At 36.8% G+C, this 53,365-nt stretch overlaps 1 long non-coding RNA gene across 1 annotated transcript; it reads right to left on the bottom strand.

Annotated features, from left to right (window-relative positions):
* Positions 1-20,509: 20,509 nt before the first annotated feature.
* LOC127978837 (uncharacterized) lies at positions 20,510-52,892 on the bottom strand. The gene is made up of 3 exons (XR_008158662.1): positions 52,617-52,892; positions 51,392-51,481; positions 20,510-21,055 (listed from the first exon to the last, which is right to left on the bottom strand). It is a non-coding gene; the product is annotated as an uncharacterized LOC127978837 (long non-coding RNA).
* Between the last annotated feature and the right edge of the window lie 473 nt (positions 52,893-53,365).

The raw sequence follows: 53,365 nt of genomic DNA, 5'->3' as shown, positions 1-53,365 counted from the left end.
GGCATTAAAGTCTTTATTTGATTGTGCGCTGGTTCCCGCCTCCTTCTTCCGTATGATTAGGACCAGGCACCGCGGAGGAGATCACCCAGCTGGTGGAGGGCCGAGCAGCAGTGCGTTTGGGAACCAGAATTTTTTTTTTCCCTCTCTCCCCTCTCTCGTCTCTGTCGCTCCTCCTTCCATCTCCTTTTCTCTCGCCTCGTCTGTCCTACCCCCAGGTTCCCGCAGGTCCCCATGAGCGGTCCCCCCAGGAGGGAAGGGGGGGGGGAGAGTAGAGCGCAGTCTCGGGAGTACCCCCCGGCCTGCGGGTATGTGGCGAGTGGGGCGGGGCAGAAAGGCGTGGGAACGAGGAGTGTAGTGATTGGATATGAGCTACACCTGTGCCCCACCGCCAGTATCGAGTCCCACGTAGGAGATGGAAGGATATAAAACTGGAGCGACTATAGTGAAGGACGAGAGAGGACCAGGCCCAAGGGCCCCGAATTCAGCCCAAAGAGGGCTCATGTCCTTGAGTTTAGCCCATAGAGGGCTCCTGTCCCTGAGTTTAGCCCAGTGAGGGCTCCAGTCCCTCGAATTTAGCCCAGAGAGGGCTCCAGTCCCAGAGTTAAGCCCATAGAGGGCTCCTTTCCCCAAGTTTAGCCATGGCCTCCTGAGTTCCCCTGAGTTCCACCATGACACCCCGAGCTCCCTGCAACGCCATGGCACCCTGGATGTTATGCTCTGCCATGGTGCCCCAAGCTGCCTGCTCCGCTATGGTGCCCTGATATGCCTGATCCGCCATGGGACCCAGAACGGGTACTTCTCTGGAGGCCTGCCATCCCATATCTGTCCTGAAGGTCTTCCAGAATGCCCACCCTCCCTCCCCATTGGATGTTGTGTGGCGCGAGGTGTTGCCTGTGCTTATTTCATCGTCTGTTATCTTAAATGGCTTCCTGAGTTCCTGAGAGTTATTCCGTGTTGTTTCATTAAAGACCCCGCTTCTCCTTGTTTCCTCGGTCCCTGGTTTCAAGTGAAATGTGACAATATGAATGTCAGTGACTCATTTTGCTGAACTGAAGTATTTTTGCCTTCAGTGTAGTTCAGTAATATTACATTAATACTTAAATATAAAAGTAAATGGTAATGTTAGTTAAATTTAATAAGGTAAATATTAGTTCAATTAATTACAATTTACCGTGCATAAATTATATAGTTATATAGTGTAAAAGTCTAGGCAAAAAACAAAAAACAAAAAGTTAGTCTGTGGGTTAATGCATTTGTAAATTTTCCCCAAAACCAGGTTAATGATAAGGCCTTCAACCTGTCACTCAATCATCATCATGTAATGTTCACATTTTTCCTCAATCTCCCCAAACCCTCATCTGTTCCTGCGAAGCGTTGAGGCTACCAGCCTAATATTGTTATTTTGTCTCCTTTAAAGAACAAAATCGATTGTGAGATATTGCAGTGGAACAGAATTATTCCGGGTGCAGTGTGGCAGTTTGCAGATAAGAACCTCAGCTAAGTAATCATAAATATTAGCATGATCCCGGCGGCCACATTTGGAGATGCTCAAACTAGGAGAATTCATCTCCCTGTTCTAAAGGCAGCCCGATGCGGACATAATCCCAGTTATATCCTTTACCAAAGAGGACTTACGGCTAGCCAACAACCATTTCTCTCCTCAAATATCACCCTAGATAGGATTTCTCTCATAGGGACTGTGGATTAAGGCGATGGACAGGGGCACAGACTGTCATTGGGGGGTGTGTGTGTGTTTGAATGTGTTGTCATGAGACGTTCGTGTTTTATTTGAATGGCAGGGAAAACATGGCCTTTGGTTTCTTTGTATCTGCATGCACAGTGTCAGCGATAGGATATGAGAAAAATCCACTGCTGTTTGTAATTTACCTGCTTGCAGGTTTTGGCTAAACAGGATATTTTCTTATTTTTACTCCTTGTCAGTGCCAGAACAAACATCTGTGTATTTATTTATTTATAAAAGGGCTCCCGAATCAATGTTATAAATTTCACTAGTTTGAGTTCTTAAAAGTCATTAAAAGAATAGTTTACCTAAAATTTTAAATTAGCTAAGAATTTACACACCCTCAGGCCAACCAAGATGTAGATGAGTTTATTTCTTCATCAAAACAGATATGGAGAAATTTTGCATTACATCACTTGGTCGCCAATGGATTCTCTGCAGTGAATGGGTGAATGAGTCCAAACAGCTGATAAAAACATCTTAATAAACCACAAGCAATCCACACGACTCCACTCTATCAATTAATGTCTTGTGAAGTGAAAAGCTATTTGTTTGTAAGAATCAAATCCTTCATTAAGGCATTTCTAACTTCCTTAATAACACTTACAGAGAAAAAGTGCATCCCCTCTTGTCTTCTCACATAAAAATCCAATAACATGTTTCTTTAGATTGCTTTAGACTGTTTCTGCTTGTAAACAGTGCTTAAACTCTCTGCATATTTCTATCCTGATTCAGATGTGTCAACTTTTTTGACTCTTGACTGATATTTTAGGCGAAAGCAATGGTTTGAAATTAAAAATGTCTTAATGATGAATTTGTTGAGGAAGTCATGTTAATTGCTTGTTTTGATCAGCTATTTGGACTCTCATTATGATGGCACACATTCACTGCAGCGGATGACCAAGTGACATACTGCCAAATTTCTCAAAATCTGGCCTGAGGGTAGGTTTTCAGCAAATGTGTTTTTTTTTTTGGGGGGGTGTACTATTCCTTTATGTCATCTTTATTCATGTCATTGATGTTTTTCCTTTATACAATTTTAAGGGGATCTGATGTATCAATATGTACGTCACTGTTCTGTGTAGTTTCATCATGGACTATTAGTTTTGTTTTCATGAACTTGTCATTGGTTTTCTTTCAGTCACGTCTTCCTTTGTTCAGTTTTTCCACCATTTTTTTAGTTGTCATGGAAATTAATTTAATCTACTCAGGTGTTCATCATTACTTTCCTTATTTGTCTTGTATTTATGTTGCTGCCGTTTGACCTTTCATTGGTCTGGTATTGTCTGTGTAATAGACAGCTGTCTCTCAGTTTGGCATTCTGTGTTTTTATGTAATAAACCTCATTTTATTTTCATCATCGTCATCCTTGGACTAATCCGTGGCAGAATACCAGACCCAAAAAACTGAGAAGACCAATGGAAATTGCTTCCATTAATGTTGCAACGATGAGGGGTAATAAGTTACTGGAAGGAGGAACTGTGTTTGTGTTCTAGCATGGCAGAGACCTGGAGCGTTACACTTGACAATGTCCGTCTTAAGGAGGAATTTCAGTGTGGATTGGATGAAGATCTCTGCTTCGTCTTGCCTCGTGGTGATTACTGCTGGTACCTGAAGGCTTACATCAACTTCGCGCTTTGCACTAATGAACCCACATTCACAGTGGGCGAAGTGGAGGATGACAGCAGCCTCGTCCAGCCAAACTGCACAGACATCGCACAACCAGACATAGAGCACAGTCCACCAACATCTCTTGACAAGGAGATGACAATGCCAGAGCCCCCTGTAGATGGAGAGCTTCTCCCCACCGTGATAATGGAGCCTGTGATGACAGTGCCCATTAATGCCACGGAGCTGAAGCCCCTATGTGAGTCTTACCAGGTGTGTGAGCCGGCAACAGCCGTCCCTGTGGGAATTTTGGTGGACATTGATTCAAGGGAGGACTGGCTCATTGACTGGGACATGGAAATATAGCTTCCCACCCTGAAATTGCTGCACTCTCTTCATCATCACTGGTTCACCCAATATGGACTGTGAATTATCATCGGAGATCCCAACCAACCTCACTCTCTTACCTACACTACCAATCCCAGCCAGTCTTCCAGCCCTTCCTCAGCTTGATGCCTGCAGCCCTTTATTTTCCCTTGTAATGCCTTGGAGGGACGTAAAGCCTCAGATCATCCAGTCAACCAGCCTTGCTTGAGTCAGTGGATCTTTTGGTCAGCTCTGACCTCTGATCACTTCCCTCCACCTTGGCCCGTCAACCTGCTGGTCCCGCCTTGTCTCCTCCTTCCCTTGGCTCCACCAGAGACCATCGGACTTAGGACTCCACCAGGTTCCCTTGTCCCACGGGCTCCACTTTGGTCAGTTGTCGCTCTTCCTGGGCCACGGACTGGCGAGCCCTTCACTGCACTTCATGTCTCCACACATACGGGCACTCAGGCTCCACCTTGGATGCTTGTCACGACCGCGGCTACATCTAGGTCTTCAGTGCCAGAGGTGTCGCTTGGGTCCATCAGCTCCCCTGACATTGGCTCTGTCTCCTTCAGTCGTCCCGCAGATGTCGTCAGCCACACAAACACCTTGGCTCCTCCCTCCATCGACTCTGCCTTGGGCTGTCATCCTTGCTGCGCCCTAGTCTCCATTACCTGACCACTCCTCCCATCATCACCCCAGTGGTTGTTCCCACCATGTGTGCTTCCATGGAGTCTCTGTCTATCTGCCTGCTTGTTCTCACCAGCCCTCAGCCTACTCCTCCTTTCAAGCCCTTCTACAGCCCCACTTCCTCCTCCAAAGCCCCCACCATCCCTCCCTTACCTCTACATTTATGGCACTAAGTCGCAACTTCCAGGAGGGGGCGTTATGTCATGGTTCTGTGTAGTTAGTTTCATCATGGACTAAAAGTTTTGTTTTCATGAACTTGTCATTGGTTTTCTTTTTGTCACATGTCTTCCTTTGTTCAGTTTTCCTGCCACTCTTTAGCTGTCATGGTAATTCATTTTAATCTACAATTCATCGTTACTGTCCTTATTTGTCTTGTATTTAAGTTGATGCCATTTAACCCTTCATTGGTCTGGTATTGTCTATGTAATACACAGCTGTCTCACAGTTTGGCATTCTGTAGTTTTATTTAATAAACCTCAATTTATTTTCATCATCTTTATACTAATATGTGACAATATAATGATATATAACATATTGGTAAAAAAAAATGTATAGCCTGAATGCACTGTAAGTCGCTTTGGATAAAAACATTTACTAAATTCATAAATTTAAATATATTGGAACAACATGGAATGGTTAAAATAATTATTTATAAAGTAATTCGGAATAAAGCTTGAATTTATTCATTAGTAAGACTCCCATTCTCTATCTCTCTCTCTCTCTCTCAAAAAAAAAAGCAAAAACAAAGATGAGTTGGAGCAAAAATCAATGGGGGAGAAAATAGCGAAAAGACAGTAAAGCATGGCAGGAGAGTGAAAAATGTGTTGATTTGTCTGCATGGGCTGGGTGTCTCTGGAGATGTACATGGGGATTTATCACAAAAGATAAATTGCCTTGTTGCCGTGGTTCCCTCTTTCTATACAGTCATTGAACACGTGTGAGTTTACATGCATGTGTGTTTTATTTCCATGCTTCCGAGGTGCCATATTTCTAGGCACAATTGTTAGACAGGATTTATTCCACAACTATGTTTTGAATCTCCGTGCCACAGTCAAAAAGATCTGTCTTCATTTGAACCCATCTCTGGTTTGCACCAAGAGAGAAAATGACATCTCCCATGAGTCTTGCTGGATATGCAGCAAGTGCAAATCAGCCTCGACTTGCCCTTTCCCAAGCAAATCAATTCCGACACCCTTGGTAGTGTACTGCATCCTATTGTCCCTTGCCTACATGGTTTCTCCTCGCCGGTGAACAAATTTGAAGCCAGTCATGGCCTTTGATCAAAAGGACTGTGGTTGGATCCTTCTAATACACATACCGTACCAAGAGACACCAGCAAAAGGGTCTGTCTCGGAATCCAGGTCAAGGAATAAACTAAATAAGGTCTGAGAAAAAATGGAGAAAGATGGAATGAACGACATGAGGAAAAGGAGTCTCTAGAGAGAACACACTAAGGAGTCTGTTGCCATTGCTGGGTAGTTAGTTTATATTCTTCCCCTGGGACTGGGTGCTTGTAAAAGAACAATGTGGGACATGAACGTTGAAATATTCAGGCTTATATCACAGTGCTCGCATGTGCAGGTATTCTCTATGGACCTATTCCTGAAGTCAAACCATATTCTGATATAATATTTAGTAGGTCTGCAAACTGGACATCCTTCTGAAAGCTTCAAGAATTTTTCATTTATTTTATATAGTTTTTTTTGCTTAGTTCACTGATATTTTAATGAAAAATACTGAATATATTTATAAATATACAGATACTTGTATATGTGTATCATGTTTAATAGCATCATTTGATGAAAAAGTGGCCAAAATGTGCTTGTATTTCATGTACTATTTTATTGTCACACATTTTTGAAAAATTGTTGCTCCTCAAATGACACACAATAAAAATTTGAGCAGCATTACACGATAAAATGGAAAAACTAAAAACCATCAGTAGGCTATAATGACAGTTTTATTCTTTACATAATAACACAATTAAACAATTAATTGAACACTAAAGAGTGGTCTAGACTAACCTTACGAACTAATGACTTACAGGTGGTATACTTAACTAAGAACGTTTCGGAAAACATGTATTAACGTAAAGGTATAACTTAAGGTATAACTTACGAATGACGTAGTGTTTAGAAGGTTTCGGGAAATACAGCCCTGCTCTGTTGTTAAGCAATGTAAAAACAACACAAATAAGGGATACATTTATCTAGATAATTCTCATATAATAAATACAGTTACTTAACTTTTTATTTAGATCTATTCTAGATCTAGATTTATTTGGATTCACAATAATTCTTTTTTTTATGATGGATTGTCATAGTCTGATCGAAATTCTAGCACTAAAACATATGAAAAATAGCTAAACTAAATGATGAAGAAAATGTAAAAGGATTTCAAGTTTCTATGTGACCTACACATAACATTAATTTATTTCAAGTACCAAAAATAAGGGTCTTACTACGGAGCCCTGCACATGACATGCAAGAAAAAATAAATAGTGCTCGATTTACTAATTCCTTCCCTTGATGTACAAAAAAATCCACACTATTACTATTTCATTCCCTCAATTTGCTAATTCATTCCCTTGATTTGCTAAATTGTGCGCACAATCTACTAATTCATTCTCTAGATTTATAAATAGTGTGCATGATTTAAAAAATCAAAGGAATTAATCGTGCACACAATTAAGCTTACTATTTTTTTTTTCCTGCGTGCGATGTGCGGGGCTCCATAGTTATACACTTCAAAGACATAACACACATTATCCTCAAAAACAACCTGATACTAGATGAAAGCTGAGGTTATAGCCACAGATGCTTCACCGAATCAAAACATTCATTCTCATTTTATTTGTATCTCACCCTTCCACGTTGAGCTCTGAAAAATTGCAACCACTATTGAGTCATTCCAAACAAAATAAATAAAATGGTCATTTTCTGGCCAAATAACTTCTCTGCTGATCGCGACAACATCAGTCTTCAACCCCAAGATTGCTAAAACGGTTGCCATAGTACTGTTTTTTTAGATATATTCTTTTTTCACCGTCTCTTTTACCAAGCAATATCTTGACCCATCAAGGATAATAGCTCTCTAAAGTACTCTTCAAAAAAGTCGCTGTCAAATAGATTACCATTGATAGCTCTCATAGGTTATAGCCCCAAGCCAATAAACACCAAGGTTTGTAATTCTCAGACTTTCAGAAGATGGTTTGAGTTTGTTGATGTAGGTCCTTATGGACCAATATAGAAGATTTTTGATCTTTTCTAGCATCCATATTCCACCACCTTTAAAAAAAAAAAAAAAAGCTCAATTTTTTTACTTGAGCTCTAACGCTTTGAGAAGTTTAGACTAAACTTTTGGTAACCTTTGAGCAATAGTTGTCTGAATGAAAGTGGTGCCAGGGAACATCAATTAAATCTCGGACGCAAGCTAACAGACAAGCAGGGATGGGTACTTGAGGCAGTCTTTATTGTTTTGTTTAATGAGTGGATATGTCAACAGTTCTCTCACTACCGACATTTATCCTGTGCACCACTCAATATCCTGTGAAACAGAAATATTTACATAATTAATTACATTCCCAGTAATTAAAGGAGCAAATAAACAGGCCAGTGTTGGAGACTGATGACATATTTTCAGGAAATTTGAGACACTGAAAGATTCATGCTCCTGAAGAGGCAAAGGAGCCAAGAGAGCTGTAAAATGTATGTAAATGAAGCTGGAATATTCAAGGTTCAGGAAGATGTTGTGTCAGGGGATTTTTAGAGCTATGAATGAAAACATTGCTCTCAAACTTTAGCTGAACTTTCTTGAGCACATTAAAATGTACCAGAGTGCAAAAACTATAATTTAAAAAAACAACTCAAGGAAAAAAGCAATTAGCTGCAGATGCCAGATAGAGACATCATCTAAAATAATATATATTTTTTCATGTTACAGAAAAAGACAAATATTACAATTTTAACACTAAAACCTAAAATCAATAATTTTAAATGTTACAACTGTATGCATTCATCATAATTTATAGTTTTAAAATATATACTTTACATAAACCAATTAAATATAATTATTTTAAAAAGTATTATTTTATGAGTAAATATTAGTTTTAAGAGTTTCAGAAATTTACATTTAAAGTGTTATTACATTACTAGTATTATTAAATAAACTAAAGTGAGTGTTAGATGATGGCAAAGATAATATAAAATTAAAAATAAGAATCCACAACTAAAAAAATAATAATAATCTATACTATCTTCGAACAAAAAAACATACTGATTGGCTCCATTGTGACATGCATACCTCATATATATATTTTAGGATAGTATTATAGTACAAGGATTTGTTGTACAATATTTAATATACTAAACACCACTCAGTGTTTCACATTTTGTTTGATAACAGCTTTGCTTTGTTTACTAAGAAAATAATGACCGGATACAAATAAATCTGTGTTTTGTCTCACAGGCTGAAAAACTATAAATGCAAATACTTAGCTGCTCACCTTATGTGTGTTAAAATGCAAAAGAACATGAAACCACATCAAGAAACCAGATCCACTGGCCCTGAAGCAACTTGGCTGTCAAATCTCCCGCTCTCTCTTCTCTCTCTTCTCTCTCTCGCTGTCTCATAAATGCACATCAGCGAGTTATTGTTTGAACAGGTGCACAAGGAAAAATCTCACTTTGGTTCTAAAGCTCGAGGTACCTCAGCATCTTCCTCTCATTAAGTTCATCAAAAACATATTTGTTTTGACATGCCAGACACTTAGCACTTCTGAGAAGCACTCTGGAGAGCCACAACTATGTCTTACATCCTTCATCAACACAAAGCCACCCAGCAGCCTGCCAAGAACACTGAATTGTTCTATATTTAGATCTGTGTGCATTCCTGAGCAGTAAGAGTGAGGAACAGAGTGACCTACACTGTGTTAACTTATAAGCAGGTATCATTCACTCTGTTATCATTCACTTACCATTCACTTGTTTGAAAAAAAAAAGAAAATAATAATTATACAATAACAACAATCAAAATTTATTTAGGATGATAGTTTTTTTTTCTCTCTCTTTTTTATGTTCAACAAAATATCACATATTATACAGTTTTGGAATGACATAGGAGTTAATAAATGATGACAGAATGTTCATTTAGGGTCCATTTTAGGAAAAGTAACCACAAGCATATAATCTGAAGTGTCATTTCACAAATAATGCAGTGCCTCACACTGGGAAGTGGGAACAGTCTCTCCTCAAGTCCTTTTCCCAGCAAAGTTTTCCTCTCCTTTTAAGAAAGCTTCATTTCATTCAGAAAACAGCATAATGCTTAAACAGCAGATGCGAATCGATGGCCTAATCTCATTTGTCATCCTTCTTGTCTCCATTAAGAGCAGTGATGAGATTAGCTAATCTGGGAGGACGGGTGACGGCAGAGCAGGGGAGTGTTGCTGGCTCGACACAGGAAGTCCAGCGCTCACCATCCCGTCACAGTGGATGAGACACAGCAGCCCAAGACTGACAGCTTCCTGTCCCAGCAGAGGTTACACACAGAACCATCACGTCCATATCTGATCCATATATCAATATGCATTACACACACTCTCGCACACACAAGACAAATCACATAAGGCTTTGGGCGTTTGTCTCCTTCTCAGTAAACAGTGCTGTATTTGCCAGGCAATATCAGAATTTATTCTTACCATTTCATTACAGCTGAGCTTTTAAGAAATCATATTTAACACCTCAGGCCTAGGGCTGTAATGCACATTGATCACAATAGGGGATTCACCCACCATAGATATTCAGATTAATAGTCAACAAGATTTCTTCCTGCAACATATTAATTCTTAAAGGGACAGTCCACCAAAAATGTAATCACCATGTTTCTTATAAATGTTGTTTCAGGCAGACTGACAGACTCTGTTATCATGCACTTACCATTCACTTGTTTGAAAAAAATAAAAATAAAATAATAATAATACAAAAACAACAATAAAAATGTATTTAGGGTGATAGTTTCAAAACTAAACAAGCAAATGTATACCAAATTCAACAAAAGCACTCTTATTTACATAACCAAGTCAAAAAATAATTATTAGTTAATTAATTAGAAATTAATATTTTAATTCAGCAAAACATATTAACAAATTAACCCATTAAACTGCTTATAAGTTAACCATAAAACTTTGGCAAAAACATATGAACACATTAACACATTTAACTGATCAGACATAACATTAAAGACTTTAACATTGTTACAAAAATATATTTCAAATAAATGCTGTTCTTTTGAAATTACACCGAACAGTCCTTACATTTTAAAATATATTCAAGTTATTTAAAATGTTCACAATATTTCAGAATACTACTGTTTTTACTTTACATCAAAATAAAATCAATAAAAAATTCCCAACCCAAACTTTTGAACGATAGTTTACTTTTAAATATCTTATAATGTGATTTGATTCTGAATTTCATTTGGGCAGGCAAATGAAAGCAGTGTGGGTCACAGCTGTTGTTGCTAAGAGAGGGAGGAAGGGAGCCTTGTTTGTGACGTCCACCCTAATGACCCTGATCACCAGGTACCATCAGTTATCCTAAATTAGGTTAGGTCGAGGGTCGTCTAGACGATGTCTGGTGGGTTTCCAGGCAATGCTCTGTGTCAGCGTGCCTATTCCCGGTCAGCTCGTGGTCAGTTTATTCCCTGCGTGCTCCTCTCTGGTTTACCTGCTATAGACTTCTGCTGGATTCAGCGATTGAGTCTATTCATTGTCGGTGTATTTGGCAGAGCTCAATGCACTTAGCGCGGTCCGAGAGTTCTGGTTACCGCTGCCAGGCAGATGCGGTAATGAGAGGTGGGGGTGCTTACAGTAACAGGATGAGTTTGGCTCACATTAAAGCTATCATTCTATATCCCTTCATTACATCCACCACTTCTCTCTCTGTGGTTTTGTTTGCACAACATAGTAGTTTTGTCACAAAACCTTTGTGCACCCATCAAAGCAATGATCTAATTGTCGAGTGTCTGGCAAATGTTCTGACTTAGTGTTGTATAATGAAGAAAACATTAGCATTCACTCAATTTGGAGATTATTTTGTCCAAAGGGACTTAAAATTAAGAAATACACAAGCAATTTGAGAAAATAAAATAGAAAATAAAATGTCTTTTAAAAATATAAAAAATTTAATAAAAAGCAATATTAAAGTTAGTTCCAATCTAACACATCTTCTGTTTTCTCAGGTTTCAAGAATTAATTTATTTTCCTTTCTCTCTCTCTCTCTCCCTCTCCCTCTCCGATCTCCCAGAGTGTGAGTGTGTTTGGCAGCTTCAGTGAGGGCAAATTAGAGAGGTGAAGTCTCTCCCTCTCTGGCACTGAGATGCTGGCTGGCATGTGGGACAGGGCAGGGGTAAACTGGGCAGGTTGCAAACTGGCAACCAAGGCCAAACTCCCAATGTCAGCTTGGAGCGGAGCGGATGGGCCCTGGTGACATCTGTTCATTGGGTAAAATAGGCCATTTCTGAATGCCAAGGCACTATGTGTCCTAAAAGAATAACCTTTAGATGGCTGCACACATGCAGACAAAAGGCAATTACAGACACTCAGCAGTTCTCACTAACTGTCAAGTACCAAACAGTTTCACTGGTAAATTTGGACACAGAAATACCATGCTTTTTTATTTATTTATTTATTTTTTTTATTATTATATGGTATACTATATGAGTGTGTGTGTGTGTGTGTGTGTTCATATTTACTTTCTAAAAAAACAAAAAAAAAAACATTATCATTTTACCTCTACATAATATATTAGAGATATGATTCAGCCATTCAGCATCATTTTTCACAACAATGACAAATTATCAGAAAGTTTCCCACTTTACTTGCATTCATCAGTACCATGGTACAATCAACATTACCATCGTTGCACTATAGTACTGCCACAGGACTATTTTCTCTATGAAATTTAACATTGATCACTTGAATCATCTGAGTACACTTCCTCTTAAAAAAACTCACAGCATTCCACGAGGCCTCAATGAATTATGGATAATGCATTTATCTAATTTTTCTTTCAGAGCATTTGTGATCTCTCTCTCACGCCCACCTATTTCTACACCCACACAGAGACGCATCACATTCTAATTGAAGAATTTAGATGGTGAAGGACAGTCCATGAATTAATCATGTTCAAAACTCGATAGGAGGTCTTACTGCACTTGCCCCCTAAAATCTGAACTCCAAAATACAAAATCACTCAAAGATATATTTAAGAACATATTCATATTATCTTTCTCACAAACACTCTCAGACCTACTTGGTGAGCGTGAAACCGACGAGCTGTAGATCGATTCATACAGAAGAACAGATCATGGCCACATATGAATATGACTATGAATGATTCCCTTGCTACTGTATTAATACTTATGGATCGCCATGACCTGGAGAGCTGTCATGCTGAGAAATTAGATTTTCTTAATTTAGAGGAATATTTTGTTAAATATATTACCATAGAAAAAGAAAGAAAAAAGATGTAAAAATTGCACCAACATAGAGTTCTGTACCTTTCTGCTCTATACCATCCATACCTTCTGAATACTGGGAAGAGATTATTCCCATATAAGGTGCTGCGGGAAGAGGAGCTCCTGAAGAGATAGGGCAACAAATCCCATTCCCTCACCATTCCAACAGAACATGTAACAGCAGCAATTGCTTTTACGGTGAATGATTGTAATAATACACTCCTGTTACCAGTCAATAGCTTCTTTAAACTAAAACACAAAGTCCTCAGACGCAAGGCTGCTATCAGTGTGATGGACTTAGTCAGCTTTACACTGCTACTGACAGGAGATTATTGTTCAGATGGAAGGATGGAAACAGAGGCGTTAGGAAAGGTTATCTAACCAGGCTGACCTCTGTTTCAGTGTTATATAGAGAAATGACATGAGAGGAAATCACTACATTGAGCTGCTTGTTGTCAAATATAGCACTTGGACACAATGCACCTGAAATAAAGACACTTAATTCTCACTGATTAATGCTGCAAAAAACAGAGAGCAAAACAAAATCATTTTAATCTAGCTAGCTATGTGTGTGTAGAAATAATATTAAAATAGATATTAAACAAATTTGTAATACTTTACTTAAAGCCTTAATGTATAATGCATTATAAAAGTAGTTTTAATGTATTAATTATGCTGTTGTAATGCACCTTATAATTAGAGGTGAACCAATATAGTTTTTTTTTGACACCCGATCTTGGAAAGCAAGGGTGCTGATAGCTGATATATATATATATATATATATATATATATATATATATATATATATATATATATATATATTTTTTTTTTTTTTTTTATTCCTATGCCCTGTCAAACAAAACACATCGGCCAAGCAGAAAAACTTATCGGCCGATGCAGATATTTGAAAAATGGCAAATATAAGCCGATATATCGGCCGTGGCAATATATCGGTCGACCACTACTTATAATGCATTATATGGATCTTATGAATAATTATTCATAATTAATTTATAATAGCAATAATACATTTTATTACTCATTTATTTACTCATTCAAAGTTTAAAGGGGGGGTGAAATGCTATTTCATGCATACTGAGTTTTTTACACTGTTAAAGAGTTGGATTCCCATGCTAAACATGGACAAAGTTTCAAAAATTAAGTTGTACGTTTGAAGGAGTATTTTTGTTCCAAAAAAACCTCTTCCGGTATGTCACAAGTTTCGGAAAGTTTTTTTCGAGTATGGCTCTGTGTGACGTTAGATGGAGCGGAATTTCCTTATATGGGTCCTAAGTGCGCGCTCTTCTGCCGGAAGAGCGCGCGCTCCCGTATAGCAGAGCAGAGAGAGGCTGAGCACAGCCTGATCAGAGAGAGAGCGTCGCGAAAAGTCACAAAAGAAGTGTGTTTTTGGTTGCCAGGGCAAGACAACCCTGCACAGATTACCAAAAGAGAAACAGCATTAAGGGACCAGTGGATGGAGTTTATTTTTACAGAGCATCAACGGAGTTGTGCAAGTGTTTTTGTTTGTTCCCTGCATTTCGGATTGCACATCTTTATTTCTTAAGTATAATGCAGTCCCAACGGAAAAGGGTCACGATTGTGTGTTGGAACCACATGCGGTGAGTAAAACTGCTTCAAATATCTCTGTGTTGTTAACTTAGCTATCAGCGTGTAAGCACATCAAGTAAACAACATGCGATGTTGTCATCAAACTGCACTTTCCACATGTACAGCTTAAAAAAAAAAAAAAAGACGACATAAAGTGGAACTTAGTCATTTTCCAAAACCGCTAAGCAAATATATACAGTTTCAGTACATACCACATAGCATACCGCCTTTGCTGATGCTGTTCTTGTTAAACTTCAGCCTCTGGATCTGTTTCACAGCTTCCACACGCTCTCAACTCAAAAGCCTACTGGCGCTCGTGATTCTTTAGCTCCGCCCACACGTCACGCCTCTAGGCGCTCGTGTTTTTCCGGGAAAAATCGGTACAGACTATCTTTCTCTTATAAATATAATAAAAATAAAGACTTTTTGGAGTTATGAAGGATGCAGTACTACTCTATAGGTACTCAAGATTAACAGGATATTGGGTGAAAACGAGCATTTCACCCCCCCCTTTAATGCATTATAACACATGACAAACACACTTTCAGATAATGTACTGCATTAGTTATTAATGAAGAGATAGTGAACAGTGTTAATGTATATAAATATTTTATTATCATTTATAACATATAAATGTTTTAATTTATATCTAATTTATATAAAGCAGAATATTCTATGAAAATAAGTATCATGGTCTTAGGTAGTTTCACTTTTCAAGTACATTTATCTTGTTTTAAGTAAGTTTGCATTTTGGGGGTGAAAGAAAAGTGGCAGTGTTGTATAATTTATACATGCATCAGTATGTGAAGTAAATGCAGTTATATGCCTCTATATGTGTGTGGCATATTCTTCTTCTTCTCTGAGCCGTTAAATGCTAATAATATTCTTTTAACAAACCAGATTTATTATTTTTCTGCCATGTCTTTCTTCGCCCCCGCTCTTTTTGTCTCCATGCCTTCCCTGACCATTTTCTCTTTGTTCTGAAATCCAAATGCTTTTAAATAATTAAGATAAAAATACTGACCTGAAAAATGCACTTCATTAATGGATTCATTTGTTCCCTTTTTGTGTGTTGTTCATCTATTATTTCATTGTCCCTTTTTATTTATATAGACACCAACCCACTTTTTCAGACAATAACTCATTATCCATCTTTTGCTGAGTTAATAATGGACTTTAGCTAGATTCCTATCATGCGCCGATCCATTTCCCAGCACACTAATCTGTGCACAAAGATTTCTCTTCTTTGTAACTCCCCTCGTCTGCTGGCGGATGGCTAGAGAGCCTGCACAAATGCTATATATGAATACAGACACTAAATGGAAATCATGTCTGCCATCCATCATATGTAGATGTCAGTCTGCTGGCACTGCCTACCGTAGCTGTCAATTTAATCGTCTCTGTTTCTTTAGATACTCCAGCTCAACGCTGTTAATTCCATTATCCCATAGAACAGAGTGTGTATGGAAGTATGATTGAAGAAGAGAGTCTGTGTATGGTGTCATTAATACAGATGTGTGTATATTTTGGAAAGATGGGTCTGACTGAGAAGCAACAATCATGTCCTTCTAATATCAAACTTAGCATTTTAATTAGCAGCGTCTCGTTCTCACTCACAGTTAATATATTAGTTTTATTAAAGTTATTTTGAGCTATTTCAGCAAAAATAAATGTTCAGATAAGATCTAATTTATTTTGCCTCATTAAACATGTTAGATTCATGTTATAAGAGCACAGATTTCTGTATATATTACCTAATATATTATATTTAAGCCCCAGCTATTGTACACAAGGGTGCTCTTGTTTCTAATACAGTTACCTGCACCCTCAAACATGATTGTGAGTGTAATATTGCTTTTAGACAACATTTCAGTGAATAAGTGAGTTACTTATTTTTTAATAGCTTACACTTTATATTCAGTTACTTCGCCTACTTTTGCTCTGACAAAAAAAAAAAAAAAAAAAGTTTGCTCCTAAAGAAATCAGCGTCTTTGAATGAGTTTGAGTAACTTATTCATAAAGACTGTCAGTTGTTTCATTACTGAATAAATCTGGTGTTTGAACAATTCAGTTGACTGAATGATTCAAAGGACTCATATGATTCATATCTGTCTTGTCACTTGTCGCCACCTACCAGTCTAATGTTTACCTGCAAAAAAAAAAGGAAAACCAGCACAGACTGACAGTCTGGAACGGTAAACAAATACTGCTTAAGAGCTTCTCAATCAATCAAAATTGAATACCAGAACTAACGGCTGTAAAATCATATATTAAAAATCATAATTCTGTGACAATTCTGTGGGGGCCATCTTTCTCCAAGGGTCAAATTTTATCATTCAATTAAAAAAAGATATATATATCTTTACTCCACAAATCAAAAAAATTGTGTCTGTGAATCCCTTATTAACTGACACAAAAACCTTTTATGTTCAGCATAATACAGTGTCACAGACTAATATTGTACAAAGACATTACATTAGATCAATTAACCTCGAATCTGTTTTGACTGCTCAAATCTCAATAATGTTTGTATTCAGATGAATTGACAAATCTACTTAGATCACAGCCATTCGCTGAATGTGTTAAGATTAGATTTTGTGTTATCTGTGGTCGAGGAAAATTATAAGGTAAGTGGGTCATCTTGCGCCAGGGGGCAGGGGGTTTGATCTATTATAATATTATACTGTATAAATGTTATTATTCACTGTTGAATCTCATACATTGTCAAGGCATACAATTGAAAGTTTATAAGCAAAATACTCCATACTATTTTCCATCCTCCCTCCAACATTATCATAAACAAGCCTTGACTTTGGATAAGAACAGCAGAGGGCATTTCCCCTGGGATGATCTCCTCCTATGCCCGATCTTGTCTTGAGAAGCTTTCGCATGCCCTCCAGTGCCGAAATACTTTCTCTAACCCAAGCGCACACAGTCCCACCCTCTAGACACATTTCACCTCTCTCTTTCTAGCACTAGCACAGTTTACACTAACACTTGACAGGCACACGCACACACCTCCTTGTCGGCTCTCTTGGCAGGTGAGCACCCTTCTCTGCGAGGTGTTGTCCTTCGGGAGTCTCTCCTCGCTGATGTGCCCTCTCAACTGCTTCCTAATCACAAGGACACTCACCTGGCTTTGTTCTGCAGGGAGCCATTACCATAATCAGGCCGCAGAAGACAGCTATTCAATTAGAGCCAGAGAGCCGGGAAATACAAAGCATGCAAGTTTCCGCTTATACGGAGAGCTGCTTTATCTCATGCTGCTGTCCATCTATCATATCACTAATGGGCTTGTGCTCACTCGATCATGCAGAAACACACTTTTTTTCTTCTTTTTGTCCTGCAGAGGTGTGAGAAGGTTTGGTGTATATGAGCTATGGTCACATACGCATGCAGCATCACGTGCCAGAGGCAGATGGCAGCAGGTTTTATGGTGTATGTGTGTTTGGCATGCAAAGCTGTGATTGCACAGACACTTGGCTGAATATTCAACATAAACTGCTCAATCTCAACCTATGCAGAATTTCAGAATAAAACCGTTTTTGTGATAAACAATGGTCCTTTATGGGTGAGGAAGGTTTGAGTTTGAGTTTAAGTAAAGCATGTTTAAATGGTACATTATCATTTTAAGACACGCCACTACAAGGCAGAAACATTATATATTCAAGCAATGGCCAATTTTGAGATTTTGGGCGATTTCGTTGTTTCAGACAGGTAGAAAAAAAAAAAAACATAAAAAAAAAAACGTTTTTATGCATTTTATTTTTTATGAATTTTATGAATTACATAGACAGGAGCACAGCGTGATAAAAAATAAATAATGGTGCCATCACATGCTATTATAAACAAAGCCCCACTTGTGATTATGAGCTCGACCAATTCCAGCGGTCGACTTCACATTGCTTTTATATGCAATTTTAACTTCCACTAGGGCTGCACGATAAATCACAGGCGATATTTAATGTGCATCTTGTCAGTAAAGCTGGCTCTGTAATCAGTAGTAAATCTCCATCACCGCTTTCACATGGAGCAGCATTTACTACACAAAGCCGTTGTTCACTGACAAGCTGCACAGAACATGAGCAAAATATGATCATGTTTTTGTGCAGCTTGTCAGTGAACAACAGCTCTGTGTAGTTAATGATGCTCCATGTGAAAGCGCACAGGTGATGGAGATTTACCGCTTATTACAGATGCAAATTAAATATGCATGGGATTTATTGTGCAGCCCTAACTTCCACTTTCCTATTCACGATCATTCTAGTAGCACATGAAGGCAGCATCAGTTAAAAAAGACTGACAGAGACAGAACCTTTCAGAGTGCCAAGAAGGTCTTTCAGAAAGGCAATATGGAAAGCTAACGCGTGATACTTACTTCTTCTGGAGGTGTAGCTTGATCACGAACAGTTGGCACTGCTCCATCCTTCATGAGAAACTTTTGTGCAAAAACTGCTTTACACACATTTGAAAGTGAAAGTGGTGACCCAAACTCAGAACTTGTGCTCTGCATTTAACCCATCCAAAGTGCACACACAGCAGTGAACACACACCTGGAGCAGTGGGCAGCCAGTTATGCTGCAGCACCCGGGGAGCACTTGGGGGTCCAGTGCCTTGCTCAAGGGCACCTAAGTCATGGTATTGCCAGTCCAAGACTCGAACCCACAACCCTAGGATTAGAAGTCAAACTCTCTAACCACTAGGCCACGCCTTCCCCACATTTATAGCCAAGCAACATGAGAAAGTGAGCATAATAGGTCCCCTTTGGCAAATTTAAAACTCTCAAAATGTCGCTTTGGATAGAAAATAACTAAAGCAGATAAATAATAAAAAAATATATAAACATTAAAAAACTAAAAATGACAAAAACACACCAAAATAACTTGCATTGTAACTTAAGCTTAAACTTAAAATTAAAACAGAAAATATAAAAATAAAACCTAATATTTTAAGTCCAAAATATTAATAAAAACTACACAATTATCTCAGTGATATGAAAGTAGCATTGCTGCTGGCAGTATTTTCAGATTTATGGAATGATAAAAGCGATAGAAATCCCCTTTGTATACCTACATGTAGATGTATCTAAAGTTCAGATTTCTGTTCTGAAAACATATGCAAATTAGTACATATGTAATTAGTTAATGGTCATTTGCATATTTACATATAACAAAACAATAATGTAATACAAAAAAAATGTATATTCTTAATGTAATAAATCTATCTGTTCTTTTTTTTTCACCCTATTCACCTGGGGTGTCTTGCCTTAAGTGATCGAAGAAAATTCAATTCTTCATGATATGATTCTGTTGAAGCATACAGGGCCATTCTGAGTTCATGGATGTATGGAGTGCTACAGATTAAACAGAGCACCAGCCCCCAGCTGTCAGGTTGGAGCCAATTCACACACATAAAACACACAACCCCCCATCACTGTCACGTCAGACCCTCTTATAGAAGTGTGGAGACAGATTGCTCAACCCACCCACACAAAGTCCCCACCCCCAATATTCTATTAAATTTTCAATGTTGCAGCCACATCCAGGTCATATGTTGGCCAGCACCAGCAGCCACTTACCAGACAGCAGCAAGAGGATTAGTAACTGGAATCCTCATGCATGCATGTCACTGATAGATCCAGAACCTGCGCATCAGATACACACTGGATGGACATGCTCATAGCAGCATGAGAGAAAAGATTAGCACTATACTTGATATGTGCACTGGTACTAGCCATCAGTGGACAGTAATTTAAACCGAATTGAGAATGCACCTGGACTATAGATAGTCAGAAAGATATAATAATTTAAGATGGATTAAAAGCCAGTTTATAAGTGAAAAAGGTCAGCAGTGGTACATCAAGAATTTATTTTAGATTATTCAAGTTAAACATACTTTTTAGAAACAAAATGTAAATTGTTGGCAAATGTATTTGGATTTATTGGATGGATGGATGGATGGATGGATATGTTGAGCAATAGAAGAATACTGTAGATAGATCTATAAAATGGATGATATACAGACAGATAGACAGATATAATCTAGCACAGAACTACATCAGCATAACAGCACTAACCTCTTGTAACACCCGAGTACATCAAAGTGAAAAACCTTTAAATGCACAGAGTCATGTGGGAAAAAAGAAACCCGGAGTTAATTTGACAGCATAATCCCGCATGTAACACTGGGGTCCAGCACACCTGTGGAGAGGAGATGAGGGTGTGAGGGGGTGTGGAAAACTCTCTCCCCCTTCTCCCAGGTGACGGCAAGGACATTCTCTCATCTCAGGCAAACAGATGAGATGATAAAAAAGGGAGGAAAAGAGAGAGGAAAGGCGAGAGTGAGTGCCTTCATCTTCAGAGAGCCACTTCAAAGGCATTAAAGAAGGTAAGAGAGAGAGATCATTAGTGCTCGGGCTCCAGTGGACAAGCCGCCCACCGTGGGAGAGGCTGACCCCACCGAACGCATTTTCATGTGAAGCTGCTCTTCTGCATGCACTGCTTTAACTGTGTGCATGAATCCACAGCCCTGAACAAAAAAAAAAAAAAAAAAAAAAAATATATATATATATATATATATATTAAAAATACAAATAGACACTGAATTCTTTTTTTTTTTTTGAAAAATGGAAATCGCTGGTACATTTCACAATTATTTCATCATGCTTCAACAAGAAAACAAAAACACCCAAAAAAGTATAAAAAAAATAGTCCATATAACTTGAGCACTAGAATCTGAAGCTATTGAAGGATAAGTTCATTTTCAGAATACAAATTTCCTGATCTTTTACTCACCCCCATGTCATATAAGATGTTCATGACTTTCTTTCCTTCTTCAGTTGAAAAGAAATAAAAGTTTTTGAGGAAAACGTTACCTGATTTTTCTCCATAGTGAACTTCAATGGCGGCCAACAGGCTGAGCGTCAAACCTGCAGTTCCAGTGGAGCTTCAAAAGGCTCTACATGATCCCAGGTGAGGAATAAGGGTCTTATCTAGCTAAATTTTGGATGATTGAGTAAATTATCAGAAAATAGTGAGCTGGTACTCAATCACTGAATCAGTTTCAACTGAATCTGAGACATTTTGGACACACAATCCTCTTATACTGTTCCAAAGGGGCCATATCCATGATGCTTTTATGGTGTTTTTTGCTTTTTGTCAATTTGTCCTCAAAAATCAATGTATTAAAAAATGTCATACAAATAAAAATGTGCATATTTCATTAGTGACCTAATAAAATATTAGAATAGAGCAAAAACCATGAATATTTTGTATTCATTTTATGCAAAAACTTTTTTTTAAATTAAAAATGTCTAAAATCCTTTAATTCATTTAAAGACTTAAATGACTTTTGGACTGCACTGTATATCCAAACAAATAACCAGCATACATAAAAGGCCAAGGAAATAGACTTGTAAACGGTAACAGACACAGATAATAAACAGATTTTCTCTCTCAAGCTATATCTGTCTTTCACAATCTGTCTCTTCATTTACATCAGGATGTTTTATTCTGGGAGTGTGATGTAAATCCCTCTGTAAATGAGCAGATTTTACATGGCTGATTACAGTACACAAAACTCATTAGTGCCTCATTAAGACATTGCACACACACACACAAACACACACGCACGCACACACACACACAGCACAGTGAAGGACGGCATGCAAAAACAACAATGAACGCAAAGCATTCAAAAGTATAAGCATGTAAATTCATTCTCTTACGCCGACGCTTCAACAGACATCTGTCATTTAATTGCTATGTGCCACAAAAAATGATCAGTACTAACAAGTTTATTTGCAGATCCAAAGGGAGATCTGCATGTGTGAGCATGATGCATGTCTACAGTGTGATTTCATGTTCATGCAATATTTACTTGAGAGTAAATAGTGTTATAAGACTGAGAGAGAAATAGTTTTTTACACTGTATAACAACACACAAAGTCATTTTCACAAATATATTGCAAAAGCCAGTTATCACATATTATCTTGCTTACTCAAAGCTGACAGTGGTACTTGTTGCATCAGTAAAATATCAAGATATCTGCTTTTACATTTCATTCATTATTGCATTTCTTTAACATTCTTACATGATTTGAAACAAAGTAATTTACAGTAAGTGCACATTCTGAAGGGCAAAAAGGCCATTGACCCTACATCTTTTCACTTATCATCCCAAGTCTTCCACCACTGAGCCAAATGCCAAAGCTCTGATTAAAAGCTTAAAATTGTTACTTAATGAGAGCTATAAATTCATAAGCCAGGTGGTGCAAAGACAGAGCATGTTTCCTCATGTCTCCCGTAAGAGCTCACTGCTGTGATTATATTCCGAGAGGATAATCAGTGATGGTGAATCTCTGCTCTCTGCATGGGCTAAACAGACTCTTTTAAGCTTTTAACCTTAACCCTATGTCCACTGGCATGGAAGAAATCCACTCAATACCGCTCAAAATCACAGTGTGTGTGTGTAAAATGTAGAGCAAGAGTGGTCTTCAATATGGTCTGTGATTGCTATGATCATATATAAGCAAAATTGCCAAAAGCCATTAGGCCACAAATGCCTAAAGTATACATTCAGTGTCATTATAATAATTTTTTAACCCAGCTACAGTCTAGGCAAAGAGAAATTGTGTGCCTGAGCTCAAATTGTGGATTGTGGGTCAGTGGATTTTAGGTTATTCTCAAGGAGTTAAACTGGGAGAGAAAAATCCTAAACGGCATACTGGAACATTTGATTAAATAATAAGAATAAGAATAAGAATAAGAATAAGAATAAGAATAAGAATAAGAATAATAATGCACAATTATGCACAATTAAAATATCCCATATTGAATAATACATCTATCCATCAGTTTTCCAAACAGATTGTCCGTGGGGTGGTGTTGGTGCAGTAGATAAGACACATGCCTTTAGTGTGAGAGACCTGGGTTTCGATTCCACTGTGAGACACCAATGTGTCCCTGAGCAAGACACTTAACATTTAGTTGCTCCTGAGGCGTGCGACCTCTGACATATATGGCAATTGTAAGTCGCTTTGGATAAAAACGTCAGCTAAATGTAAATGTCCAATGATGCTGATGCCTATCACAGCATCATGGGCTGTAGGCATGGGAAAAAAGATGGATGGATGGATGGCCAGTTACAAAACCAACACACAGAGACATACACATTCACACTCACAGCTACAAACTATTAACTGTATCCAAATCATGCAGGACCTTGTCTTTGGATTGTGAGAGAACATGCAAGCTCCACACAGAATTCCAATACATTAACAACCAACAACCAATAACCAATACAGTACAGATATATTGTACATTCCTAATTGAGATGATTCGGAATGCAAACAGATCACTAAACAGGCCTCATATCAGCACAGTGAGAAACTTGTAAAACACAGTGTTGCCAAATGCGAGACATAATGATTACATCAGGTGAAGGCTGCCCTGCAGCACTCCAGCGTGTGTGTTTGTATGCGAGTGTGTTTAGGCTTGTTTTTGCTGAATAAAAGCAGAACAAATTCAGGCTACTGTGGTAAGCTCACCATTCATCATCTTTCATCGACAAGGTGAGAGAACGGTGGAGAGAGAGGGAGTACAGCTCCATGAATAATGGAGAGAGTGTAGTGTGGTCCCAGGGCTCAGAGAATTACTTTCACTTTGCAGCATTTAATCAATGGCTTCAACATCTCGTTCTCTCTCGCTCACCATGTGGTCGGCGGCACATTGCGCAGAGAGTATTACCAGCCCCACAGATAAATCCCAGTGGGATATCTCCAAACTTTCCTTGTACCTTTCCCTCTAAACTCTTTCTTTTCCTCTGTTTCTTTGGACTCTTTGAAACTGCAATGGGATATTGAAAAAGGCGCAGACTTAACAGCTTACAGTAATCCATTGCCCACTTACTTTCTGCAAAGATAACTGCGAAGGTTAAGCCATTACGCTTCAAAATACAAGAACTCATTTCTTTTTTACAATTGTTGTAGGTTATTCTTGCTTTCCTGGGGTAAACAAATGTGACATTTAACTAACAGCCAACCGATCTCAAGCTTTTGTTACCCATTTGAGATGATGGCAAGAAGATTGACTAGACAAAGCAAAATAGATGCCATTTTTCCCACTGATGCCTCTAAGAAATGATGAATTCACTTCACAGTTAAGACAAAAACATCTCCATGACAACTGAATCGCTGGTGAAGACATGAGCGCCCAGTCAAATGTTCCTGCTTTGTTTGCAAGCTTTTCCACAGTACTAGTGAGTTCAGGAGTTTCAGAGCAGACAATCCAGCGCCTGAGGAAAGGGGCAGCTGGATCACATCTTTCTTTTGGACGTCTGGCTGGAGATGGAAAAACTCTGTGCCCACAGGGTAAACAGACTTCCAGTCCAGCACTGAAAAGATTGGTAGGGAGTGTAAATTGGTTGTATACTGTACAGCATAGACAGGGTCACAAGTGCTATGTCTAATCAAACTGAAGGAACATGTTCCCCCTCTCTATATATATTGCATTTCTGAATTACATATTTATGGAAGTGTGTTTCTGCCACTGTGATTTATCTAAATTCATTGTTTTCAGAATTTGTGAGAAAAAAAGGCAGAATTGTGAGGTTTTGAATGTTTTTTTTTGAATGTTGTATCTTAAGCTCACCAAATCTGCATTTGTTCGATTCAAAATAAAGTAGCATTGTAAAATGTTATCAATAAAACAACACTTTTCTATTTTATCTAGTTTGATTTGATGCATACTTGTAGAATTAATTTATTAATTTCTTAAAACAATAAATAGATAAATGCAATTCTTACTAATCTCAAACTTTTGAACCGTAGAGCATGTTTGTCTTTTTTATTTTTTATTTTAAAAAGTTCTCACATTTCTCGTTCTTATTGGTCTAAAGTCTAGGATTGCATCTTAGTCTGAGTTTAGTTCGTCATTCAGGTCATGACATGCAACATCATACAAAATGCAATAATTCAGATGTTATTTTCACTACTCTTTCCTCATGTCGTGAAACATGTGGCATTGACTTGGTGACTGAGTGAACGTGTCAGTGACATTGGATACAGTTTATTCATGCATGCATGCATAAAATGCCTCACTTATGTAGTATCGTGCATCACAGTGAGATGCCATGAAGGACACGAGCAAAGGCAAATATTCCTGTTTTCCATCCTCTCTTTCCTCACTGACAGCTACTCTCACTTGTTGTATTGTATGAAAAAGTCTCTTGGTATCGTGCAGGTGTTACATCATCACTATAGCAACCTATCTACTATAGATACACCTGATACAGCGTACACTGTCTGTACAAACAGTTCTGATTGCATCACTTGCAACTAGACAGTCAGTACTAAAGATTCATTTTGAAAACCAAATCAGACTTGTGTGCAAAGTAAACGAAGCCTAACTTGCATGATTTTATAGGATAAAAAATTCTTAAACTGTGTCTAAATTAAATTTTTTGATATTTTTTATCATTATAAATATCATTGTTTTATTAAGCAGCACAAATGCTTTCATCATTGTTAATATCAAGAAATGTTTTTTTTTCTCTCTTTTTTTTTCTTTCTTGATCATCAAATCATAATAAATAAATAAATTGAGCCAGGACTGGTTAAATAATAATAATTTTTATTATAATGACACCGGATAGGGTCACACATATATACAAAAAAACCTCTAAAATAAAAAAAAAGTTGGTTAAACTTTAAATATAAATATTACATTTATAAAACATACATATTAAATAGATAGCTAACCCATATTGAAAAATGAATCAGCCTCATGTCTTTCCAAACCTATATGACTATCTTTCTTCAGTGGAACACAAAAGACATTAATAAAAAAAATGTTTTAGTGTTTTTTCATTGCAGTTTTCTTTTTGGACCCCACTGACTTTCATTGTTTAGACAAAACAGAGGAAACTTTCTTCAAAATATCTTCTTTTGTGTTCCACAAAAGAAAGAAATTAATTCAGATTTTAAATTTAAGGTAAATGGATTTTAAATTAAAGGTAACATAAAGATTATTTTGGCGTGTAATATCCCTTTAAGACACCTTGAACTACCTGATGACTTATGAACATTAATAAGGGACGTGACAGCAGTAGATTGAGGACTGATTACCACAATAGCTGGCGTCCTTGCGTGGGTGTGCCATACATTACCTGTACAGACACGTAAAGTGCTTTTCAATTACTGCCAACGTGACATTTTAACATTTCATTATCTTCTTGTTAGATTACAGCTATCTAAAATGAGCTTAGTTTTGAGTACATCTCAGTTCAGTAAGGAATTTACTGTATCAGTGATCATTTGCACAGTCTGATCCTGGATCAGTTTGGAAACTCTGAGAATCTCCTCCGTGAATTAACTTCCCCTCTTGTACCCCCTTCAGACACCTCAGGTTTAAGATCAGTACACACATTTACACACACACAAATCCTCAAACATCGAATCCATGTCGACGCCAAGCAAAGTGAATTGTTGCACTGACAGACATGTCAATTTAAAGTCGAGCGGGAATATAAAGAAAACCTTCCCTCAGATCATGATAAAAACATGTAAATGTACGACAGACGTTTGAAAACAGACACACATACTGAGGTTGTGAAACCAGTGAGTAATGACATGTCTTACATTTGGGCTCGGATCTGGACGTGTGCAAGAATCTCTCGTGTCTGTCATCTTCCACATCTCTTTTCTGTGTTGTTTATTCATCTTTGTGGTGATGGGAAACACAAAGCCACTGATCCATGTCCACAGCTGACAGAAATGGAACGGGCTCATGGTATTATCCTCTTGAAGAAAACTAAAAAAAAACTAAAATAAAAAAAAAACTCTGGTAAAAGTGGAGGAAAGGAAGAGGGAGATTTAGGGTTTTAGGATAAGATAGGGAGAGAGAGGCTGAATAAAATAAAATGGCTTTAAAATAACTCTACTGAATTGTTATATATAGTCATTTTTGTATTACATTTTGTATATGTAGACATATGACTGATCTGAATCGAGCCGTAGGCACAGCATTCAGAAGACAGCATATAATTCCACATGAAGAATCTCCTGGAAGAACATATGTCTTCACAAGCATCGCGCAGTGACTGTAAAACCTGCCGTGATAAAAAGCATAGGCATATCAAAGATACAGCACCATGACTCAATCCAACTCTGGAGGAAATAATGTAACTGCCTTATTTATGGTTTATCTTTTTTTTTTTTTTTTTTTTTTTTTTTTTGAGCACTTACTGTTGAGTCAGACTGGAAATGTAAAATGATAGAGGAGTTTTCAAACTGGGTTCCAGAGGTCACAGTAAAAGTGAGAAAATAAAAATAATTAACAAATTCTTGCTTTTGGGGCTGTCGACTCAACTTACAAAAACAAATGTAATACTCCACCATTCAAAAGTTTGTGATTTAAAAAAAATGTTTTTCAAAGAAGTGTTTTATGCATGCCAAGTTTGAAATTTGTTTGATCAAAATACAGTAAAAACAGCAATATTTTGAAATATTACTATAATGTAAAAATAACAGTTTTCTATTTTAATATATTTAAAAATGTAATTTATTCCTGTGATGACAAAGCAGATTTTTTTTTGCATTATTACTCCAGTATTCGCAGTCGCATGATCCTTTAAAAATCATTGTAAGAATATGCTGATTTAGTGCACATGAAATATTTCTTATTATTATCAATGTTGAAAGCAGCTGTGCTGCTTAAAATTTTTGTACAAATCTTGATTTAGTTTTTTTTTTATGAATAGAAAGTACAAAAAAACTGCATTTATTTGAAATAGAAATCTTTTACAATTTTTTAAATTAATTTAATGTATCCCTGCTGAATAAAGCATCCATTTCTTTCCAAAAAATATCTAACGAATGGTAGTGTAGACATTAAAAAAGTCAATGCAATATTTCCTGCATGTCTCTTTGATATTTATATGCATTGTGAAAATGTATTATCGCATTATATTTTGTTGACAATTTATAAATAAGTGTTTCTGTAATATTGTTTCTTTTTATGCTAAATAATCTAACATTAATTGTACATAAATTATATTTGTGAGTTAAAAAGCTTGAAAACCTGATGTGATGCAAAAGCCATTTTTTTTGCCTTCATGTAAGATTTCATGACACAGTACAAAAATCATGCTTAATTGTTATAACACAAATAATATAAAATTATTTGGATTAAAAGCTATTACTGATTCTGGTTGCTAATTAAATAACTGACACAAATATATGCTTTTCTCTCTCTCTCTCTCTCACACACACACACACACACACACGCACCCCACAAAGACACAGAACATTGGTCACACAAAAGTCCAATTTGTCAGCAAGGCTGGATTAGTCTGTCTGTGTGACAATTTGCAAACCGGCGTCGCTCCATGCTACACGGCTCCCTCTGTTCCAGCGGTTCCACTCATCCATGGGATTACAGAGGAGCTGACGGGAAAGCAGAACGAGAGCTCAGACACTGCCAAAGGCTGAAGAGACAAAAGACCCCAGAATAATAGATACACACACTGAAAGTTGGTAACTGAGGATTCTGCAACTACTGTACATTTCGGGGAAGCCACAGTGCTCACACTGTTCAGGAGTCATATAACGACCACTCGTTAATTGTAGGGACATTTATAGCTTTCCTCCATTTAAAAATAAAAATCCCAACTAAAAATATCAATTCTGTCAAAATTTACTCACCCTCATGTTTTTCTTAATAAGTGCTGTTTTTGCTTACTAAAACTATTAAGCTAATAAAGATGGTTTCAGTAATTAAAGTGAAACTAAATAAAATATATTACATGAACATTTGTATAAATATTACAGCTAAATCAAAATGTTGCCTTGTCAACTAAACTAAACTAATAAAAATGACAAAAGCATAAAACAAAATTACTAAAACAACTGAAAACATAAAAATGAATTCTAATTCAAAATATTAATAGATATGATAAAAGTATATAAACAATACTAAAATAATGCTGTTCCAAAAAGACTGTTCTTCAATTCAATAAATGAGTTCTTTAAAAATATGTATGTCAATAATAGTCAGTGGGGTTCAATAATGTTTTAGTCTCAAATATTTTCTGTTGTCTTGCACAGAATAAAGAAAGTTATTCAAGTTACATAAGTTTTAAATGGCATTTGGGCAAGTAAATTATGTATCACGATGTAAATTATATATATATATTATTTTTTTTTTTTTTTTTTTATTATTATTATTATTTTTTTTTTCAAGTATGAGAAATCACCCCTTCAAAGCTTTCAGGGGAATTTCCAAAAAGGAAAAGAGTACTCTCTTTTTTATTTTTAGCTATTTATTTATTTATTGCAAAGTCATGAATCTAAGCTTAGACATGTGGAAGCATCTCTTGTGTATTCTGTAACAACCAAACTTCTTTCACAGAGCACATTTGTTTACCCAAGAAGGTGAAGTCAAAGCCTCTGTCACAACCTCTTCATCCATTTGATGAGTGCCACTTTATGTGGCTTTTTTATGCAGCTGACAGAAAGCAGAGATTGACAATTCTTGTTCTTAAACTGCAAAGTTTTGCATTAATCCACCTGTTGGTCCAAAGCTCTCTGGAGGGAAACAGAGAACACATGAGACATATTGAGGGAACAGAGAGAAAAAAAAAACCTTAAACCCTCTCTGAAAAGAGATATGTTCCGTCTATATAAATAGAGGCTGTTCGGTCTGCCTCGTCGCCAGCTCTGTTTTTATCTTTTGTCTTCTGCCTCCCTTGACTTCTCCATGAACCCTGCATCTTTCGAGACGTCTTCAAATCTTTTAAGAGCCTTCGGGATATTCCCTGTATTTTGACACTTCCTCTTCCTGTTTGCTGTCTTTATCTCGTTAGTCCTTCGCTACTCCTGCTCTCCCGTGTCTTTTTGTCCTTTTCCTTTCCCCCCAGCAAATGCTAAGTGCAGAAAACAAAGCACGGAAAGTGTACGCTTATAAGGGCAGAAATAAAGAACAAGGCCATAAATGCGATCAAGTGCCGACTTGAAGAAGTAAACAGCTTATTTGTCAAAGCGTTTCGCCGCTCTGATCTTCAGCAAGGTCTCCTCGAGTTTTCTCTGTTGGTTTCCTTCCCCTCCGTGTGATGAATTCATGCAGCGAAGGGCCCGATGAATAAATAAACAAGTCAACAATCCCTTTTGTTCAGGGACAGGAGGCTGGAGTCCTGTAAGAGGAGAGCGGTTTTATGGGGAGAAAATGTGCTGTTTCTAATGCTGCCTAAGCCCTTAAGCTGCTCATTTCAAGGCTATTGTTACCTTACCATTGTGTTTTCCCCTCCATCTCTCCAGCGCTCTTGCCTCCGCACAGGAATGAGGGCAGTTCGTGGCTATGGGTTCGAGGTAAGGTGAAAGGCATGCTGGGATATCCCAGAGCGGCCGGTGTGATAGAGGATGATCTACTGAGTTTGAGCTTAAGATTCAATAAGAGTGCCTCTTGAGGTTCAGCGGCTTAACACAGACGCATATGGACATGCACACACAAATACACACTCACTCATGCTCTCCTTTAATGTGCGTTTCCCTTGTTCTCTAGTATCCTCATACCGCATCAAAGCATGAAAGGGAGAAAGAGTGGGAGGGGAAGGAGAGCTCCAGACGGTCTGAAAAGAAGAGGTCCAAGGTAGGACATTAGCATGGAGAGGAGCAGACACAGATTACGGGAGAAAGAGGAGGCTCTCTCAGGTCCTCTTGCCAGTTTCCGTTCCATCCCTTTCAGACACATCGCAATTACTGTGTTTATGTGGAAAAGAATATTCTGATTAACTGACATGTTCCCGTATTAATCTGAATTACAGTGTGATGTAAACATATTACAGAATATTCAACATGCAGTAATATATATGTCCAACTTCAGTTCAAAAATGTTGGGGACTCAGATAAAAAGAAATAAACAAAATAGTAATAATAATAATAAACGCTTTTATGCAGCAAGGATGCATTATATTGATTAAACATGATAATAAGACATTTATAAAGTTGCAAAAGATTTCTGTTTCAAATCAGTGCTGGTTGTAAACTTCCTATTCATCAAACAATCATGTTATCCTAAAGGTTTATAAGTTTCCACTAAAATATTAATGTCGCACATGATTGAAGGAGATGATGAAGAAAGGTTTTTTTTATACACTCAGAAGGCAAATCTAACAAAGAGAGATGCAAAAGTACAACTCATACACATAATGACAACTGAACAATGAAAAAACTGCAACCTAAATATCAAGCAAATAAGGGAAACCATGATAAACACCTCTGAGATGAAATGAATCACCATGACAACAGATAAGCAGGAAACTGAACCAAGGCAGGATACTAATGAGAAGAAACTAAAGTCTATGATCGTGAAATTAACTAAACAGAACTGTGACAATTAGGCAGCACAGCTACATTTCTATATTTATAACAACAAGAAATGTTACTTGAGCACATATTAAAAATTATTTCGGAAGGATCATGTGAAACTGAATACAGAAATAATAGCTGCTGAAAATTCAGCTTTGCCAACACAGTAAAACGACAACTTTTAAATTATTTTAAAATCTTAAAAAAATATATTTTAAAGTAAAATAAATTAATATTATAAAATTAATGTGAATTATTTCACAATATTGCTGTTTTTACTGTAAGGCACCCACAGTGAGAATAATATCTTTATATGCTAAAAGCTTATATGCTAAAATATATGGACCATAACCAAAATATTTGCACCATGTTCTAGTGCGTATAAATGCATTGAAGCAGAATATTCTGAAATTAATTAGAATTTCTGATTTTGTAATTGTCATTTAAACACATCAACCTTATTATTATTATTATTATTATTATTATTTAGCCAATGTTATGTTTTCTAGAAATCTGAATTGGATTTGCCTATATTATTCAGAATTTTGGGGGTTCATGTGCTATAAATATCCACTGTAAATCATAAAAATTATTTGCATGTCCATATAAAGGTAATAATGGGTGTTATAAGATGAAGTTTTTACAAACGTTATACAATCGTAAAAAAAAAAAAACATCATTACGCAAATCTCATGACCCTCCTTTTTGTAAGTCATGATGTTTTTTGTGTTGGGACATGAATGAGTTGATTAAATGAATGACCAATGAATGGCATAATAAATGGTAAACATGATCAGTACTACACGAGAGTAAGTTCCTGGGCCTGAGAGGTGATGCCAGTGCAGGTAATGTGCAGAGAGAAAGTGTGAGAGACAGACATAGAGGATGAGCACACAGGGGTGAGGGGTGAGCACCTCCTCCCTCCCACAGCACCGCCGAATTCACCACAGCGAGAAGCTCAGCTCAAAAGCTCTGCCAACTCCAGCGCAGAGGGGGGTGCTTTAATACCGTACTTCAGATTAAGATAACACGGAGCAGACAAGAACGACATTTGGAGCAGACAAGAATGGTGGTAGAGCTGATCATAGCTTAGTGGTTACAAATCTGGGCTGGTAAACTTAAAGTTCCTGGCTCAAAACTTGAGAAGAAAGAATACAATATGTACATACAGATAATGAGCATTTGTTTTGGATCGTCAGTGCGTTCACAATGTAATCAACATTGTAATCAACAAACGTCATTTCAAGTGCCAATTTGAAGCAAAAAATCGATTTCAAAAGATGATTTGCTCCATTTTGAGGTGAAGCAGACACGGAGGAATTGTTGTCATTTACAAATAAGATCGCGATGGTGTTTGAATTGAGTTTGTGATCTTTTAACGATTAACCGTGCAGCTCTACTCTCAACCAACCCAGAAACCCCCCAAAACAGAAATCTTTGTGTTTAAATGTGAGCGTAAGAGATGTTTAGTACATCCTGTTTCAATAACAGTCGTAAATCCGTCATTTTGCAGAAACTAAAGCAGAAGAACGAAGAACAGTGAACGTCGACGTGACAAAGAGGAAATCTACAAATGTCAGAACATCCATGCACTAAGCAAAACTTCATCAGGACATGTCAATCTGTTCTCAGTGTGACACTAAAACTGTCAGGCCTTGACCTTGGTCACCTACACAGGAACAGAGTCTGTGGAAAATGCATGCAAGTATGTGTATGTTTGTGAGTGTGTGTGTGACAGCTCCCATATGGAGCACTCGTGGCCGGCTAACAGCGAGCCCCCTGCTGTAACAGATGAATGCTGGGGCTAATTGCTGTAAATGTAGAGGAAGACTGATTGTGTTGCCATGTCACCGGTGCTGAAATTAGAGGCGTCAATAACCATTAGAGCCAGCATGGGTTCCAGGCACTGTCAGTTCGACAGCCAAAACAGCTTCCTGTCAAAAACTGTCATCCACCTTTCCGAATAGCTGTCGAGCAAAGTCAACAAGGTAGAGACACACCGAAATTCTCAGCAATGCTTGATAGAGAAAATTAAAATGTGACATGGGTGTTAGTGCATCAGCAAATGACAGATAAAATATGTAGAGCTAAATATCCACTATTTATTTAATACATCAGAAATATTTTAACCAACAATTCATTAGGGAATTACAGAGGCTAATTGTCACACTTTTAACTCCAGCGAATATTTCTATAAAAAAAAACTGTATTAAAATTTAGGGCAATAGGGCAAGAGACTACAGAAGTCACTAAGCCTTGGCTACAAAAATGTATGCCATTATTAACCTGAAAAATTAAACGACAAAATTAATATATAAAATATATTCTGTGTGACAACTTGCCCCAGTCTCTCTGAACACTTGATGTGTTTGTACAATGATATTTTTTAATAAGTTCTCTTATGGTTGATGCCAGTGCACAGAATGGTTTTAAATAGCCACTCGTTTTCTCTCTCATTATACATAGTTCAATTGTTTATGTAATATGGGATTTGTAAAAACAAATGCCCATAGCATTACTTTTTTCGCTTTAGTTTAATGTTTGGGTTAAGATACAAAAAGTTCTGCAATTGTATCACTCATAGAGTCTCATTAGGGAATGTGGACTGTCAACAGCTTTCATAACAAAAGGCTTCTAAAAGGCTATTTAGGTCAAAAGAAGTGTGTTATGACACATACGGCTCTGAGCAGAAATTAACACATGCAACCACTATAACAGACACTATGAGGACGAAATTAAATTTTTTCACTGAGGAAAAAAAGGTACTGAAAGATTACTGAAAAATGCTTTTCAGTAATCTAAAATAATATAATACTTTTATTCTGCAAGGTTGGATAACATTATTTAGAACTGACAGTAAAGTGACTCTTAATGTTACAAAAGATTTCTTTTTTAAATAAATGTTGTTCTTTTGAACTTTTTAATCATCAAAGAATCTTCAAATCAGAATCAGCATATTAGAATGATTATTGAAGAATCACGTGACAGTAAAGACTGGATTAATGTCTTATAATATTGTCTGAAAATTCAGCTTTGTCATCATAGAAGAGAAAATACATTTTATAATATATTATAATAAAATATTTAATTTTATAGTATTTCACAATTTGACTATTTTCCTGAATTGTTTTTTTTATTAAATAAATATGCAGCAATGATAAGAGACTTCTTTCAAAAACATAAACATGTCTGAATGGTGTATACTTTAAACTTTATTTTTTTGTTCACATTTAAAGGGTGTCAGTTTTGTTTTAACGAAAATCTCACAATTGCCTCAACAGCATAATATACAACAAGAGGTACTTATATTAAAATTTGACCTGTCATGGGTCCTATTTTACTTTTGGTGGCATAATGTGAGGAAAAATTCATGTGACACCACATGAAAAAAACAAAAAAAAAACAATCTGTCACAACAGATGTTGTCTTTAATAGATGGTTGCCTCTCTTTGATTTGAATTACTTATACTAACAGGATCCAATTATATTTTTGTAATGCAGTTTAATAAAGTTATGGCCAACTGGAGTGTATCTCACTTACTTTTGAGCCAGTGTACAGCTGTGCAAACCCACGGTAAATGCTTATATGCTATATATATTTGAACATCTGTATTGCTATAGTAGCACATGTTTTTAACAGCCAGCTGCTGTCTTGCTCATTCTTTTTGAGCTCTGGCATAATCAAAATGATGCTGGGTGCAGTTGAATCAGGACGGGCCAGCGGTGCGACAGAGCACCAATGCCATGCCAGGTGTTGCTGTGATTACAGGCTGAAACAGCAGGACCAGCACTAGGGCTATTTTAGGCAACTCCGGATCGAATTAAATCCAAGATTAATCGAATGAGAATTTGTATAACTCTCCCGAGCACACAAAATCAAAAATCTAATTATTTTGCCTTCTTCCCATGCCCCTGCTTTTTGGGAGCCTGATTCAATCTCATGCCTGAACATCATAAAGTTAATTTGTCATTATCTTTGGTAGAAGGAGTAACCATAGGTTGAAGCAAACTGGGTTTGGTTTAGACCTAATGTTTGGAAGCTAACAGAGAGGGGAATATTCTAATCTGAAGCGGGTGTAATCTCTGTAATCTCGTCTTGATGTGGTAATGAGAATTCACATGATGGTTTCCTAACCTTAACTCACCAATACCATGTCAGAGTGAACGCGGCATATATTTAGATCACCCTTTCTGTGCTATTTGACATGTCACACTCGATCCAGAAGGGGAAAGGAGAGAGATGATGTAGCAGATGAAGTGATAGATGAAAACAAGTGTAGCACATGCAGCTCATGCAGTGAAAGTGCCAACAATATACCCCATCAAAACGACAGATAACATATAGACGACAGCGTCACATCAAACTGATCCATTCTGAAGACTGTTGGAAACAAAGCTGTTTCCAATGACTTTCCTTGTATGAACAACAAATACTGAGATATTTCTAAGATTATCTTCTTTTACATTTCATAGTTCATATAATGTGTACATAGTGTAATACATTTTATTTTATTTCTTTCTATAGCTGCAATTTGTAATGTCTGCTTGATACTTTCATTTAACACAATAATGGGTTTAAATTAGCTGGGTATTTTAACAGTCAAATTTAATTTGTGATTAATTAGATGAATTAATCAACACATAATGTAATTAATTAGATTTTTTAAAATCTAATTGACTGACAATTTAAATTTATTAAATTTGGTGCTCAAGAAACATTTCTTATTCATATCAATTTTGAAAACGGTTGTGCAGCTCTTTTTTTCTTTTTTTTTTGGATCCTTTCAGGATTCTTTCTTGAATAGATAGTTAAAAACAACAGCATTTATTCGAAATAATTTTTTTTTAATAAAAATTTGAAATAGAATGTATTTTATATATTAATTTCTTAAAAAAAATCTTTGTAGTCTTTATATATTTGGATGCAACTGTGTGCCGCCTTTGTGTTTTTCTTTTCTACTGTTTGACTTTTCTCTTTATATCTCTCTTTAATCTTAATTTCCTCAACTGCCCTGAATGATCTCAATGCTTTTATCCAAAAGATCTGCTTGTTATTTTAATGATTCACAGTAAGATGCCAATTCTAAAGCAAAAGAGCTAATTAGTGCAACTGCTGTTAATCTGGATACATTTATAGCTTTTATCATTCATTTTTAACTATATTTTCTGAATAATGTTGGTATCACATTAGGATCTCTAAGCTGGAATTAAAAATATCCTAAAAAACTAGATTTCAGTGTACATTAGTTAAATGCAACTGCTGTCAGGATCCTGCCCTGACAGCCCTGTCCATCTTGTCTCTGTTCCATGTTTCTCTGTTTGTTTTGTGTCTAAGCACATGGTTCTGTCTTTGTTTGTGTCTGCCACGTGCTCCCCTTGTCCCACCTCCTTGTTACCCCTGGTCACGCCCCCTTGTTTAGCCCTTGTCTGCTTGATTGTTTTCACCTGATCCTCATGTGTACTTTCCTATATATTGGGGTTTCTTTCCTTGTGTCTCTGCTGGTTCGTTTTGGTGTTTACCCATCTCTTAGCCTAGAATTTATCCCTTTGAGCTTGATAATTATTTTGATATCTTATCTAGTTGTTTATATCCTTTTTGGTCCTTAGCTTTGTCTAGTTTAAAAGAAAAGGAAGTCTTTTTGTGTATTCTAATCTAGTTTTGTTTCTCATTCGATTTAAACTTTCATTTATTCTTGCTTAAGTGATTCCAGTTTTGGATTGAGTTTTGTTCTTACTCTTGGATTATAGCTTTGGTTTTCTTTTGCTTTGTTCTAATTTTGTCTTCAATTGTCTGTGTCGTTTTGAGTCTTGTTTTTGTGTATTGTCCTGTCTTGGCCCCACTCGGATTTCCTGACCACTGTACCCCACTGCCTGGAAGCAACTCACCTCTCTCACGTGTCAAGTCTCTGGTCGTGTGAGTCTCTACCTGGCGACTAGTCTGGTGACGTTGCAGTTTCACTTGAAGCTACGAGTTTCCTGTGTCTTCCTGACCCTTCCTCTGGAGCTGCCTACTCTGTGCTTGGGCCTGTGGTCATCTTGGACTGTCTCAGTGGTCATCCCTCCTGCCCGTATTGTCTGCCCAGCCCATCTGTTTGAACTGTTTCACTGCAAATTCCCCAGCTGTTCCAGTCTTTGTCTTGTTAATAAAATACCCTTGTCTGCTCATTCTGCATTTGGGTCCCATTTCTTGCAGATCCCTGACAACTGCTTCACACTGTGACTGTGTGTCTGTTTAACTATACATTACAGATAAAGTATACAACTACCCACTTAATTACTAGTAGTAAGCAACATCTATATAGTATGTCATTAATACTGTACAGCAACCAGCAATTACTCACAGCTACTGGTGTATTGTAATTAACCTATTAACAGTAATGTGGACATGGTAAAGTGTTACCGAACAGGTTAAGGGACTGAGAAAGGGGACGGGGAGGGTGGAACAGAAAATAAAACATGGAAACTCACGAGGGGGAGGGGGTGTGTGTGTATTTGAGATCAAGAGGAGGATGCTATGTGCTACTTGAGCACATGCGACTTTGCAGGTGCATGGACATATATCCTGTATATGAGTGCTGATTGGTTGTATCCAATAGAGTGTGTTTTTGTAAGCCGTGCAAGCATGTTTATTTAAACAAACACACATCTGGAGCACTCCTGATTTCCCTAATGAGATTTCCTTGGACAAGAACTCTTATCCTGAGCTCAGCTACATTCAGGGTCTACGTCTACAGGGATGGGAGTCATTCAGAATTTACTGACTTTGACATGAATTCACTGGGGAAAATAGTGGTGTAAAAACAAAAAAAGTAATACAAAAAATAATACAAAAGTAAAAATGTAAATAATTTTTGCAACAAAAGTTGATTTGGACTAAAAAATATATATTTTTTAAACTTCCTGTTACACAGATTAAATTTTCTTGAGACTTCCTTGAATCACAGATTTAACGCTGTGTGTAAACATATATAATTTAAAGTGACTTTTGGTTTATGAGTAAAATAAGGGTTGTGATTTACATTTAGCTGATTAATACAGCTTTCAAAATTCATGTTTGAGGTATGACTCCGTGCAATTTATTCTGTGAGATTAAATGTGAAAGTCTTTTCAACTAAAGCTCACCACAGACCTCATTTTGCTCATGAATTGAAAACTACTATTCCAAAGATCCATTAGGAAATTCCAGAGGGAATCCATGGTAAATTAGCCCCCCCAGTTGGCCTACAAATTGACATCATGAGGGAACAGCTCTATTCTTAAATTCTGAATTTTTCTGAGTGAAGAACTCAAAAGGGCAGACAGAGAGACATCAAGTGAGAGGACAAAACCAGCAGGGTTCCTCATTCACTGTAATAGGATGCATATGAGTCACGCAAACCTGGTGCTACACCAACACTCACATCCATCCTCTGATCTCGGAAAGGAGGAAGAAACCATAGAAGTCTTTGTTTGACACCACATCCCCCTCTAGCATCCCGTTCTCTGGCATCTTTGTCAACATATGAGAGATGAGAGAGAAAAATGAGAAGTAGAGGCAAAGCTGTCAACCCTTCCTCACAATGTGACATGTTGCTCTCTTTCCAGGAGGTTACTGCTAGGAAAACTATTCAACATTCAAAAGAGTGCTCCACCTGTCCGTCAGTCACTATAGCAGCAATCCACACCTCTGACCTCATTCCCATCCTTTCACAGCTACATATGGAGAAATCCATTCGAAAGTGAGCAGCACTGTGCTCTACTCATTCTGAAGGGTAGAAAACTATGAAGGGTGCAGGGCATGACTGTGCATCAAACACACTACATGACAGCATATACTGTACATCACTGATGTCTTATTTTCGGAATGATAGTGGAATCTGATAATGAAGAAAATACTTTAAAGTAGATAGATAAATAAGTAAATAGATTAATTAATTTATGCATAAATAAAAATGGAATTCAATCAAAACAAAATAATATAACAATAAATGCATCAGATTTTACCATTGAGTATCTTAATGTTTTCTAATTGTATACTGTCTCTAGCTGTTTAGATAACACAATAATAAATAGCAATATTAAAAAAATCTACAATGTAAAGATAACTGGCAAATTAAAAACATAATAAAATAAAAAAGACAATATAGTATAAATAAATAATATTAAACATTTATATCACATTTGTGTCAAAATACTTCCTCTTTGCTGTTTTTTTTTCATATTTACTTCAAGTTGAATACTGTGGTTTTTATAACTGCTATATAACACAATAATAAAACAACATATAAATACAGTTTATAAATAACAGTATTTTTTGCATGATATATATATATATATATATATATATATATATATATATATATATATATATATATATATATATATATATATATATATATATTAAAACACAATATTTTTTATTCAAAATTTATTTCAAATTGTCTACTGCTTATGTTGGGGTTTATAGCTGTTATAATAAATAATTTCATAAAACATTACAATAAAAATCTTTAAATAAACCAAATAAATAAATAATGGAATATATATGTGTTGAGTACTGCTATCTGGCATAGTCAATTCAAATTTATTCCGAATTTCATACGTCTCTCCATTCTGCAAAACAAACATGTAAGAAATATTTTCTTCACTTGTAGGACTGAGCATTCAAGAGCAACAGAGTTTTAAAATATAGGCGAAGTTTACTAAACAAGGAATAAGACGACACTGGCACTGACTTCCTTAAAGCGACTGTCATGTGTACACTTTAACGGAGGGCCCTTGGTGAAGGGTGAGGGGATTAAGTTCTCAATTCTGAAAATGCCAGTTGGAATTTGCCCATATTCAGAGCGACTTCAGCCAAGATATTTAGTTATGAAGGCTTATCCAAAGACTCCTGTGAACTAATGCAGGGGAAATTGAAGGAAAGTCAAAATGATATTTTGCACTGTAAGATTCTTAGCCTCTATTGAACCGCAGCATGAAAAGAGTACGTTTAACATCAAAAGAGCAACATCATGTTGCACCCAAGAGACTGAGCAAGACCACTTGAACATACTCCCACAGTGAGCAGTATATTTACAGACAAACTTCTTCAAAAAGAAAAAAAGATGTGCCGAGCGGAGAGAGGTGGGATAAAAGTCGCTGTGCAGGACAGGAGGGGGGATTGAGGGAGAGGAACAGGGAGTTACAGAGTTGGAAGGACAAATCAGCACACAATGTGGCTACTTTATAATTAGCTGACAAAACTGACAAGCAATTGAAGAGAGCGACTCAAGCATTAGATTAAAGTCTTTTCCATATTTAACACACAGCCCTATACGGCTGTCTGCGCTGAGTGGTAACCAGACTCCCACAATACACACACACACACACATACACACACTGACGGCTGCTCTAATTGGTAATTATCCCCAAACCCTCCTCATGGGAAAGTGGTACTAATGAAAGTCTTTTAGCACTGGCTCAGTAGGCCCAGGCAGTTCTCCATCACTCTGCGACTCCTCCATGAGACAAGAGAGGAAACGAGCAGGGGACTCTGGATCTCACATAGCTCACATGGTTAGGTTCGAGTAAACATGATAAGATTTACTTCGAGACACTTCCTTAAGATAGTATCACATGATACTTCCATGTTTTTGATAATAAACCGCTAACTTCACAGGTTCTGATGTCTGGTGTGGTTAGGGTCTGTTTAACCAAAGTTGGTATGTACATTTCTTAATTCTTGAAATTTTAAGGAACAGTTCGTTCAAAAAATACTACATTTATCTATCACTCACCCTTGTCTCGCCCCAAACTTATATGACTTTCTTTCTTCTGTAGAACACAAAACAAGATATTTTACGAATGAAGAGTGAGTTTGTGGGGTCAAGAGGGGTCAAGGCACATGCAGAACACAAGAACCTTGTAAATACACCCACTGATATCCCATGATCTCCTGCCGGAAGACTGACTCAATCAGTTTCTTTGACTGAAGATGCGCAAGCACACACAATATCAGCACTGAACTTCAGTATTATGTTTTGTGTTATGCGTGATAACCTCTGGCAAACAAATCAGCTGTTATACCTGTGAGAGAGCATGTGATTCATGTTGAGACGTGCTTTATCTCCACCCAATCCTACAAGACAGATGCACAAACAGATGTGTCTGCGCTGCCCTGCCGTGTCATCGGACGTCTTCAGAGTTTGTTCAAACACACACACACACACACACACATTCATGACACGCTAATCACAGCGCTGCGAGCCGATGGGGCCTATCTCTCTGACACAGCTCGGAGCCGTGGCATCACTCTTTAATATATTTTTAACCAGACACAGACACAGATGACTTCGACACATCCAAAGAGATTTCAAGCTGTATGAGATTATTTATCATCTTTTTTTGCCTTGGATCCCTTTCCCTTTCCTCGGCTCTCAAACTATCCCTCCCCCTTGTTCTTCCAACAGAGGAGGGATTAATGCTGTTAGGGTTCACAGAAAGGGCAGCGAGAGCCAACAAACAGGCAGAAAGTTTTGCCCCGTCTCGCCTGAACATCTTAGTTTGAAGAAAGTTCATTTTGGACTTGTCAGTGGTGCCGGAGCATACGCTGAGATAAAAGAGTGTGCTGCATATTGAATCGGATAGTGCTTGCCAATGCAATAAGATCCAATAACTCCACATTCCCTATGGTGTCTGGGAATTATTAAGAGCGATGTATTTTGTTCATCTTTCTCCAACCCTGTAGGAGATTCATGTCCATGCAACTTTAAAGTAGAAATTACATGTAAGAGTGTCTAGCATGTTAATCAGAGAACAGAAGTCTCCAGTAAGCATCTATCTGGGTTTCATCTTCTGTGCCGAATTTGTTCGAGACCTCTGTTTTGATTGATTTTTAGCGATGATGGGAACTAGTTAGTAAAATTTAGCTCACCAACTCCCCGGACACCATGTCCTAAACAAATCGCAATTTTACATTAAGCATTAACATGTATCAAATCAAGTATATGGGTATGTTTACACCTTTTTCCCAGTGAGTCTCCAGAGTAATTAAATCTGAGCACAACTTTCAGTGTAAATGCAAATCGCCATTTAAACGGCATTCATATGACAACAGAGGAAAGACTGCAAAGCTGAAACATTTCACAAACACATGAAATATTAAAAAACAATTATTTTCACAACTGTATCTTTTGTGTCTTTACGAAAACCTTACTGAAGCAAGTATTTGCATAATTGCAAATTGAGAAAAAAAGCTTTAAAAAAAATTTTACTCTGGGGAACAAAATGAGAAAATAAGTGCAATTAATTGAATGTGAGAAATAACTGAAATTGAAAATAAAAAGGCAAAAACGTACAAACCTGATCTTATTGCAAAAATAATAATTAATGACAAGTGTAAATCTTGCCTATGAGAGACAACAAAAATAAGTCACAAAAGACTCACACACAACACAGGAGGAAGGAAATAATACTTGTACTCCAGTCATCTTTGCTAAAGGAGAGCAATCTGTCTTATTGTAGTCTTCATTACTGTAGTTACTGAGTTACTGTAGCTTCCATGATGGATGCCAGATGACTGGCAAAGCAGAGTGCTGTGTCTTTTTAAACACATTTTAGCTGACAGGATTCACTGCAGGTACTTCTTTGACCTGTTTAGTGTTCAGTCGTGCAGATTCAGAGATGACTGCTGTTTTTCCGGCCTGGGGAAGTGCGTTCATTCACTCATTCCTTTGAGCGTTAGCTGCTGATCTTTGCTGGCACTTTCCTGTTGCTCTCCTGCACAAACAAACGCCAGGCATGTGTTGGCTGACATATACAACAACGAGAGTTCATAATCTTCCCAAAGGGAATTTGAAGCTTATTGTTGTTCGCAGCAGACTGTTTGATACTCGTCCATATTCTTTCTCTTTTTTCGGGGGCGACTGAACTGGGCTGTGGGGAATATAGCATGGTCTGGATCAGTGAAGGACTTGTGCAGCTCCAAGACTGATGCTTCTCTGAGGCTAATATTTCAGGAATAGCACACAGATAGGATCACCAATGGATCATAAGTCACAATGTAAGATAAAATGACTGCCCTCAGACTAACACATGGATTTATGACAGCAATGTGTTACATATACAGTGCTTCAGCCCTGACAGAGGACACAACCAAGCATGCATATTCATTTGGTTGAAATATTCATATGCATATGCAATATGCATATTCATTTGGTTAAAGTTGGATATGGCATGTTTCTACTTGAATTTGGATCATAAAGATGTTCCATTGCCTAATGCTAATATGATGACACCAATTTTAGCTTTGCAGATGTTCAATTAAAAAAAGATGCATCCTAGAAACCAAAGTACAGAGTTTAAACAATGGTATGCTAATAAATTAAAATATTAATATAAAAAAATAGTCATGAACAAAAATGCTAAATAAAAATGTTAAATCCGTATCTGTCAACATTTGCTAAACAAGTTTTATTAGCTTGTAAAGCCATTTCATTCACTAATGTTTGCTTAAAAGTGATCATCATTATTTAATTATTGATTATCATTAACTTACTGGTTGTTGATATGTTGATACGTATAACTAAATCACAAAGAAAGTTGTGGACTTTTTTAAGCAAGTATGGAAATTAGATTTTTAAGGTGTTATAACAATGTAATAAATGTAAATACAACAGTCCAGATGCTATAAGATTTGAGAAGACTGTACTTTCTGAAAAGTGTGATAAAAATTCACACTCAAACTTTCAAAAGTTTGGGGTCAATAACATTTTTTAAAATAAATTAATATTTATATTTATCAAGGACACATGAAACTGATGAAAACCAACTTGTACATTGTTATAAAAACTTTCTATTTCAAATAAATGCTGTTCTTTTTAACTTATTCAAAACATCCTGAAACAAAAATGTCTTTTAATTTCCACCAGAATATTAAGCAGAAAACGGTTTTCAACACTGATAGTAATTAAAAAAAAGAAGAAAAAAAATATTATCAGTTAATCACTTAAAAATCAGTTAATCAGTTTAAAAGTTAATCAGCGTTTCAGATTGATTCCTTAAGGATAAAAGTGACACAGATAACTGGAGTAATGGATGCTTAAAATTCGACTTTGCCATCACATATATTGCATTTTAAATTAAAATAGAAAACAGATTAAATTGCAATCTTTTACAATATTATGGTTTTATTTTTGATCAAATAAATGCAGCCTTAGTGAGCAGCTTAGTGAGAGACTTCTTTCAGAAACATCTTACCGATCCCAAACATTTGAACAGTAGCAATTCAGTGAGAAATAACATAAATGTATCATGCCCACCAGAAACTAGCACAAAATAAGCCAGCCCTGCTAATGACCATCTACACAGGAAACAACACCCTGCAGAGAAACCCAGTGTTTACTTTAGCACCCCAAACTGTGCTAATAAATTGAGTCTTTTTGAAACACCAGAGCCATTTCCTAGTCCTTTATTCCCTATTATCCTAAGCAGGCTGATTAAAGACACCGAAACTCCTGGGTGAAGGCAAACACATCCCTGACTGATCACATGAATGACAGCCAACAGAACTGGGATAAACATTTGTGTGTGTTGGGTGGAAAACTCATGTCTAGCTTTAATATTGTGCTTAAAGCCTTTTAATACCACTACCTGTGATAAAAAGTGTACATTATAGTTTTTTGTTTTCCTATCTAAAATATGCAAGCACAAATTTACAGCCTCAAGATGAAATCTGGCCACACCGGCCAGCAGAAGCATAGTGAAATACACAGCCGTCAAGCCCTGACTTCATTAGCATGGATGTGATGTTCATGACACTCCACAACTCACACACACTTGCTAGCCCGCATGCTATTTATAAATAAACAGCATCGGGCGACAGTTGACAATGGAAGCCCTTGAAGTGTGCAGACGAGAGGGATGGCTTTAAACGTCCATGATGTAGCTGCTCATGTATAAAACCATGCTAATGTAATTCATTTTACCTGGTGATCTCCCTCTGAACGACGCTCCACTACCTAAACTTATGAATATTTCATGAAAGTCACTCACAAAACCACATTTTCAGAATCACAGATTAATACTCAAGGGGATCACTAGCTGGGGGAGGGCAGTGGCATGTGAGCGTGTTCGTGCGAGTGTGGAAGTGGAAGACATGTACTGCATTTTTTGTACAAGAGCTACTCTGGCTAGTATTTTCTTACACAACATGCTCACTGGATGTAAATGTAAAGGTACCCCCCAAAACGTACCTTTACATATAGTTCACAGCAGTTTCCAGCTGAAATGATCACTATTATCAGTTGTACACCAACAACTTTCATTCCTTTTCACGCTAATTAGGATTACTCAAAAAGATTATCTATTAATAAAGACTAATTTTGCACAGTTCCTTTAACAATGTAATGTTATGACCTCAAAACACTTATATACTAATATTTAGTCAAACATTCTGTTCAATTTAAGGTGGGGTTTAGTGTAAGTGGTAAAATATTAAACAATACGATTAACTTTTTAGTGGCAATCAACAGACATATAATTATCCGCCTTAATACGTAGAAAAAACAACATAATGAAATAATGCGAGATTCACATTCATCTGTTTTGGATAAACACATGTCCAGCACCATTCAGTAGAAGTGATGCACAATTAGTAAGAAAAGATTTAAATGTACATAAGTGTCACCATAGGCACTTTTTCTTTTTCTTCAGTGAGTCTGGATTGATTTTCCAGCTAGTGGTCTCCAACACATCACTCCAGTAGCTTGTGGCCTGATAGGAAGTAGCTTGCCAAGAAATACTTTTCATCCAATCAGAGTGAACTAGACAGGTTTCCCACCACTCCAATACAAATGAATTTTTTGCGTTTACTCATCTGAGGTTCTTTATTATCCCATTTTGTAATTTAATTATTATTAAACCCATATTATATTATTGCATTTTGAAAAAACTTGATACTTCTCAGTGTTAAGCAAAATTAGTAAGAGTCTCAAACAGCCTCAACACGCAGCATAGGTTTCGTTTCATCTGAAGGCCTGCTGCTGAGAGAAATTGTATGAAAGAATGTATGATTGAATGGATTGTATGAATGCATAACGAGGAACGGTCTTCAGAAAAGTTTAGATGGGATTTGCTTTTAATCTTTCCATATCTAATGCATGATAAAGAAGTGTTTATTAACATTGCATTGATTGTTTGCAGCGGTTAATGATGTTCCATAATGATGTTCCACCTGCTGTCAGACAGGGGATTTACACTTTCATTCAGCCTCTCTGGAGTTTGTGTTCAGACCACAAATTAGGCCAAATTTTTGTTGTAAATCTTTACCGGTCAATGGAAAATAGCCTACAGTAACTTGTTATCCAAAGTGTTGAGATTTTGTATTATTATTAGCTTATGTAGAATTGTTTATGAAGCAGACAAAATATAATTTATCATTCTGAACAAATGGATTGATACATTATTTAAGAGATTTAAGTATTATATAGCATGGGTAGCTCTCAGCCACTTTCATTTTTAAAAAGTAATGAAATAAGGTTGAAGACCCCTGACTCAGTATGACATGCTGTAAAATCACTTCAGTGAGAGCTAGCTACCACTTCCACTGCATTTTAACATCCTTGAGGGTTTACACTGAAACTTTTAATAAGAATTAAAATAAATACGCTGTGTCTAAATCTGACCGTCTTGTGTTGACATGCTGTGTCACTAGCAAGCATCTCAGGAAATGTGGAAGCGCTTACACCGGCTAATTAGTAGGAACAGACAAGTGAGGCAAATAATTCAAGGTCGATGCAATGAGCAAAAAGAGACTGTATGTCATTTACACTACTGTCCACCTTCCCGCTTGAGATCTGTTAAATAAATAACAGCTATGAAGTGCCGCCATGAGAGGAAAAAGAAGACGTGATCCTCAATACTCTCATTAAAAACCAAGAACATAAAATGTAGCGTGCCAGATGGATATTCATTTTTTTAGCATGCCCATGTCAGTCATGAAGATAGAAAGATCACATGAAGTACATCACACATGCATACACACACACAGATAAAAAAAAAAAAAAAGGAGGCACAGGTGCAGCTTCGGTCAAACAGAGTTTTGCTAATTACAGATGTAATGTTGGCTGTAATTCAGAGTAATGCTCATTATGAGCAGACGTTATTTTTAGCCTTAGCATCATAACGTCAACATGCTAATCAGTGTGGTTTTTATGCACGACAACAAAATGTGTTTCTCCTAACTGTTTAGAAAAGAAGGGGGAAAAAAAATTTAACATAAGAATGCGAAACCGATTCTATTGCGCTCGCTATTTTGAGAGCGTAGGCCTGGTACTGTATATTTGAGTATGAGTCACAGGGATAAAGAAACACTCAAGATAGCATTGTTGAGAAAATAACAATGAATAACTTCCCCCTGAAAGGTTGGTTGCTTACATCAGCCAGCACTTTTGCGTAGTATCACAGAGCTGATGTCCATGACCATGATCTTACACAAGATTTGACGCAAATAATCCAGGAAAGGAATTAAATCACCTGTAATGAAAATCATGTAGTTGCCTTTATATAAGATTGTAGGTCACTTGTGGGATAGTATGTTGTGCAATTCCTAATTTAGGCTTCACGGATCTCTCTTTGAATGTCATCATTCCCTACTTCACCTATCCATCTGTCTCTGTCCATATGTCTATCTGCGACCCTCTATGACTGGGTTCCAAAACAAAGTGAGCTGCCTCACTGCCTACTGTCTACATAAACAGCACAAGTGTGACTCCTACAGCAGTGGAGAGCCAACTCTCGATTGATTTCAATAATGCTTGATGTTAGCATGTTGCTAAGCTAGCATCATAATATTCTGATAAACGTTAAAATTCACAGCGCACAAATCTTTTTTTGACCTAAATGATACGTTATTTCTAATCGACTTCATATCTGCCTTCCCTTGTGAAATAAAAAAAGAAGAGTGCTTAATTGTATTGAACATGCACTTGTAAAAACTGTACTAGCTGATAATATAATGTTACTGAAATAAAAGGCCACTTAAATGTACTTAAAAAGAGTACACCTTTATGACTGTTTAACAATTTAGTACTAGTTTTAAAAGTGCATTTCATAATAATGGAAGTTTTTTAAAGGGTCCATCCGCTGATTCATGCACATTTACAAGGTTGTTTAAACTGAAATGTGTGTTGGCAGTGTGTGTACACAACCACCCAACATTGATAAATAATAAACCCAAGGCATTTTTTTTTATCTACTATAATCTTCACCCTTTCTAAAATCGAGCCGATCTCGGATGTCTGTGATTGTGATTTCACACAGACAGGCCCCTCCCACGATAGTTTGATTGACAGTAGCGTTTTCAGCACAGACTGTACTGGCCCTGACCTGAGTTAGCTGTCATCAGTCCAACATTGAAGATTGTCTCCCAAGCGATTGAGCTGTTCTGTTGTTTGATGTAATAATGAACATAGCAGTCATCATTTACTCCTGAGGCACTGAAGACTCAGTGGATTACATTTGATTTTGAAGGGAATGTGCCCCCAGTCTACCTAAATGTGTCTATCTTCGTGCAAATCATTCATGGGGTCCAGTTTCACCACCAGAAGAAGTGAGTATAAGTTTTTTTTTTTTTTAAAGAATCTTTGCAAGTCACCGTTCTTAATAATGTGCTAATTAGCAAGTTTTCTCAATGAAAGCGGCTAAAGTTAACATTCCCTCAGAGAGCGGCTCGGAAGAGAGGGGCGGGTCAACAGAGCTCATTAACATTTAATGGAAAATGTTACAAAACTGCTTTGAAATTTTAACCAAACTATGTTACAGACACTAAAAAATCATATCAACTTGTGGAAAATGGGCATGACCCCTTTAAAAGTAGAATTTCAAGTATTTTATATCTTTTATAATGCTTTGAAAAAGTACACTTTTATTTACAGTGTTTCTTGCAGTTTTTTATTCGACATTAAGTTAATATATTTTAAATGTACACCAAGTAAAAAAAAATTTTATAATGTCTTGGCAGAAAATTACCAGTACATTTTCTGATAAATTTACACATTTCCTTCAACACTACAAAGTGCAACCATGCGAAATAAAAAATGGCTAAAACACCTGAAAAAAAAAAAAAGAAGAAGAAGTAGAAGAAGAAGAAGCAATCAATACATAATATATATATATATATATATATATATATATATATATATATATATATATATATATATATATATATATATATATATTATCAAAGCACATTTGGTCATATTTTACAGACTTTTACAGACTATTTTTACTTAAAGTTCAGCCTAATCATTACAAATCTTAAAAATGTATTTAACAAATACATTTAAATGTAATTTTAAAACATTACATTCAGTTTGCAATGTAATTGCATAAATAAATCACTCTATGATTATATAATAAATACTTTTTAAAAGAATGCTAAAGTGTACTTCTTATTCACAATCATCATTTTATGTCGTTCTACAGTTTAATTATTGTGATTTGGCCTCAAATACTATTAAAAAAAAAAAAAGAAAATAATTATGACTTTTCAAAAAAAAAAAAAAAAGAAATACAGCAATATATAATTCTGCTCCCTTGCTATTAAAGTGGTGAGATTAAACTCCTGTGATAGGATTAGAAGAGATCCTCGCAATTATTTCTGAGATGAAGAAATACGGAATACCAGGAATATTATTTCTTAAATCTGATCAGTTCTCCACCTGAATCAATTATACAGTAGCTGACAACAGAAAGAAGCCATGAACACACAGCTCATGTCTGTGGACATATTGTACAATAACAATGTTTTCATCCAGCTGCCATAAACACAGGTGGCTTTATGTAATCTAGACAAAGAGTGTTGAGGAGGAGGATTATTCTATAAGGGAGAATGATGCAATAAAGACATCCGCCAATGAATCAGCCTGGAGGAAAGTTTTATTTCTCAGTGGTTGGTCTTTTATAGCTCAGGAGAATATGTGGAGTTCTCAGTTACGATTTTAGCATCCGTTTTTTTCTTAGATGTTTCTCTCAAGATTCCTTAGGAGCAGGGGAGTGGAGAAGACACTTTATAAAGCTCATCAGCCTGGCTCATGAACATTAATAAGGTAACATAGAGGTTTTGAAACCTCTTTTTCAGGGAAGAAAATCTGGAGACTTGAGCAAAATCCTATTTGCTTTTCATTTACTCATATTACTTTCTTGTAGAAACAACGGATATATAACAGCGATCTTTTTCAAGTTCTTTCCTATGAGGTAATTCATGTGGATGTCAGAGAAAAGATATGGATTTGAGATGGATTTATCTCCATATCTTTTTGTCTTCAAGACAAAGAGCTTTTACTTCGTTCATGTACATCGATTCTCTGTTATCAACGGCTGACTAAGTTTGGCTCCAATCCATTATAGATTTGCATCCCTGTAGTTTTGTGTCTCCTCCAGTAGGTTTTCATGGTAAACTCTGGTTTGAGGAGATTAGGGAAGAAGCAGGTGTAACTAATTCTTCCCAATATCCCCACTGAGCCCCACGTTCCTAGACTCACCTTTTCGGAATCCCCTCTTTCTGTCTACTGTTCCTCCTCACTGAACCTTCATCTCGGCATTGACACATCCAGGCATGGCCCGCTCGGTTCCTGCCAACAGATCAGAAACTGCTCTCATAAACAACAGTTCAGTATAAATGAGAGTGAAAAGCAAACTGACTCCCATTAAACCTCTTAAGCACAAATGCTATTTTGGGGATTTCCGTTTTTCATTTTCCTACCTAATTTTGAATGCCTGCCTATACTAATGCTACAGTGTAAGCTCAGAAAGTTTGGTATAATTTCAAAGGAAACCCTTTGAAATTACATAAAACACTGTTGAAATTGATAAAAATGACAATATATGCTGTCTGTGTTATAATAAATAGGGAAAAAAAACAAGGCGCTTTTTTATTTTATTTGTGTAAACTGAAGTTTGAAATGGTATAACTCAGGCATTGAAGGGGCTGGCAACTTCAGACCAATTGCTTGTGATTCTTCCAACTGTCTGCTATTAGAGGAAAACAGAAATTTCTTTCTATCCTAATCTATGCAAAAGTTATTCTATTCCAACTGAAGGAAGGAATAATACCATTTTTGTATAAAATTTTTGTCTAAATAAGTATGAAGTCATCTTTTGCACACTTGCAGTATGGAATAATGTGATCTCTGTATATTATTTGACAGAAAACACTCAGAAGTTACATAAAAAGCTGCTGTTTGTGACAAATAGTATTATTTATGTTGTTTCACATATGATGAACCATCTCAATACAATGTGCTTTTTTTGTGTGTGGGTTTTCTGAAAGAGAATAAGTCATATTACACGATAGCAACATGCATAAAATTATAAAAAATATCTGGTCTATCACAATCTAAAATAGAATCCACAATCTCCAGCTTCATATCGTTTCATTTATGTCTATTCTGCATCGTGTAGAGATTGGGAGACCTCGCCGTCTCTTTCATATTTCATATTTTGATTTTTTATCAGCGTGTATTTTGGTTTCGGTTTCTATATAGCGTAAACAAGCTCCCCGAAGCTTTTGCGCGAACTTCGGAGCGTCAACAAACTAATTTATGTTTATTCCCCCAGTACTGTACGGATTACTGTACATTCACTGAGATGCGGTCGAACACTGCACAGTTATGAAAATAAACATATTAGCTTATTGCTAGCGAAGCTTCCAAGCCTCAGAATAAAGAATCAAATGTATGAAAGCGAGTAGCACGCGTATAGGCTTACCAGATGCGCGTCCTGACCTCTCCACGGCGAAGTTGGCCACCCGTAACTTGTTTTATGAATATTATGCATTATAAATCCGGAGCGTCGGCCATTAGTAGTTTTGCCCTGCGTGGCCTTTGTTTAGAAGCAGCAAAAAACTCCGTTTCCCAGACATCATTGCGTCTCCACAAGCGGAAAAGGAGTGGGCAGTCGCTGTCCAGTTCCAGCACCCCCGCGGTGCTGAATCACAGCTTCGATTGGAGAGAACGACTTGTGAATGGCACCTATCAGGACAAATAGCGCTTCACAAAAGAAAACAGACGTCTATAGCAGAAAAAAGGCATTTAGACCCGTCTATATGACTTGAAGATCTTTTCAATAAAACAGCCCTTGGAGCGCTTTTGCGCACTTGTACAAAACGCTTTATATCTCAGCAATGGAAGCACGCAGAAACGTAAAAATGGTCTTGTTTGAAAGAAGAGATTCTAATCTAAAAGATTATATCGAGTATATAGGTATGCGTGGCTGTTTGCGGCTGACTGAAGCGGTGCAAAATGTATAAATAATAAGGTGAGAAATTTTACTTCGCGATTCTGTTGAAGATCATTCGATCTGTGATTGTCACACAATAAAATGATCTACATCATCAGATTCCTGAGAATGAGAGCTTTCTTGTGATATATGACTTGACTGTTTTGTGAAAAATATTTTAAATACACATTCTTACGAAAACGTATTCGCAATCGTTAGATGGAAATTTATGGGGGGGG

This window comes from Carassius gibelio, chromosome B19, assembly GCF_023724105.1.
Source record: "Carassius gibelio isolate Cgi1373 ecotype wild population from Czech Republic chromosome B19, carGib1.2-hapl.c, whole genome shotgun sequence".
NCBI lineage: Eukaryota > Metazoa > Chordata > Actinopteri > Cypriniformes > Cyprinidae > Carassius > Carassius gibelio.
This window is presented reverse-complemented; position numbering and strand designations above follow the sequence as displayed.